General features: G+C 43.9%; 2 protein-coding genes across 2 annotated transcripts; one reads left to right on the top strand and one right to left on the bottom strand.

The window, feature by feature from the left end:
• Window positions 1-1,344: 1,344 nt before the first annotated feature.
• Window positions 1,345-31,843, bottom strand: LOC140656375 (uncharacterized). Its single transcript, XM_072872015.1, has 21 exons — window positions 31,703-31,843; window positions 30,702-30,868; window positions 29,812-29,930; window positions 25,285-25,388; window positions 24,630-24,744; window positions 23,148-23,322; window positions 22,426-22,537; window positions 21,315-21,421; window positions 20,360-20,486; window positions 19,690-19,810; window positions 18,358-18,443; window positions 17,144-17,268; window positions 15,830-15,889; window positions 11,542-11,608; window positions 10,274-10,368; window positions 8,496-8,624; window positions 6,892-7,006; window positions 5,939-6,076; window positions 5,075-5,241; window positions 4,549-4,637; window positions 1,345-1,643 (listed from the first exon to the last, which is right to left on the bottom strand). Exons 4-21 carry the CDS (start codon window positions 25,367-25,369, stop codon window positions 1,448-1,450), a joined length of 2,109 nt encoding a protein of 702 aa, XP_072728116.1. The 5' UTR covers window positions 25,370-25,388; window positions 29,812-29,930; window positions 30,702-30,868; window positions 31,703-31,843; the 3' UTR covers window positions 1,345-1,447.
• Window positions 31,752-54,202, top strand: MKRN1 (makorin ring finger protein 1). The gene is made up of 8 exons (XM_072872027.1): window positions 31,752-32,083; window positions 39,876-40,004; window positions 44,646-44,872; window positions 49,841-50,067; window positions 50,555-50,769; window positions 51,476-51,586; window positions 52,042-52,180; window positions 52,610-54,202. Exons 1-8 carry the CDS (start codon window positions 31,911-31,913, stop codon window positions 52,820-52,822), a joined length of 1,434 nt encoding a protein of 477 aa, XP_072728128.1. The 5' UTR covers window positions 31,752-31,910; the 3' UTR covers window positions 52,823-54,202.
• Window positions 54,203-54,738: the final 536 nt, after the last annotated feature.

The following is a 54,738-nucleotide window of genomic DNA, read 5'->3' as shown; positions in this document are numbered from 1 at the left end:
CACAACAGAAGAGTGAGAAGCTGATTTCCATAGCCAAGCTGGCTACATTAGCTAATTGTCAAAAGGCTGTGGACCAGACCTAATTTGTATAAAAATGATCTAAGTGTAGATGTCCTTGTTAATGAAGATGCTGGAGAGGCTAAAGGCAGAGAGATCACCATGCAGCTCTAGCCTGGACAGGGTCAAGGAAGCTCCTCTCTGTTCCTGCCTTTGCCGTGGACTCACTGTGAACTTGGCAGAGTCATTTGAGCTACATAGCTTGAGCGTCCACCTGTAAACAAGGGCTGTGCTTCCCCTCCTCCTGGGAAACAATATCATTACCTTGAGATTCAGCAATGGTATCATGAGACTTCTCGTTCCAGAGGGAAGGGAAGGTGTGTCTGAACGTTTTGGTCCCAGCAGGCAGTGCTCTGTTAGGATCCCATGCCTGCCAGTGCTCCTCTCCAGCCGGCCACGTGTGGGAAGTTTTCTGTCAAGTACCCAGTGGTTTGCCAAGTGGTCAGAAATGGAGGTGTGGAGAGAGAGGTTTGCTCCAACTTTCGGGGGGGGGTGTGCGTGTGGGGAGGGGGTGTTTGCTCTCTTTTGCTTCAGACTCGACTGAAGGAAGAGGAAGGAAGTGCTGAGTTCAGAGGAATGTGTGTGGAACAAGGGGCAGTCATCTTTTAAAGGCCACCAGCTGGCCCCTGGTTACCCTTCTTCGATTAATCTTGCCTGCTTTATCCAGGGGCATTGGACTTCAGAGCAAGAAAGTGCAGCGTTTGCTGGCTGGCTTGGGAAGACTGATGAGGTTGTCCTACAGTGTTATATGCTTGCCGCAGGTTGTTGTCCATGGGACCTCTGAGATAGAAACCAAGAGTGAGCAGCAAGAGAGGCTGTTGCTGCTGGGCCCACCTGAAGAGACATGGTGCTGAAGATCTGGGAGTTGGTGACAGAGCAGCTGCCATGATAATGGACAACAGTGACACAAGGTGGAGGAAGGGAAAAATCCCGCAATAGGAAATCTAGAAGGACTGGAGGTTCAGGGAAGCAGGAGGTCTGCAAGACCAGAAACCAGCTTTTCTTTACAAAAAAGAAGGTCCCTGGGTTGGGCCCTCCTTCCCTCCTTCCCAAGACCAAAACAGATGAGTGTTCCTCTTAGAGGGGGAGATGAAATAAACTCTCAACAGGCAGTAGACAGAAGAACCAAGCTGTGGTTGCTGTAACCCACAAAAAAAAAAAAAAAAAAAAGAGAGAGAGAGGGAACACCAGGAGACAAACATGAGTGTGAACAGTGCAATACCAGTTGTCACCATTGACACTTCACCTCCCAAAAGGTAGCATGCACCGAAAGGCTAAGTCCCCTGGTCAGCAGCCAGCTTTTGAGCTCTAAGCTCAAAACACAGCCCAGTTCCTGGAAATAGCAATGCTGGGACTGCAAGGAGGTGATGGATGAGAAAGCCATGGTGCTCTAGTCCATCTTCCATACCTTCACCTCTGGCCAGCTCCTGCTCTTGACTTGCTCCTGGCTGACACTGGAAGTGCTGATTTCTGGGGAAATGGGCTCGTAGGAACGGAGAGACAAGCTTGCAGCAAGAAGACCCATCCGGACACAGGTATCTGTGTCATGTTTAGCAAGCATCCCTGCAAGGATTCCCGCCATTAAGCTGTGGAGAGAAAGAAAGGCAGTTTTGAACACTGGGGAACAGCTTTGACCTCGGGAACATGGCCATTCGTTTGTAAGAGAATTCATTTGGACCCAAAACAACACTTACAGAAGCAGAATATGTCACACAGGAGGGGTGAGGTTATAATGAAAAGTTTCTGCTTTTTTATATTTATTTTTAAATTTAGAGTAAAAAACAGTGCTATTTATTCGCATTTTATTTGCTTCTCATCTGAGAAGTTGAGGTACTTTCCCATTCCACCACATTTTCTTTTCTCCCCAGTTTTCCAGGTGAGGCAGGAGAAAAGAAAGGAGTCTAAGAAGGGAAGAATCTGTTTTTCCCTTGCTCTCTAATTATTTTGTCACTTCTCTGCTCCTTGTTGGTGCCTCATTACATTTCCTCCTGTCCCCAAAGGGGTGGATGGGAAGAGGGGTACAGTTTCCATATATATGTGAGTGGGGCAACAGAAACAGCTGGAAAAAGAAATCCAAAGCTGAAATGAGATCGTAGATTCAGATTTTTGTAAACTTTAGCTGCGGTTTTCCATTTGAGATTTCCCAGTAAAAATGATGTGAGTGCTTGGAACAGCAGCGGTCACCCACAGGCCCTCACAAGGCACCGAGGAGGCCATCAGGAGAAGGGGATGACTTTGCCCTCTGCCTGGCTTGCAGGGGAAGGCTCTGCTGAGGCATGGATATGTGCATGGGAACAACTACTGTCTATTCATAGCTAAATGCAGTAATGATGCTCGGAAGCTAGGAAAGGACAAAGGAGAAGTGAAAGAGAAGGGAGAAGATAATGACATCTGAGAGGAAGAAGCAAGGACAGGAAAATGTGACAGCAGGGAGGATTAATGAGCAAATCTCTGGGGAAGGGAAAAAGATCACTTTTTTTTTTTTTTCCACTCTGGCTAATTACCTCAACATCTTTTTATCCATAACAAAGGCATAGAAGATTATGATTTCCATAAACCATTCAATCTCTCAACAGTTCCAGCAGTTCAGAGTAAATATTTGGGGGAGCATCCCCTAGCAATGCCGTGTGCAGGCACGCGGTGTTATGTTGTCACGGCAGCCAGGAGCAAGGAGCAAACAGCCGCTGCTCCCTGCACACACGCACGGCTCCTTGGGCAGCATCTCTGGAGCTGTAGGAGAGCTGCAGGGCCAAAGTGAGGCGTGAAGTGCCCTGGATCACTGCGTCTGGGTGCGCAGTGTCCCCTGACCAGTGCTTCAAAAGTGCGAGGGTTCACGGGGGCTGAGCCATGAATGTGTTACAGCCCCGGGTTATACCCTGCTGCGTAGTCCCTTGAAAGCGCCAGCAGGCTGGGCTTGGGCAACTTTACCCGTTTATATGCTGTGGAGATGGCATGTACGTCAATGTAGTGTCCCAGCATTTCCAGCCTGTTTTGGCACTCCTAATCTGTAGAACAGGGATTTCTGCAGCCCAGCGGTGCAGCCGGGGTTACCAAGAAGGAAAACCCCGGATGAACAAGAGGACTATGAAAAGTCCCACATGGACCTGGGGACTCTGGGGAATGGGATTTCCAGACCAATATTACTTCAGGAATGGAAGCAGTAATGGGCCCCTAGCTTTCAGATAGCTTTGGAAGGAAAAACAAACTTCAAGTACTCCTGTGTAACTCAGTGGAGGTGTTTGGCAGTGGCGCACTTTATCTCACCTTTGGTCTTCCTTTGAATTAAGCTTTTAAAAAGAGAAAGGGAACCATAAAGAAGATGTTTAGTTTACATTAGCCTCTAGAAAAAATGGTCCTGCTGTAAGGGGTAGTTGTGTACCGAGCAGATGGTGCAGAGAGGAGGCTCTGTCCCTGGAGGGGCTGGCAGAGGTTGGGCACATCTGCTAGAAGTAGTGAGCAAAGCTGAGCTTTCCTTAGGACAGGCTGGCCCTGCGAGGTTCCTCACAGCCCCCATTCCACTGCTGTTACACTCACTGCTCCGAACAACACTTTGGTCTTCTTTGAGAAGACCAGCTTGCAGCTGCAGTCAACTCATCTCAGAGGTGACTTGGGACACAAGGAGTGTGTCCTGGTGTTAAGAGAGTTAACTAGCTTGGCAGGAAGTCATCCATTGATCCTAACTCAAATATTGAGGATGCTGTTAAGTTTCAAAAAAATTACTTTTCATTCTGCCCAGTCATAAAAGAAAAAAGAGGTGTTGCTATGTTGAGTTATTTGTAGGTAAGAGTAGAAAAATAAAAGGAAGTATCTGTCACATACAGCCTTTTGGTCTAGCCCAAGGCAATGAAAGGATAGAATCAATTATTGTAGTGTACGAAGCAAGAAGAAAAAAAAAAAGCCCTGACTACTACATATAGTTTGACAAGTTAACAAGGAGCATAATAAAATATTACTCGGACAGACTGAGAACTGATCAGTGGGCTAAGAATAATACCTGTCATTTCCTACTCCTGTGTACAGAGTTGTGTGAACAGCTAGGCAAATTATACAGCAGACTCTTTTGAAGCATGAGCTATTGCCAGAGGCAAATGCAGAACCTGATGAAATGCTTTTATAGGGTGATTTTAGCTACTGAGTGGCAGTCCCACTTCCACTGGAGAAGTGTGGAAGTAAAGCAGTTAGTTAGTAAGACAGCTTTGATGTAAGGTGGTTTACTTTGCTTTTAGCAGCTCAGCCCGGACTACTCCAGAACTACTAAATTGGCTACATGAAAGGCTTGGAGCTTAAAGAAAAGACTGGCTTCCAAGATGCTTAGGGGGACATTTTTAGCAAGCCTTGCAAGGAGTCACAGTAACCAGTCCTATTCTTGTGTCCTTAGTGTCTGTTCCTCAAACAGCAGAATGTCGTTTGCCTTTGCAGTAGAATTTCAAAGAAATCCGATTATGGCCCTTCCCCATTTTGCTGGAGAAGACAAAGTAGTGAGCAATATACCTGTCGCCGGCTCCTGAAACATTGACTGTCTCCTCCCTGCTGATGTGAATGGCGGGGTAGTGGGTGGCACAGAGGCTGGCAGCAGCAGTCTGTGGGGGGAGAGAAGGGAAGTTAGTGGGAATTGCCCAAGCTGATATGGCCTGACGTGTCTGATGCCATCCAGACCTGAACAGATGCCAAAAAAAGAAAAGGAAAAAAAAAAAAAAGGCAATAATCTTTTTTCACACTTTGAAAGAGATCAGTGATTTAAATGAAGCTTCCTGAAAATGAAGCTTCCACTCATGAATATTCATGGTAAGCACATTTAAAACTAGCTGACTATAAACACTGCTGCTAGAAGCCAGCAGTATACGGACAACTTGATTTTCTTTCAGAGCTGTGTATTCCACCCCCCCAAAACATACATTTCCCAGCAGCGATGCCATGTGTCCCAGGACTGCTGCCATGCCACCAGAAATAGCAACGGTGCTATATGGTCCCAGAAAGAAGCAACTGAGAGCTCAGAGGTTGTTTTCCATGGCGTTACCTGTTCGTGAGCTCCTGGACGAAGCGAGATGCTCCCTCCCAGGCTCTTGCCACACAGGAGGACACCATGAGCGCCGAGGGTCACCACCACACAGCGCAGGTGGGCCAGCAAAGGGCGGGTCAGGGCCATTGCAGTCTGGACAACATCCTCCAACCTGGATGGCAGCTCTTCAGAGAGCGGGGAGGAAAAACTGTGGTATAAATTTAAAGGTCCTCAACTGGCCTTTTTATGGGCTGGCAGCCTATTTATGAGCACCACTACTACTATTTATGAGCGCTACTATTTATAAGCACTTCTGAAATGTGGTTGATATAATTTTTTTTCTTTAAATCACAGGAAACATTGAATTCTCCAGTGTTAGACTTCCATACCATACCTCTATCCTATGCTGAGGAAACCACCCCCATGGGACTAAACATGTGTCTGTAGAGATCAAAAAAACTTTCATGAAGCGTGACTTCCTTGTCTTAATGCTGTTGGGTTTCCACCTGCATGTGGTGGGGTATTCAATTTCTGCAAAGGGTGGTATGGTTGGGACAGGTGCCCTCAGGGCATCATGCTTCAGAGACATGTTTACAAACCAGAGATTTTTCCTGTTTAGCTGATGAAGTGAGGCAAATGTGATCTCTGGTTTTGGACAAGAAGTCATCCCAGGCCTACTGTGCTCTTTGACAGCTCATCAGCCCGGCCTGGGCTGTACAACTGATGCAGAGATGGCTGTAAGGTGGAAGACACCAAGAGTGCTTATGAATCCCCACTGTGTTATAACCCAATTTGCTTGAAATAGGGGCTGGAGCATAAAATGCTCTTCTCCAGGATCTAGGTTATCTAGAAGTGTGACTGACCCTTCTGAGTATTCAGTACCTGCTGGCAGAGGGTTCCCGAGGGTCCGATTTATTGCTCTTAGCTCTTGCAGGTTGGGGGAAACATATGTGAGCGCTTTCCAGTTGTCTGAGAGGAATGGCTTAGAGGCCTTGTTCTCATCTGTTGGCTCATAGCACACTTCAAAACAACATTGCAATTGGTTAGTTAATTAATTTATTAGTTGTTCATCTCTGTGTCAGAGCAGGATGCAGCACAGAAGGCTTAGCATGATCTGCACAACTGGGGTTATACATGTAATCTATTAGAAACTTAAATACTATTTCCCCTATGCCTGGGACAAGGTCTCCCAGGGTTTCCTTTCCGGTGCTCAGCAATGACGCTGTTGCTTCTGGCTCTGGAGTGATATAATCCGACTTCAGTTTTATTACTCCTCTCAGCTGGTTTTGGAGCCTCTGCCAGGTTTTAAGACCATTGCCTCCTTCTTCAGGATTTGCTTTTAAAGATGAAGGTGTAACTCCAAAGGTTTAGGAAGCCTTGTGAAGGGTCCCCAGCATACCAGGAGAGGGTGGTATGTATTTTATGGGAAGTAGGAGAGAAATCCTCTCAAAAGATGCTTTAGCATTTATTCAGAGAAGCAAACTATATTGCTGCTCAAACTGGCAGAAGCACGCACATTTGTGCTTGCCTTGAGATTAAAGGCAAAGAGAGCAGCTTTCCCTGGCTCTCTGGCAGTGCCCAAGGGCTATAGCACCTACACTATGGGAAATGTGATTTAGCTGCAGAATGAGAAAAACTCAGAGAAAGCAGAAGTGTTTCATCCATTTGAAATAGAGTAGTAGTGTATAGAAAAGAGCGCTGAATAACACGACACATCAGACAATAACTGGGTGTCTCTAGCAAGCAGCAGTGGAGAGCTCTCAGGGTGTGTGGAGTGTCTTGGCACACACGCTCTTAGGAGCTGTTGGGGCCAGGGCTGGGTGAATTCTCCTTACCTGCTAGCTGATGCTCTCTAGCTAGTTGGCAGACATACTGAATAGTGGAAAGAGGCACATTTCCATCAATGCAAACTAGCGGGGCCTGGCACAGGTTCTCCTTGAACTGGGACACCTAGTGAAAATCCAGGACACAGAGTAGAGACACCTTGAGTCATTGCAGGGGGACAAAGTGATTGCTATTCAGACTCGGGATGTAGGATTTTCACTCGTATTGCAGCCCTTAGGTGTAGTCATAAGCCTAAAAGAGTGACTCCCTAAGGAAAATGGATTTTTCCATTTGTCTCATCTCCTCCCCTTCTTCTCCTTCCCCTGCTCCTTGCCATGAAGAGCTGGACTCAACTGGCAGGGCCCCTCCAGCAGAGAAAGGTAGTTGCTGGTCCTCACTAGACTACTTTGGTATCCGTGGGTCAGTCAGAGACCTACAGGGAAAGGAAATGCTGCATTTAATGTCACCGTAGGATTCCCTGTGCTATGCCTGGCTTGACTACGCTTTTGCTTGCTGCGCATGTCATTTAGATGTCCTCTGTGTGCAATGCCTCCTGAGACAGGTTGTACATCACAGTGTTTTACTCCTGGGTCCTACTGAATCGCGTAGGGATGGGCCAGTGGAGCAGTAGTGTGGGGAGCTGCCGTTCCCTCCTTTGGCTCTCTGAGGCTGCTCAACCACTGCCTGAATGCCAGGCCAGTGCTATAGGCACTCATGCAGCATCCCTCCCATGTCTCTGCTAATCCTGGCGGAAAGAAGGGCTGCCAGAATGCACTTTGCAGCAGAAGATTGGTTCAGAGTTTCCACTGGCCACAACTGTTTCGTAAAGCTCAGGAGAATTAATCTGTCATGTAATGGTTTTCTGTGCCAAGGCTTGGGAGAGGCAGGGTGGGGATGGAAGTGGGAGCAATAACCATATTTTTCCCTAGGAGGTCTCCACCTCATGGGGATTCCACTGGTAAGTAAATTGCACTTAACTTCTATGTCACTGTCAGTCATGAAGCACAGGCTTTTGTTCTGTCGACAAAAGAATGAGTAGGGAAGGAGGGTGCAGTGATGGGGCTTTCACTGAATCAGTCCTTAATCACTGCTTCCATTAGCCCTGATGTTTTTAAGGTTTGGATGTGCTGAGCAGCAGTGCCTGTTGATAGAACTCAGCATGTAGAAGCAACAGGGACGGTGGGAAGGGGATGGAACAGGAAAACTTACTTTAACCAAAGTTCTGTCCACTTTTTTTTGTTTTTCCCTAAAGGGGGAAATACCGTTTCTGCAAGTGGACTGGATTTATTGCTGGCTTTAAGATGCCAGAAATTATAGGTTAGCTGGGACTAGTTAAGGAAGAGGATTCTGGCCTACATGTCAGGGGATGATAGCAGTGGTGATACTGTATAGAGCAGAAACAGATAGAAGCTCCATCTGGGTCAGCAGCAACAGAGGGCTCTGGTAGCTTGCCATGCTGCTATCTCAGTGGCCAATGTGAGGGGGTTAACTTTAGGATTTCCCGTGTTCCTCTGCACGCCCACTCCCTCCTGGTACAGCTTCACCAGTTGCCTTCTGTGACACGTCCACACTCCTTCTCCTAAGAAAAAGCTTACAAATCAGATGGTATGCTTACGTATTGCTCTGTTATCTGGTGGTGGATGTCCATATCTCCCAAGGCGATGCTGAGCTCCCCAGCACTAGTGATCACAGCACAGTAAGTGGCTGTGCTCTTCCCCTCCAGCTGAAGGACAGCGCTCATGTCCTAAAACAGGGAGGACAGTTATAAATGGAGCATGTTTCTTTTCCCTGCCACACTCAGCTCATTCTCTCTCTGCGTCCACCTGACTGGTACCAGTGGCCCAGCTTGCTGTTCTCCCTTCAACCTCCCCTCCTCCTTGAGATAAGAAACATTTCAGAGGAATCTTGGTCTAGACAATCCTGGCAGATGGCTATTATTTAATATTGAAACAAATGCCAAAGGTTAAAGCAATCATTTAGTAAATGAGAATGACAGGTCTCTGCCATGCAGTTCCATAGGCTGTATCTCTATTGTAATGGGAGAGTCATCTGCAGAGTGGCTGCAGCACTGCTTGCTCCAGCCATCCATTCATCCATTCCCATAGCTTGTGTGACATTTTGATGGCCTGCTGACATGCTGGGCGTGTCTTGGTGGCACGCTCCAGCTAGCGTTTATGTTAGCTACCTCACTGACTGCACAGCCTGATTTTGAGGGTAGCCTTGGTGCCATTTTTACAGCAGTGTCGCAGACATAGCTATGAGGTGTCCTTCCTCTGTGGGTCTTTTGAATGATCTGCTTAAAGAATTCAGGGCGTTTCTTGGAATATACATGTGGATGGAGAAATGCATTCCCCCCAGTAGTTCACAGGGAAGTTGGAGGTTTTAAGGAAAGGGTCCTCTCCAACACTGGTGGTAATGTGCTTTTGTTACAGGCAAGGATTGCTTGGCAGCTGGCCAGCTAGTCCATCTTCCCTTGGGAGACTGCTTACTTTGATAGCACAAATTGTGCTGTGCTGTGCTGGGTAGAGGAGGGATTATAGACCTGCCGCTATGAAGCCTTTATAAAGCAAAAAGAGTTCATGTTCTTATTGCTTCATTTACTGAGTTGCTCTGGTAGCCAGAACTAAGGCCCCATGTGCTCTATTTGCATACCTAAGGGCACTAATATGCCTTAATGGCCCTGACCAACTTCACCTGGGGTCTCCACCCACATCCCGGCTTGTCTTCAGCCCTGCCTCTTCACCATGGAGGTGCCTGATGCCCTAGGTTAGGGTTGCTCTCCTGGCTTTCTCTGCTCCCTGCTGGGGTGGTGATGATGCTCTGCTTTGCTGCCCCTGGTGAGCTCCTGCTGCTCCTGGCTCCCTGACCTCGGGGGACAAGCCGCTGCTGAAGTTGAGTATTCTTCTGATGCACAGTTAGAGAGGGATGGATGCAGCTATGTGGAGGACCCTACTCCTCTGAACTTGGGAGGTGTCCAGCCTCTGCTCTCAGTTCCAGGTTTTCTCTAACTTATGCTTTACCCAAACCAGGTTGATTTTGTCATTGCTTTGTCCATCATCAGGGTCAGGCTTTGCATATTTCTGGGTGTTCTTAGGCCTTCCTAGAAGTTTTCATAGTTCCTCCTGATTTACCTCTCTTTTTCCTTAAAGCGCCCCTCCGTGGAGTTGAATTCAGACCCCATGCTTCAAACTCCAAACGGTATGTACATTTAGCCTGTGTTTTGGGGGGTGGCTCCTTGCCTTCTAATTGTCTGTAACTAAAGGACCATTGAATTATTCCTACTCTTAGCCTGATGGAAGGTGGCTCTTACGTCTGCCAGGGTTGAGAAGACCTTTCACTCTATGTAATGTCATCACTTCCATGCTTCTGCAGTGCTATTGCTGTGCAATGTACCATGTGGTGGCAGTAGTGCAGGATGGACTCTGAATGTTCATCCTTCCCCATGGCCGATAAAAAGAGAGGAGTCTGTCCAAGACGGCTTAAGCAGTCTAAAAGCAAATGGAAATAAAAGATGTTAATAAATCCATCAGAGTACTGTGAACACAGTGACAGCCTATGCAGGTTGAGTGTCTGTAGGAAAGCCCTCTCCTGGAAAACTTAATGCCCATTAATCCTGGTCTAGAAGGATGTTCAAGATGAAACTCAGCCACAGCTGCTGCAAATGACTGGCTGGGGTTGAGTGGGGTGATCTATGTCTGCCTGCTGCACTGGCACTCGGAATTCTCTGGATTTTTTGGAACATCTGGGAGTGGACGGAAAAAGAAGGGGGAAGAAATTTCTGCACTTCCCTGGCATCATCTCCTTTACCATCACAGGTATGTGGGCTTTCCCACATTGCTTCTGTGCATGGCCTTTCCTGCTGCTGGCCTTCCCACACTGCTGTTCCCACCACGCTATCTTACTAGAACCACTGAATCTGAATGGATTCATGGGAAACCCTTCCTCCTCTCCCTTCAAGTTACCACAAATTATACTTCAGCAGGTGGCATAGGTGGCTCTTTTTTTTCCCCTCAAGCTTCCCCATTTGTGATCTGAAGTGGTAGTAGATTTGTGTTAAGAAGATTTGGGAAAGGTCAAAAAGCTGGAATAATCCTAAAATCTTATTGTAATCTGCCCCTGCTAATTTCAATACCCAAACACTGGTCTGCTGCTGCTTGTGGTGGAGCACCAGGCACAGCGTGATCCCTTCCTGTTGCCAACACCTGTAGCCCTTCTACAGTAATTCCAGCACCTCAGTTCCTCTCATCTGTGGTGCATGGATGATCATCTTTGGATGAGTATCTTTGAATAAGCTTATTCCTTTCAAATTCTTGCTCAAGATATACTTCTATTGTGACTATAACCTGACGTTAATTCAACACTGAGGGCCAGGCTGTTCAGCAGTCATTGGAGATCACTGATACTTATTTAACTTTGATTTGGGGTCACTCTGCTATATACTAGTTAACTTCATATTTGTGGACCTTTCTTTTCCTGACCCCAACTCCCTCCCCTCTTATTTCTTGGAATGGTCCCTGCCTTTTCCAGGCAGTCTGCCCACTGGTATATTGCCTAACATGTCCCAGATATTAACAGCATTCAAGAGCTCCTGCTGCTGAAGGAATACCAAAGGACAAATCACAGCTGGCATGCACCCACAGGAAAACCCAAGCACTAGGCACCTGCCAAGTTTCTTCCAACGCCGCCAAAGGTTCGTCTCACTCTTCCAGCATTTGTTTGCCCACCGCCCTGGAAGAATAAATTGTTAACTGGCAAAACTGGGAGGGCTGCTTGGCATAGATGCCGTGTCTCCATTAACATGTGAAGTTGATGCTGCTGAAATACAGGCCTGCAATTAGGGGGGGCAGAAGCCATCTAGCTACCAGACTGAGAGCAATGCAAGCTTCTGCAGCCCATCTACACACTTCAACCTTGATGACAAAGGCCCACTTCCTAGGAGGGCAGATCAGTTTGGTCCCCCATACGTTGCTATTTTGGTCTTATTTGCTAAGACTTCTTAGAACAATGCTAACGAGTGTTTCAGTCTATACGAGCAGCCCTCTGAATTGATCTGCTCACATCAACGCTGGCAATCCAGAGGAGCTGACCCAGACCTGATGGGCCCTGCAGCTGCCTTCCAGGCTTTTTATTTATTTATTTCTCTTTGAAGGTAAAATTAGATTTGTTACCTTTGCCCGTGTTGCCTCTACTTTACTTGTGGAAGGATCTGTTTCAGTGTCTGAATACTTTTTCACTCACCCTTTTCTTCCCAAACATTTCCCTCATCAAAAATATCCTTCTTTTCCACCTGTGTGGTTATAAACTCCTCTTTTGTCTCTGCCTTCCAATCCTCTGTCCATCTGTCAGTCTGTCACAAACAGCCAAATTGTCAGAACACAGGCAGTCCCTCACCCATCTCCTCCTCCTTCTAATTCTCCTGCCAGAAGAATTACCTCAGTAAATCCTCAGATCTCTTTGGGCTTCATCTGGCTATCAAATAGATTTTAAAGCTCTTGTTTCATAAAATCTTGAAACATATTTTCCATTTCTGAAGACAGCTTGGCACTGGCAGTCATAATGGTCTTCACGGTTCTGGATAATTTGGAGCTTTCAAGAGTGTGTTGAGCATGTGGGTGGCAACCACTGAAGTATGTGCATACCCATACACAGCAGCTCCTGGCCCAGGCTCTCTCTGCCCCATGTTAGCCCAGGTGCACCAGAATACCCCTGCACATACACATTTTTCTTGCTTGGAAACACCATGATCTATCCTAAACAAGTAAATGTATTGCCATCCCACAGTAAGAAATATTCTGCCTCCAACCCATCACTGTTCTTGGGCATTCTCAAAACTCATACTGAAGCTCCCCAAGGACCATTCTTCTTCCCCATCTGAAGCTGTACATCTGTCCTTTACACACAATGCTTTCTTCCACATCCAGCCCTGTGACTGTAAGAGGCTGCTCTCCCATCTAAATATGCTCTTTTATTACTCTCCTCTGACCTCCAGGCTGTTTTTGTTTGCCCTGACTCTCCCCAGTTCTGTAGTCTGTAAGACTTGGTGCTAATTCTTGATGTCTTTGCTTTTCTGTCTAGCAGTTCTTCAAGCCCTGAACTGCTCAGACCACCTGAGCAGAACTGCCTGTATATAAGCAACCTGTGGCCTCTGTCCATCTTCCCACTACTTGTTACTCCTCATTAACCCAAATGCCCCTCCATTACGTTTGCTCGTGCTCCCTGGGAATTGCCACTGGTACTGCCAGGAATGAGGATATTTCCATCTGCAACTGTCTCCTGTTGAGTGTTGCAGATTTCAAAAGCATTGAGCTTAGCTATTTTAACTCTCAAGCTCACTAGCCATAATAGAGGCAGCCAAGGGGGGGGAGGGAAGCAAACCACAAACCCAAAACCCTACTCCAAAGTAAAAAGCAAGGATTCTTGTTTAGGCAAGTGAAACAACATGGCTGTGAACACTGGCCCCTATTTCAATATTAAAAGAGGGTACTAACTGCTGTCAGTAATGAGCACAAACTCTATTTTATGCAGTTCCACTAACTGTTTTTCAAAACGGATGCAGGAATGCTGAAAATACTCATGAGCTCCTTTTATTGTCTGGCATGCTGATCTTCTCTTTTAGTCCCCTGCACATCCCAAAGGCAGCGTTTCAGGTTTTTTATGCCAAGCCTTGCCCCAACAGCAGATGTACCAGCCTCCCACTCAGGGATCTAGCTGTGGGTGACCTCTGCTGTTGTACAACCTCATAGGGCCTAAAAGAAATGAAGATGCTAAATCTCTCTTTAAAGTAGCAAGTGGGTGCAGTGAGAGAGAAACTAGCAGCCTGCTTTTGAAGAAAAATAAATGACTGGCTCTCATCATGCCTTGCTAGCTCAGCTGGTAACTCCAAGGCTGAGCAGTACTTGGGTCTCTCTTCTATGTTGTGTTCAGGTGGGGCTGGCTGAGATGAAAGAACTTAAGATGAAAATGGGCTTGCTGAGGTGATTCGAAATAAGACTGGGATGATGCTTTCTGGCAATGTTTCAGAGAATTGAGAGAGTCTCTGGGACCTTCTTCCATGTCCTAAGAGGTTTGAATTCATAATGTAAAAATGAGACTCTGCTCAACTTCTGGGTATCCTGAGAGTTATAACCATAATGCTTCTTCAGCACCTTTCTCTGAGCAAGACTGTGCATCCTTCTCTGCAGGTCAGATAGTTACTTATAAAGCACTTTGCTTATGGATAGCCTTGAAAGCCATGTGGGAATTACAATCAGGACAGAATACAGCTGCTTTCTTGCTAACTGGGACAGCATGAGGTGTGAGTGGTACCCCAGTGCTCTGCAACAAAACCAACATGCATAAGGGTGGGGCCTGCTGGGTGCTGAGCCCTTTGAAAAAATCTGTCTTTAAAAGCCAAAACAAAGTAGTGCTGTTGGGGGTGCCTTTTCCTCGTGCCTAATCACAGCAGCTGTCAGTAGGAATGTTTTGGCTGTCAGTTCCCGAACCCTCCTGCAGCTTGGCATTTGGGTAGTTGCCATGATGGGCCATCAGCTCTAGGGCTCGCTGCTATACAGAAGGGCAGCTAATGCCTCACTTTTTCATGCAACATTAAAAATCTCCTTTTTCCTTTTCCCCTGTCACCTGTTCCCAGTGGGGTCTATAGCTGCCCTTGGCCCCTCACCGTGCCATGGGTGGTCCGGGGATCTGCACTCACATCTGACATGCCAAGGAGTGGCTGCCCACCCTTGGACATAGCTTAGTTCCTTGCCCTGATAGCTCAGTGTGGGGTATGTATGTTATCAGTTAGATCACAGCTGAAGCAGTTGAACTTTTGGTTTTGCAAGCCTTCATAGCTGATGCTACAGCATGTGTCACTCTTGACCATTATAATACTGCTTGGCCTCTGCCTCTGTATCATCAAATAGCCAAGTTCCTTAAGGACAGCTTCCCTAGCATGTCTTTGCCTACCTGACTGAGAGGTCTTCACAGATTGCCCCATCTGACAGGGCAATTGCTGAGGAGTTTCCTGCCTCAGCAATCAGCATAGAGCAATTTGAGACACCAAACAACTTCTGAGCAAGTTTCACCACCTCAATCTGTAGTACTTCATATATAGCTCAACAAAAATTGTATAAGCCATGCAAATGGCTGTCATTTGCATGGGGAAGTCCCAGGTCTGTTCCACTTTAGCTTCTTGGTTGTTTCTTGGTCAAACCAAATTGAAAGGGAGAGGGTCTGGTGACATGTAAAATGTTCTATGTTTTTAAAGCAATCTTTTTCTCTCTCTCTTTTTTTTTTTTTTTTGGGTGACTCAAACTCTTTGTGACTGAGAAAGTTGGCTTTCTTGTTTAGCTGTAACTGTGTCACTACTGCTTTTCTCAAAGGTTTCTTACCGCTGTGGGTACTCTGCATGGAGACTCTTGCTCCTGTTCATGCCACTTTCCATAACTAAGACAGTCTCGGGCAGCTAGAGCTGGCTCTTACCTGGGGATTTCCTCCCTATAGGGCCTGTCCTTGAATTAGAGGTTGTCCTAGCACAGTGAGGGTCTTCAACCATTGCTTCTAGCTCTTTGCATACGTGGTTCAAGAGTGTCCTGGGCAGCTCTTCTGCTAAAAGAGCTCTTTGGGCTTATGGCATCAGAGAATAGCCCCAAGGCATCTTAACATAGATGTAGAGGCCAGAGTCATATATGGACATTGCAAGGATGATACATTGCTCTGTCCCTGTCTTGAGTGGTAGGGTTAGTGACTCACAGGAAGAGTAGGTCAGTATGTATCACCCCATTGCCCACCTAGGCAACACACCAAATATGCAGCACTACACCTCCCAAGTTTGTGCATGTGTGTGCATATAGACATGTAGATATTGTGCATGGATACCACCTTCCCACTGCCCCCCACTTTGGCTTGGCACTCCTGTAAAAGTAGCTGGAAATAGCAGTGGTGCTAACAAAGCTGCTAAAGATACAGTACCAGGATGACAGGGTTCTGCGCCTTGGCTATAAAGTCAACGTTGATACCTCCAATCACCACCTTTAAGAGGGAAGAAAGAGGTAAAAAGTGGTTGGAAGGACTTGAGAGAAAAGTTTCCAAGTCTTCTTTGCTTTTCCTAGTCACTTTCCCCACCCTCTTGAAAGCTATCTAATTTACAGTGTGAAGGCCTGTGCTTATTTTGGATGGGTAGACACAGGTCTGTACAATCCCAATCAGAAAGAATGGAAATCTCTTCTATATGTTGCTTTCTGAATTATGCCTGCTCATAGCCAGCCCCAGCATGGCAGGTGGGATGTTACTGTGTACACATACGGGTGCTGGTGATTTCTACGTGTGGTGATATAGTAACATAAGAAGCTGCATGGGTCTGGTCATGTCAGTGCCCTTGAAGCCATCTCTCTTGGGACAATTTTTGACATACCAAACCTCAGAAACATTCAAGCACTGCTGTAAAAAAGCAAAGAAAATGGGAAAAAGTGGGCAGAAAAATGCAGTCATTTCTTGCAAGCTCCCAGGAGAAATTGCCATACCCAGTGACACTTTACAAATCACTGTTGTCTTCTCCTACAGAGCCAGAAAAAGCAGTACAGCTCCACAAACAGGAAGTTTCCAGATTCTTTGGGGACATATAGCTGTTTTTTCTCATTCCATCAAATGCTGGGTTATTGCCTCTGGAGTCACTGCCCTCTTTTATGTTGACAAATCCTATTGCAAATGGGTTTTTAAAAATTTTTCAGCTCTCTGAAGACTACCTAAAATAGATTTCCTGTAAATTATGGGGCACACACAAAATCCAAGATAGTGAATAGAGTATTAGGGTTATAATGTATCTCATTTGGGATATGCTGCACCTCTTGTAATTTGGCAATCAGGAGCAGGAGGCCAACAAAAAGAGATATTTATAAAACACACATGGCTCAGCAGCTCAAAATATCTCCACCCACCCTCTTCCAGGTCTACTCCTGTAGTCACAAGTTCCCTGGCACTGACAGCAATACAGTTGAAGTTGTACGTAAGGGCACAATAAAAGGTGATTAAAGTTTTAATGGATTTGATGGTCTAAGACTTAATGGGATTAGGTCACTGTCAGTGTTTATTCCCTGTAAATGTGGGGAGGAGGAGGAGAGGATATTTATCTGAGAAGAATAAAACATACTAAAGAGAGAATGTCTGCCAGTGTGAAGCAGAAAGATCGGTCTCTGGCTGAGTCACCTTTTACTTTTGGGAATAGATATAAATTTATCCTGTGCTGTCAGCAGAGAGGCATTATATGGAGGGCAGCAGGGGACTCACTGGCTGAGGTGGGGTTGTGTCCTCTCGCCGAGGCACATTCCTCTTCCTTCTGGCTTTCTGTAGTTTGCTCAGGGCCACTGCAATGCAGCTGCCCACTCTGGCATTGTTCTGGATCAGAGCAAGGTCTGTTTGGCATTTCTTTGAGGAAAAGAAAAAATACCAGCAAGATCAACCTGTCAGAAGCCTATGTAGGAACTGCCTAGAGGGAGAAAGCAGAAAATACATGCTGTGAGACTTGATAGATTTGATCCCCCTATACCATAATTCTTTGGGGGCACATATGCTGGGTTACAATACTGCATGAACACCCTGAATTTTTAAATTTTTTCATCTTCCTCCCCCTGTGTCCATGGAGAGGAAACCTGTCATCTCCATTTGACAGATAGGGAAGAGAAGCAAAGGCTTCACAGAGAAAAGAGATGGTGAAGTACTTAAACTGGAGCTGAGAGCCTAAAAAAACCTCTGAGGATCTTGGCCAGCTTTTCCAGAACTAGATGCCTAACGAGATTTTTGCCAAGTCTCTCTAAGCCCATTTTTTTATCAATTTCACTGGGAGCAGAGTATCAGAAGCTTTGAAAGCCCCACTTTCTGGCTGCATGCAGCTCTAATATCCAAAAAAAGCCTTTACCAATCTGACCTGACTGACCAGCTATGAGGTCTTCTAGAGGGCTGGCAGCAGGGCCTGGACATGAACCTGGCTCTCCCAGATCCTATGTCAGCATCCCAGCCAGTAGATCTGCCTTTTTCTTGCCTGTGCAAGAGGATTGCTGCTCACCCAGGGGTATTTTCCTTCTAAGTTTCTCTTACTCTGCACCCGCATGAAGAGTTGGATAAGGTGGTGTGATGTACAACGCAGTGTTCTATGAAGCCCAGGCATCTTCCAGTGTGCAACCCCACCATGGGCAACAGTGTCCGGAGACTCCATCATGGAGCAGGCAAGCTCAGGGATCAGATGTGAGGGATCTCTTTGGGCTCTGGACCACCTGCTGTCTGTGCTGGCCTCCAATTTTTAATGCAAAAGTGGATGAGGACAGTCAGGGTGCTCCTGAAAAAGCAGGATGCAGTCTCTAAGCTCTCATCTGTTTGCAGTTACTGAAGTGTTTACCCCTTGCTAGACTGTCAATAAAGTGACAGTGTTTTCCAGCAAGCATTATCAGAAAAGATACGAAGTAAACTGGAGTACTTTTTTTTTCCCCCATTCAGTAAAAGGATACTGGAGTCCAGCGATTTCCCATCAGTTAATTCATTGATCTTCTGTAACATAAAAGGGGTCAGTTCTTTGCCTGTGATCCCTTTGGACCTGCAAATGTAAAGAAAATGCCTCCAGATGAGAAGGCCAGTTCTGTTTAATACCTATGAATGATATCTATCAATGATCTGGACGAGGGGATCGAGTGCACCCTCAGTAAGTTTGCAGACAACACCAAGTTGGGTGGGAGTGTTGATCTGCTTGAGGGTAGGAAGGCTCTACAGAGGGGTCGGGACAGGCCGGATCAATGGGTCACGGCCAACTGTATGAGGTTCAACAAGGCCAAGTGCAAGGTCCTGCACTTGGGTCACAACAACCCCATGCAACGCTGCAGGCTTGGGGAAGCGTGGCTGGAAAGCTGCCTGGTGGAGAATGACCTGGGGGTGCTGGTTGACAGCTGGCTGAATATGAGCCAGCAGTGTGCCCAGGTGGCCAAGAAAGCCAACAGCATCCTGGCTTGTATGAGAAAAAGTGTGGCCAGCAGGACTAGGGAAGTGATTCTCCCCATGTACTCGGCACTGGTGAGGTCGCACCTTGAATACCATGTTCAGTTTTGGGCCTCTCACTACAAGAGAGACATTGAGGTGCTGGAGCGTGTCCAGAGAAGGGCAACGAGGCTGGTGAAGGGTCTGGAGCACAAGTCTTATGAGGAGCAGCTGAGGGAACTGGGGTTGTTTAGCCTGGAGAAAAGGAGGCTGAGGGGAGACCTTATGGCTCTCCACAACTACCTGAAAGGAGGTTGTAGTGAGGTGGGGGTCGGTCTGTTCTCCCAGGTAACAAGTGATAGGATGAGAGGAAATGGCCTCAAGTTGCGCCAGGGGAGGTTTAGCTTGGATATTAGGAGAAATTTCTTCACCAAAGGGGTTGTCAAGCATTGGAACAGGCTGCCCAGGGAAGTGGTTGAGTCACCATCCCTGGAGGTATTTAAAAGACGTGTAGATGTGGTGCTTAGGGACATGGTTTAGTGGTGGACTTGGCAGTGTTAGGTTAACAGTTGGACTCGATGATCTTAAAGGTCTTTTCCAACCTAAACAATTCTATGATTCTATGGCTGATCTGAAACAGCATCAGAGGATAAGCACTGCTGCTAGCAGATACTTTATCTCCATAACCACATCCCATAAAATGTCCTGTCAACAAGCTTCAGGTAAGATAAAACTACAGTGGAAAGCATGTTGTGGGCTCACCCGTGCCCAAGGTTAAGCTGTGCTACAGCCCCTGCAGCAGCATCCCTGAAGTCGTTTACTTCCCCAAGACCAGTGGGTGAGCAAAGGATAGGGCTTAGGTTGCTTCTCACCTGGCTTCGCTGAGAGCTTGCTGGATGGCCTCTTCGATGACCTGGCCTGAGACAGCTTGCTCCTGGGGACAGGGCACTGCTATCAGCACCCCGCTGCTCAGGCCTAGCCCCATAGCGCCGGCTGGGAGAGGACAGGAAGATTGTTAGCAGTTCTTGGATAAACTAAATGCTGAAGGAAAAGGATAGATGAGAGTGGGCGTGGGGTGAAGGAACCCACAGCGCTGGAGCTGTGGGTTCTTAGCTGACCCAAGGACAGGGTCTGTTCCAGCTACCAATCAATTTACATCTGCCTATTTATTTTGAGTCTGCCTGTACAATAAAAGGGGCAAAGAATTTTTTTTTTTTAAAGAAAACTGATTCCACTTCTGAAGGCCCAGAAGCTGTTTTTGTAAACACATTAATATAAGTGTTCCCTCCACTTCACCGGTGTGAACAAAATGTGTATAAGCATGCCAAGGTGGCTGCAGCTAGCTAAAAAACTTGCTGTAAAGGCTGAACTTCCTTGCTACTTTAATTTCTAGGCACTGAAGCAGGAATGGGGGAGGTGCGATGGCTTGTTTTTCAGGACAAACTGTTTTCCAAAGTTAAAAAACAGAGGGCCTCATCCGAGGTGATTTTTGTGTCCCTCTTTTCCAGGGTCCTACATGGGCCTTTCCCTTCTGAAACACACCAATGAGTTCAGCTGCCTCCTCTTCATCCCGGACATGATATGGTGCCTGGAAGCCGCTCTGGCGTGAGAAGAAGGCTGGGAATTCCCTTGACTCTCCAAAGGCAGCCACGCAGACTCCCTGAGTCTCCTGCAGCAGTGGAGGCGAGACAAGCAGGTAATCAGTGGAGGGAAAGGGGACCCACCAAAAGAATGGGACTTTTTCCTTCTAACCAGCTAGAAACGGCCTTTAGCACAGGGTTTGGTTATTTTTATACATCCCATTCTATTCTGTTCCATCACCAACACTTTTCAAAGCAAAGAGCCAGACATTGTAACTGGTTAGACAGAATCTGGCTTACTGAGACACAGGAGACGCACACGTCCTCTGCTTGTGCTCAGAGCTGATCAAAAGCCATGCAGCTGTCATTAGCGCAGTACTGAGTCCAAGGTAACAACCTGGGATCTGAAGATATGTCATGAGCTGACAGGAATACAAATGAGTTGTGTTTGTGATTGAGAAGTATTGATGTTGGCTGTCACCTGAAGTGCTGGCCCTGGTAGTTTCCAACATAGTAAACCTTAAAAAGTGACTCTACTGAAAATCATCTTGATTCCCATTTTAATCCTGATTTTATTTTAGTGTTTGATGGATCTAGCTTGCCTGATCCAGCAATTCTGGAGCCTTGTCCCAGAAAAGCAAGTCCAAGGCCAAAGGAAGAGGGTATGGATAGCGCTGCCTTTGGCCGCAGTTGGAACAGCTGCTGAAAGAGCCCCTTGGCTGTGGATAGATTTATGTTAGGGAGCAGCCCCGTGCTTGTATAGCTCCAGGACCAGAGAACTGTACATATGGCTTCACATCCTCTCAATAGTAATTTCTAAAAATCTTAGGCTTAATACCTACCCCAACACCATTGGGCATTCTGTACACAAAGTACAACATTATCTGCTTTCAGGCTCAGGAGCCCATGCTACCTACCAGATATTCCAGTGTCCTGCCAATATCAAGGATAGACTTGACTCCTGCAGATACAACAGCAACCGGAGTTCGTCCTAGCTCTGTCAAGTCAGCACTCACATCCAGAGCTGTCAAGGGACAAGCAGCCATTGTGTTGGTGATTGTGTTGTACTCCAAGCTGATGTGATCTGCCCTCTTAAAACGCCATAGCTGCCTGGGATGCCACCGCCTGCTTTTGTAACCACTTAGATCCACAAACAAATATTACAGGTTTAGATCGTGCCTTTAGGTGTTGAGATTGAAAGAGATATTAACAAAAATAAGTCAAATGGCTTAGGGCAGAGGTGCAGCCTTGCACTGTATCTCTCGGCTCTTTGATCACATTGATAAACAGCATGCAAAAATTTGGTAGAAAAGAAAGAAGAAAGTGTTATGCAGCAAGGACAAAGTTCAAGGAGATGGAATAGAGTTTAAGTAGATTTTGATTTTGGTATTGACGTAACTGGCAAAAAAAGCACCACAGGAGCTTTGCTGACCTCAGGAGGCTGCCTGGTCTGGAATTTACATCACAACTGAAAGGGATGGCATCCAGCAGGGCAGTGCACTTACACTATGCCTGGAATCTATATGGCTAAGAAGAGAAAATGTACTTAAAGGTCACAAACTACACTGCCAAGGCTGGGCCGTTTTCCAGAGAGGAGCACGCACCTCTAACACGGACCATGGCCTAAGTCTCTTTTGTCATGAGACTCTCCTTCTCCTCAGCTGAGAGACAGTCTATAACAACACTGTGCTCGGTAGCCAATATCGGGTTATCCAGCCATTACAAAGTGGGAGAGGTACAATCAGCTCCTGTTGCACCAGCAAACAATCTCCATATAACCCCGTGTAAGCAAAGGATAAAGAGAAACTTCCACCCTCTTAACAACTGGCCAGTGCTCAAGAGGAATATTTTGAAGCTTCTGGAAAGGAGACACTGGGGAGAAAACAACCATAGTACGGTCAAGAAGAATGATAACTTTACTCTTCTGAACAGACAGTTACTGTAGGACAGACTGGGAAAAAAGAAAAAGATGGAATTAAATAAAACAGTAGCAACATAGAGAAAAGTAGAATGTATTTGTTTTCTTACTGTCCTCTCCTCCCCGATGGACACCTCCTATGCCACCCGTCACAAACACGGGGATTCCTGCTTTGTGTGCGGCAATCATTGTTCCGGACACGGTAGTGCCACCGGACAAGCCCTGTCAGGGGACAGACAACCAGTCACAGTCAGCACCCAGGGTGACACAGAGAATACCACATGTGGGCAGCTATGGTTGTGGTCTGACACGCAGCAATGTCACAACAGCCTGCTGTCACTAGCTGACAAGTGAAATTCTGACACAAATATTCTATTGGGCAAAAATGCAGAGGAATCATTGTCCCTGCTACGTAAGCCGTTCTTGCCCTGATGACAGAAAAGGCCTTTGTTCTCCAGGGCTTTCCAACCAGAAGGCTTCATGGGCAGCTAGTGTCACCTTAAGCTGTTACCTTAAGCTCAGGATGGCCTGTGTGTCACATAGTTTACATGTAACATGATGATGCCTTATCATGCCAATAAGAATATTCTTAGCCAAGTGCTCATGGCTTGCCAGCCAATCCAGAATGATTTTTCAGGAGCCCTATTTCATGGCTGCTATTCCCTTACTCTGTTGTATTTTGACTCTAGGTAGGACCATGTTTGAGCTTACCATTAAGATACCACTTCACATTATATTTTCAAGAGATTTCAAAGCTGCCTGGCTTGAAGCTGGAGAACACTATACTATTGCTGTATAGAAAACACCGCAATAGAAAGTCTGCATACCATACCTGACTGAGGACAAAAGGTAGATCTCTCCGAGACACTTTAACTACATTTTCACTGCTTGCCAAGAATTCAAGTTCCTCGTCTGTGAGTCCCACATGGATTCGTCCCCTTAAAATACCTACAGTGGCTGGCACTGCTCCATTTGTTGTTACAATTTCTTCCACCTCTCTGGCCATACTAGAATAAGATAAACAAGACAACAATCGCAAAATTAGTGAGGCAAACAATCAGACAAGAAAACTGCCATGTTTGATGGCCATCAATCCCAGTTTCCAGTTTTATACAATTCTTGTGATTTCAGCTAAGTCCAGTTCCTCTTCTGTATCTTCCTAATGGCAGAAGTCTTTGCACTTGAATTTGCCTAAGTGCAGCGTTCCCGTTTTCGGGACAGCAATGTCCAAGGTCTGTGCTTCATTTTTGAGAAAAATCACTTGGTTTACAGGCAAATCTGGTTGTACAATAGACTACTGAAAATAGGGATATTCTCAAAATAGGACCTGTCTGTATCTATTACCCGTTACTTCTCTGAGATCATAGACCTTCACAGAAACCCTAGGTAATTCAAGCCCTGCTCAAATGACCAGGACGTATTTTTCACAATACAGGCAGTTAGATATAGAGTAACAACCATGTCAAAAAGCTGCAGCCTGAGGATAACCTAGGGCTGCAGACCAGGTCTTTCTAAGCTTCACAGGTTTTATACTTGATCATTCATACACTATTCTTTTCAAGAGCAGCTTCTTCTCCCTTTCTGAGCTATCTGTACATATGCTAGGCAATCTTTAACTACTGAAACTACCTCCTCCCCAAAACCGAGTTTTTAAAGCTTCATTCTAAGACAGCATGTCAGGCAGAATAATGGCCAGGTAAAAAGCAAGATGGAAAATCAATACCAAAACCTGCCTGTGCTTTCTGGAAGCAAGGATGGAGGGGAGAGTGCAGTGATTTCTGGCACTGTAACTCAATGAAACACAAGTCTACCGAACATCAATAAATAAAGGGGGGGGTGGGGGTGTTCTATGCAGGGTACAGAAGGCAGCAAGAGGGACCAGCAGCTCTCACAGTAGCTGCTCTGAGCAGCACTAAGGAACAGATTTCACTATTGTGTTCCGATCCTTTTTGTATTACAAAAGATATACCAAAAGAAACTGCAGAGTGTTTTCAATGTCTGTACAAACTACGCAGCTGAAAAGGCTGGTAGCGCTCTCTCAGAGCAAGTGATGACATTACCTGCTGCCACATTTTAAAGGAAGCCAGAAATTTAAGGTGTTGGATAAGGAGATAAATAGGTACTCCATATGTGTCCTTAGAAGTCCAAATACAATTGTTTTACACCAGAGCTCATATTCTGCATGCCTAGCAACCTGACATTTCCATTTGCTCTTACAAGGATTTTGGCTTGACCAAGAATACTGATACCGATCCACCAGTTATATGCCTCGTTCTTACAACTTTATTGAACGAGGAACATCAAAATCCACCACCTCAGATTCTGAGGATAGGCCATGCCATGTGTAATGATGGTGCTTTCCAAGGCTACGACTGGTCTCCCCTCCATCAGGGCTTCCTGTACGGAGGGCTGAATCCTGACATAAGCACCTGGGAATAAACACAGAAAAGTGAATTATTTGTGTGGGTATTTGCAGTAACTACAGAGCTGTTTTATAAAAGGCAAAATGTCATCATCACAATAAATTTATCTCCCTCTTCAGCTGTTCTTTGGGGTGAATTCACAAATAACTTCATGAAGACTAAAGCTGTGTTTTATGTAAGTGAAATATCTGCAAAATATCTCTACTATTAATATGAATAATAATCCTCATCATCATCACTGAGTGTTCCGCTGCCACCATTTTTGCAGCTATGTAGTCATTGGCTCCAGTAACATTACTTTAAATTAACATTACTGTGAACAAACTAAGCCCTGCAACAATGCCCACAGAATAGGTTTTAAAAGAGTGGAAACACCAAGGATACCATAGTAACTCAATATATTATAAGACTTTCATGCATCAAGACTATTGTTGCTCTTTGCTTTGCTGCCAGTACGTTGCCAGTACACTGCCAGCAAGATCCCTGCTGCATTCAGATTAGGAAAATGTTTTCCACCCAGGAGCTGTTTCAGAATACACTACTCACCATGCAGAAATCTTCTCACCTGGGTGGTCCCACACGCCACAGCAGACACATGTCTTCCCAGGCTATAGGTTATCTTCCTAATCATCTTGTGCACGTGGATGGTCCTGAGTTAACAAAAGTCAGGTAAAAATGAAAGTAGTATTTTAGCAATGATGTGACCCTGTGAAGCTAAACACATCATCTCTTGCCTTGATCTTGGAAGGTAAACAACCTTTGCCCAGGAGATTGCCTGGAGACTCCTGGTGTTTCAAGCATGAGCCAGGGTGTCAAAGCAAAACGTTAAGCTGCAGAAATGGAGTTGGAAGATTTCACCTGGCCCAGTCAGTGCTAAACTGAAATTGTGGTGGAGCAGACGAAAGGATGAGGAGTAATGAACTAGAGAGAGTTTAGAAGTAGACAACCTTTTAATTTCCAAAGCTACTTGCTCATCACAAATGGCAGGCTCAGCCGCTGCCACCTCCAACCTGAAAGATCACAAGGAGAAATCTACAAGGCGGATGCAGGCAGAGGAATGCTATAAAGAGATGAATCTGGTTTTTGCCGGTGTCTAGGAGGAAACAAGCAGTTCAGTAAAATAAAGAAAGGAGCTGAGAACGGTAAACCAGACTGCAACTACAAGGAGGAAAGAGCAGCTTTCCCTAGAGCCGGGACTGCTTTATGTAGGCTCACGTTACATCATCCTTCTTAGTGCAGAGCCTTGGAAGCAGAGTGGCAATTCAGCCCCGGCAACAAACTCCAGAAACTCCTCTGGTCTCTTAGCAACTCCTATTCACTTTAATTAAATTCATTTCCAAACAGAGAAAGAGGGGGAGAGAGCTGTAAAGGTTAAGAGACTGGCCTGGTCTGGGCTTCAGGGCAGTTTCACTCAATGCCTGGCTGCTTCACATATTTTCCCTGGGCATTTGGCCATATCCCTCCAGCCTTTCTATTCCTCACCCCTTCACCAGGAGGAAAGGATTGCTTTCTTCAGTCCTTTGTACCTATTGTTAAATTAGATGGTAAATTAATTAGAATACAGTACTGTGTTCAGAACATGGCTCTGATGTCAGTACAGTGTGTGACACGACAGCTATACAGAACCATCTTACACCCAGGAAGAGGGGTTTTTTGCCCAAATCTAAAGGCTTCAGCTATACAGGACAGCTTGGACTGTGTAACATAGGAAAAGAGGGACTGGTTCTGCTAGACATCTCAAGCTATCAAGACAGACATTGTCATAAGAAGCAATACACACCTGACCAAAACTGTAAGACTTTTTTCCACTTTCCAAATCCTTTTAAAGACAAAAGTCTTAATTAAGTTTATGGAATCATGTCATGACACAAAAGTGGCAAAAGCTCTTACTTCATGCTTACAACCTCTGCCTATGTAGTGGTAAGCTCAGCAGCTAGCAGCCTGATCGGTTTATGCAAATGTTCCGGTATCGCTCCGTGTGTGTGTGTGTGTGTGTGTGTGTGTGTGTGTGTGTGTGTGTGTGTGTGTGTGTGTGTGTGTGTGTGTGTGTCTGTGTGTGTGTCTGTGTCTGTGTCTGTGTCTGTGTCTGTGTCTGTGTGTGTCTGTGTCTGTGTGTGTCTGTGTGTGTCTGTGTGTGTCTGTGTGTGTCTGTGTACACACCCCTTGCTCTCCAGGGCAAAGTCAGCTTTGGAATAAATTCATGAAGCCAACAAGGTTACGCCAAGGATTGGTTGAGCTGCTCGAGTTGTGCTCTGAATTTTAACAACCCCCCAAACTCTAAAGCACAACAGCCAGGAGTGCCCAAGCTGTGCTGGCCGGTGGATAAAAACCAGCTGGTCACCGCCTGAAACCCAACACGGATTAGCTGATGTTCGCTGGAAACTCAGCCAACATTCAGCCTGAGCTGGCTGAAAGACTTTTGAAGCTTGGCAAGTTTTGCAGCGAGACCCGTCCGACCTTTCGCCTTGTAACGAAACTTTGCAGATTCCTCGTGCAAGTTTCAGGCAGCTCTAGCATAGACCGGCTTTCCTCCCTCCTCCAAAGCGTCCCTGCTTGCCTCCCCTCGTGATCGATCTGGCGCATCTGACCTCATGGAGCAATGGCCTGGCCTGTCTCTTACCTCTGGGCGTCTGTCTCACGTAGGGAGGCTGGGTGGGTACTGGAGCAGTGCCTGGGCAGCCCTGGGAGAAGGCAGGAGGAGGGGGGGCCGGCAGCAGCATGGGGGTGCGCAGGCTGGCGCTTCTGGCTGAGAGAGCCCATTTATTATTAACCACAGGCGCAGCTGAGCTCTGCAACTGCTCGCTGCCTGGGGTGCAGGGGGCCATTTCACGACGGGGCGAGGAAAGCTTCTGTGATTATTTTTGTTCACACGGTGCCAGATTTTCCCCTCACTTTTTAAAAGACTTTTCTCATTTTTCACATTCCTTGGCTGTTAGATTTTTTGTTTTTAATCGGTGAATTCATTGCTCACTAAAACAATGCCTCTGCAGACTGAGCCCCTTTGTACTTATTCCTAAAAAGCAGAGGAATTGCATTCATGCCTCCCCCACAACTTTGCCAAATGCAGCTGTTAAGCTCTTTCTTCTCAGGGTAAGAGCTCTACCCAGCTCTCGGCCTTCCCAGCGAGGAAAGCTGTAGGTCTAAAGACAGTTGTGGCGATACTCTGTACAATGCAGACACCTGGCTACGCCGAGAACACAAGCTGAGTTCACAGAGAAAAACTATCATAGTCTCCTACTGTAAAGACAATCTATTCTAGCAGTTCTAGGGTGGCTTTGAACGAGGACTTTGAACTTAATAGATCTTTGTCCCCTCATAAAAAAGCCATGATACTTTGAGATCTAATGCACTGGTATTACGCATGTTTCGATTTTATATTCTGCAGAAAATATCAGAGTTCAGAGTTAAATGACTACCCATGAAGGAATTGATTTACGGGATAAAAGACAGACATGATTCTATGCAGCTTCCATGCATAACATAAAACTAGCTAAAGTAATTGCTAATGTATTGCTGAAGTAATCAGTGTCAGGGAACTGATTTTACTGCAATCCATTAATCAAGAAATTGTAAAACATAGGTTGTTAAAGCAGTATCTGCACTTCCCACTTGTCCCTTTCAAAAGAAGTTTCTTGCAACTTTTGTTTAACTCAGCCAGTAATTAATGCCATCTTATTTTCTACATCCTTCCAATCTTTTCAACTAAACACATTCAAGGAAACTTCAAACAAAGCTTGCTAAGTTACAAAGACAATCCACCTCTGACTTCTGCTATGCAGTCTGCAGGGAATTTAATTGCAGGAATGATAGATTGCATCCTCCAGGAATGATAGATACCATAAATGGATGCTGAAGATTTGTGAATGGTATCTTCTTCCTGGGGGGATGGGTAGCTAGATGTATTGAAAAGAAAATGTGTAGCTAAAATTATATTTTTTTAAAATATACACAAATTATAATGACATCATTTTACTTTCAATTAGATCTATTTGGAAAGACTGCAGTACTGTAGGAACCTATCTGGGCTATCACATTTTTGGCATGCTACAGGACGAGATGATTTAGTAATCAAGCTGGTCACTGAGTTTCCAACTCTAAAGATCAAGATCATCTCAAGATGATCTTATGCAGTGGGCACCCAGTTAAGTCTGCCGTATCAGATAAGTCAGGGGTAAGAGCGTGTTGCTTGTTTTGCCATTTTTCTCCTCAAACCAAGGGGAAAACCAGCCTGTTGGATTTCTAGCTCAGCTTTCCAATATGACCCTGTAGGTCTCTGAAACAAAACAGGGCCGCTCAAGCAGCAACTCCGAGGGCACTCCTGCAGTCTTGTGCACATCCCGGCTTTTAGATTTGTCTTCTGGGTGAATGAAATATGAAAATAATCATGCTAACAATGAAAATAAGAGCTTATATGAGCAATTTTCAAGGGCTAACCCCATCTTTTGCTCTACTAGAAAAGCCACTGAGGCTTGCTAAACCAGGAAGAGAATGGGCCAGTTTGATACTGGCTAGCTCCTGAGAGGCAGGCTGGCCGTGCTGTTCCCAGCATGTTTCTGGAATGGGATACATGGCTGATGATGGTATAGGGGCTAGGGTGACAGGACCACAGTGCATAGGTGATTGGGAGAAGAGAAAGCCCCAGAGAACTGCTGGAGATAGTTTTTGTAGGAAACTATGGGGCCTGCATAGAACTCGCTCCTCTGCTTGCTGCAGCATTAGCTGACTTTCTAGTCCTGTCTACCTGCAGTGACCCAGAGAGCTTGCTGCTGGTACTTCCCCCTCCGGGCCTCAGAAGTAGAGGTTAATATTAAACAGATTGCTGGGTAAAATGGGAGCAGCTGGGAACAAAGAAATCGCCATGGCAAATTCCTACTGCCTGCTGGGAGCCGGGCCCTTGGGCCACCCTTGCATTTTCATCTGTGAGTGATTCCTACCCGAGTTACTATCTCCTCTGAAACCTTTTCTCTCTCAGGGGCGTTATTACTGAAGGCATTAGGGAAATGAGAAGCTCCACATTAATTTTGTCACATTGGCACGTCTGCCTTGGGACAGTGTTTTCCTTTCCCCTTGTACCTGATTTGTAAGAGTCTATTAACCTGCAGCAGTTCTGCGAGCTGGAATGCGCTTATTGGTGTCTCTCTGTGGTGAAGCTTGCTTCTAGGCTGCCAGTATCCAAGAGATGCACTAGGGACCTGCAGAATCATACAGAACACACTTATTTAACCATTTATTTATTTTACCTTTGTGTGAACTGTGGTGCCTGGAACTGGCTGTCTTGCCAGGGCTGCTATGTAAGGCAACAATCTAACCAATACAAAGGCCTGACGAAGTTGCTCTTTAGTGATTTAACCTGTCTTTGGAGGCTTACATCCTTGCACTTTTATCAGCAGATTTTCATAATTGTTCTAATGGTTCCACAACAACTTTCCAGATTATCTTAATGGCTTGGTGATAAAGTATTAGATTAATTTCTTTTTTTCCTAATATGAAGTATTTTTTTCTCCAGCTGTTTCTAACAGAATGTAAGACTGAACATACAAACCTGGTCTGGTTTTTGAACTTATGTTTCAGTGTTGAACATTGTATGAAAAATGCTCTGAGATGGAATCAGGTGTGGAAAATAAGTTTCTTCTTATTAATACGAACTTTTTAAAAAAGGTATTCCTGATTCTCATGGCTCAGTTTTCCATTGAACATCCTGGTGTTCTCATAACAGTGACTTGTGGAACCAAATTTATGAACTAGCTAGCACTGATCACTGTGCTGCTGCTCCCGACTACCAGTGCAGCATAGAGAACCTGGATCAAGGTCTTTACTGATGCCAGCTCCTTATCTTGGGTGAAGGTTCGTCTTATACAACCGACCACGTTCATTCCCAAGATCTAAACATCTCTGTGCCTGGACCTCTGTCCACTGAATCGTGTGAAGTTCAGCTTTTGGCAATCTTTTTTTTTGATGCATACCTTCACCTTGGTTTGAAGTTTGTTACAATCTGTGTATTTCACCACCTTTTACTTTAGAGTTCTGTTTCCCTAGGTCACGGCTCTGCATACTCCAGAAGATGCCAGCAAGTGCATTCACGTTACCTCAGGTCATTCGAGGGCACTTAAAGTCATTGTTTCAAGGCAACCTGAAAACAGATTTAGCTCTTCTGACGTCTCTATTGCACTTCCTGAAGTCCTGCCATCCTGGGATGGTGTCCTACTGTCTACTTTTAGAACAAAGGCTTAATGTCAGTATTTTCTGAAGTGACTGATAGCTTAGATATGTTTGATTTTTTAATGTATTTTCAAATAGATGTGCATCAGTAACACTGCACTAACAGACTTCTCTCTTCACCTTGCCCCTGCATCCCTGTCTGTCCCTCTGCCTTTTTGGGTCGTGTCTAGTACTCTTGGCAGTAGGAAGACAAGGACACGATGCAGATCAGGCAAACAGTAGTTTCACAACCAGGATTTATTATGGCAGAAGGACATGATGTTTCTCATCCCAAATTAGCAGCACTGAGCTCTCTGGTGGCCTTGTGCCAATTTTCGGTCTGGGCTTTTGAGGCGCCACTGGCTCGTTTTTTCTTCCCTCCCCCCCCCCCGCAGTCGGCACCACGTTGCCGTTACGTGTCCTTCCCGCCAGGACAAGGCCCGTTTCCCGCCGCTGACTGAGCCAGCCCAACCGGCGCAGCGCAGGCCGGCAACTGGGCGTCTCTGAAGGCCCCACCCCGTCAGGCGAGCGCTGCTGCTCCTCACGGCTGACTGGGGCGAGGCGGCCTCTGAGGCCCAGCAGCCGGGCTACGCCTGGGCCCATTCCCCAGCGGTGCAGCCGAGGTGCCTTTCCCCAGGCCGCCACCGACGGTTCAAACACGCCATTAAATTACGGAGGCCGCGCGGGGCCAACGGCAGCGCCGCGCGGCGGTAACGCCCGGCACCCCCCCCTCCCCCCCGCACGTTCCCGCGTGGACGCTCCCCACCACCAATCGGAGCCGCCGTTCGGCGGGGGGGCGGTGCCCGCCCAGCGCGAGGGAGGGGGCGGAGCTGGTGCCCGCCTCAGCGGTCCCGCTGCCCGTTGCAGCCTGGCCTCCGCTCCGCCCCGCCGCCGCCCGGCTGCGCCCCGTCCGCCCGGCCGGAAGGATGTGCTCCCGGAAGTTCCGGTGCTGCCGCTGTGTGGGATAAACAGTAATGGCGGAGGCGGTGGCTCTGGGAACAACGGCGGGCGCCGCGGCGGCCGCGGCCCTGGGAACATCCGCCGCAGCGGCCGCGGGAGCGACGGCCGCGGCCTTCGACTTCGCAGCCGTGCCGCCACCCGCCGCGGGGCCGGGAGGAGGCGGCTGGACCAAGCAGGTCACTTGCAGGTACGCGCTGCCCGCAGCTGGGGGGGGAGGGGGCGGTTGCGGTCACCCTTCCCCCCACCCTCCGGCCGTTTCCATCAGCGTCGCTCCGCGCCGCTTCCCTCCCTCCCCCGGTCACGTACGCGCAGCGCGCGGCCGCAGCGCCCCCTCCCCCCCCGCCCTGCCCCGCCCCGCCAGGCGCCCTGCGGGGGGGCCTGCGGCAGATTGCGCAGCTGGCCGGGCCGTTCCGCGCCTTGCGGCGCCTTCGGGCGGAAACCGGCGGCGGGGCTTGTGGGGGATGTAGTGGGGCGGCGGCGGCGGCGCGTTGCCGGCCCGTTGCCGGAAGTACCGGTTGGCGTCGAGCGCGCTCCGGGCCTAGCCTGGTGGAGCCGGACCCGCGGGCGGGGGCGGTGCGGGCTGCCGCCTTTCTTCTGCCCCTGCTTCATGGGAGGGTGTTCCCTGCGGCTCCGCTGTGCAAATGGCGTGTGGCTACCGTCCCCTTGCCATGCCAGGGGGGTTGGAAGCGTTGCTGGCTCCTTGTGGGATGCCGTGGGCCACTATTTATTGTGTAAAAATATGCCCGCAGTGATCGGTGTGAAGGAGACTGTAGAATGGAAGGCCTGTAACCGTGTTCCAGAAAATGCGATAAAGCAGGAAATAGAAAATTATTCACGTTCTTATCCATTTGAATAAAGATTTTAAAATTGAAATGAATTCGTGAGTGATGCGGCAAGAATTATTTATTAAATTAGAGAATGGGAATAAGCCATGATAGACTGCAAAATGTAAGGAGTGCTGCTGCTTGTGTTACGTTAAGATTCTGGATGCTGCGTCATTTTCTATTTGTATTTTCCTTTAAACTGTATTTCTGATAAATCTTTTTTTTGTGGGATTATGCAAATCATACTGCATGTTGTAAACCTTGCTGGGTGGACTATTTTTAAACTTACACTGCTGGCCTATTTGCAGGCTGAAAGGAATATAAGACCGTTTTTGTGAATATAGAAATGTATTAGTTTATATGAAAGCAAGTGGTAATCCAAGATCGGCATCAAGGAGCATCTCCTGATATTTTTTTTTAATTACTATTTTTATTTTTTTATTTAAATAAAATTGTAAATTATGTTTAACCTGCTTATGTTTCTGGGCAAATACATTCCAAGTCACTTGGAAGCAAAAAGGAACATCCCTTGGGCAGAAAGGAAGAGGCTCTAGAACTTGATGTGAGATCTGTATCTTTTCTGCCTGTTTTTGCGTGTGTGCCAATTGCAGATTCAGATAGCAGTATTAAGAACCCTCGCTTGGCTTTCACATGCAACTTGCTTGCTGTGTCTCTCTTTTGTGCTGCTAGGTATGCCGTGCAGTATTTAAAGCACTCCTGTTAACTGTTGATCGCTTTTTATTTTGATTAATGCACTGTTAACGTGTCCATTTGAGAAGCACTGTTTCTCAGCTCTCTCTGGGTACTTCGGCATACAAAGAGGTTTGCCTATGAATAACCGGGTTAATATTTGATGCATGGCAGTTAAACGTAGGCCGGTGATGAGGAGGTGCCCGGGAATTATGCTTAGCTCAGCTTTTAAGTGAGCTGCAAGGGTATAGGTTAGTGCTCCCTCTATGTAGATTGCCTCATTATCTCTGAAGATCGAAAGGCTCAATTAGGTGAAATGGATTGTTGAGAGAGATATGTATATATATATGTTTACTCAGGTAACAGACACAATCAATCAAGTTATTGAAGACAGTGACTGCTGTAGTACAGAAGCAGTCGAGTTCACCTGTGTCATGCAGTGCAGTGAGTCTGTCTAATGAATATATTTATTTACTGAGGACTAGCGGGAAGTTAAGCTACTGTTTTGTAACGGTTAATGTGCTTTAATATGAGCTTGAAGAAGAATGAGGTCTCTGCTTTGGACTTAACGAACCTCCCCATTCTTTGTTCTTTTTGACTAATCCTCCCAGTTACCCCATTGTTTGCTTGCTTATTTACTCGTTTATTTTTAGTGGGCCATTCAAATTGTAGGCAGACTAGTGTTCCACAGACTTGAAAGTGAAATTAACAGTTTCAGAAGTAACAGAAACAGAAATTAACAGACTTGAGCTTCTGGGAATGTGTGGTAAGAATTTTGTTTTTCTGAGTTTGGTTTCAATAGGAGGATGTATTCATATTGAAGAAAATTTATTTCTTACTATTAAATCTTGTTTTATCTTCATGAAAGAGCTTGAGGATTTAACTGAGATGAAGGGGTTGAATTTGAAAATGCAAGTTTTTAATATAGTAGGTAGAGCAGTTTCTGTTTTGAGTAGCACTGCACAATTCTATTTGTTTATAGGCTTTATTTACTTGAATCATCATATGTGTGACAGTAAATGCTGCCTGAAAAACTTCTGGGAGATGATAGTCTCTCCAGTATAAGTACTTTGCACTTCATGGTTGGTGAAGGAATACTGCTGTTTTATCAGAACTGGAAGTTTTAGAATTGGTAGAATAAATCCTTGCTGCTCCTTTCAATACCTGGTATGATAAATTGGTTGGCTAATGAGTATTATTATGCCAGTGTGATATCCTTGGGATGGATGATTGATCTCACTCTCAGAGTGAGAGATACAATGACTAAGATGAAGGACTTTGATTTCTCTTAGACATCTAGTTTTGCAGATGTTACCTTTCTGTTTTTCTTGCAGCTAAAGTTTAGAAGCCTCAGGGTGAAATGTAGGAATTCACCATGTTCATTAAGAGATGATGAAAAATAATTTTCTTGCATTGTTTATATGGTTTAGCAGTTTTCAAGGCTTTTGTGGTGTGTAAAAACTTTATAATCTTTTAATCTGGAATAAACCACAGGGGAGTAAAACTGTAATTCATAACTACTTTTTATTTACTATTCTGATGTTTGTAATATGAAAAAGAATGGTGGTCCTTACCAAGTTTCTCTGTCCTTCCAGTTTCAGATGGATACATGGTTTTATTGACCAGTGGTATAGCCAACATTTTTTTTCCAAAGACTTGAGACTGTTAGAGCCAGATATTTGTGTTTTCCAGATGTCATGCAATAACAGTTAAGGTCATCAAGTTGACGTAAATAGATTACATTTCTTTTGTTTGTTTGATAACTGAACATAAATAAAACCCTTAGCAACTAATTGGTGTATTTTGAGAGTTGTCTACATGTTTGTATCTTTGCTGTTCTTTCTGAAAACCTAGATCAGGTATTTATCTGTCTTTTAATGTGAAGAATCTGAATTGGTGAAGTATGCCTCCTTAATTCAGTGCAACACTAGCAATAAGTTGTGGAGCGCAAGCCTCTTAACAGCCTGCTTGTATTGCCCCTTTCTTAGCTGCTCTGTTCTGGATCCCCCACTAGCTTCTTGCTGAAGGAGGTTATGGAGGAGAATGGAAAAGGAGATAAATGCTATTAAGATCTACTTATTTTCTTTTTTCTCTTCCTTTTTCTTAAGGTTACTAATGCATGTAGAATTTCAGTAGCCACTCACATGGCTGAATGCCCATGTGCTGTGCTAGAACAGTGTGCCTGGCCCCTTCCCTGCTGCCTTCTTCCCTGGGAATTCTTGGTCTCTGTATGGCACCTGAAGAAGCTAATGAATGGCAGTTCGCTCTTATCCTGAGGTTGCCTGTCTGCCAGTCATGGCAATGTCCCAATTTTTGAAGGAGGTCTGTTGCCGGGTGTGGCATTCTAATTCAGCAAAACCAGTAGTTTAATAATTAAATGGGTTTACCTGAAAGCAGAACTAAGTGGACCTGAAGTAAAGAACAAACCATACCTGAATAAGCAAACCTATTGCAAGCTTCAAAAGCTATGGAAAGAAGTACTGTGTATTGATTTCAGTAGTAGGATTACAGGGGTAAAGACTTAATATATAGAAGGAAGCATGTGAAAGAAGCTGGTACATCTTCAGGATTTTAGACTGCAGTTATATGTGTTTAACACTGCATTGTATTTTTGATAAAAGCATTGTAAATTCTTTTTCTCTAGCTTAATGGCAAGTAATAGAAATAACATTATTCTAGCAGTGGAAAACAGTCTTTAGTAGATTATCATACTTTAAAGCATCGTGGAAATCCAGGTCATTGAAACCTGGATAAACTTGAAAATTTTAAGTATTCTAGTAAATTAATTGTAGTACTTGTAACATCTGACCTCTCTACAGTGGTTGGAGTTCCAGGGAGTTGGAGACATGATTAGCTTTATGGCCTTGGAGAAGTGTTTTCTCTATATGTTTCCAGAAAGTGCCCACCGGGTCTTGTCTACAACTTGATACATTTGGATGTGCAAAGCCTGATTTCTATGACCTTTTTTAAGTACCCCATGAAAATCAGGATATGCTATTTTGATCAAGGCATCCATAATTAGACATGAGTTGAAACATTTTTCAGTGATAAAATGCCAGTGCAGGCAATTATTACTTCTGGATGGTTGTTCCGTGTGTTGGTATCACTCATGTTTTGTACAGTCATGCAATGAACCAAACTGGGGAGAAGATCTGGGTTTGGACCCCGATGAGTTATCTGGTCTGGTTCCCCATGCAGCCTCGCCAAACTATGCTAGTATATCTCAATAGGAAAGACAGAGCACTGCTGCCAGAATAAGTGCTTTTTGGATTACAACATCATAGACACTCGGAGAAAATCCAGTTATATGCTTGTCTTGATCTAGTTTTACTTTTTCAGCTGAAATTATATGTATTCTCTGACTATTTGACAGAATGTAAATTTCATATATCCTTCTAGATGTCACTGAGTGAGCCAGGTAACTCATGTATTTCTCAGTTTTAAGGATCCTTTTTTCCTGTAACCAGAAACAAGAAGCTGGTATTACTGTTGTGTAAAGTTACAGTTAAATTGAATACTCTGTGTGTGTAAAGATGCTCTCCAACAGAAGTTTTGTTACCTTTCACCAAAAATCATGCACTCTTGTTTATATTTTGACATGACTAAAGCATATTTTAGCCAAACACCACGTTTTCATATGTAAAATGTTAAATTCTTTGTGACCTTAAAGTAAAAAAAATCTTACCTCGGGGTGGTGGTGGGAGGAAGTTGGTGTAATCCTTAGAGAAATACATTTTTCTCTCCTCCCACCCCAGCCTTCTTGTTCAAGTGATGCTGAGTTTGCTGCGTAGGGTTGCAGGCCTTTAAAAGTGATGTGTGAATGAAATTGAGCTTGTGAGTGTTTCAGGTTTGTTTTTTTTCCCTTTATAGCTTACCATCTTGATGTAATGAATTGTGACAGCTTTCAGAATTATACAGAATCAGTATTTGCAGAGGATTTTCTAACATAAGCTGGGAAAGAAGGAAAGGGACTTGGAGCTCCATTTCTTCTGTCTTAACAAGCAGTGGGAGAGCCTAATTTTGAGGCTTATGTATTTGGGATAAGTTCTGTTGACCAAGTACTTTCTAACAGAAGTCCTCACTTCAGGCTGGTGCCTTTCTCTTAATCACTTATTTCAGCCGTAGTGGTGTCCCAACACTTTGTTGGCTTAAGTAGCACTGTGCAGTGGGGCTGAGCAGTGATCTGATCTGGATTAAAAATAACCATGGGGGCAGCAAAAGCAATTTCAGGTTACATCTGAAGCCATTTCCGGATCTGAGTCAGCAGGTGGCTATGAAATTGCATGCCCCAACACATGGGGGGAGCAATGCTGCATGGAAATAGGCAAAGGGTGGAGATAACAGTTGTTAAAGAACAAACGTTTAACAACCTGAATTATTTTTTACCCTATTGGTGTGACTCCCATTTCTTAAAAGCAAGCCAGAAATTCCAGTTATGTTCTGGTCCCACAAGTTCATGGGTGGTTGGTTTTTTTGCTTTGAGGTGGGTTTGTTTGTGGGTGGGTTGTGGTGGTGTGTGTGGGGGTGGTGGGTTTTCGATTTTTTTTTCTTGTTCACAGTGGAGAGTGCTGGTTATGGAACATGGGGGTTTTTTTGTTTTGTTTTTGCAACACCCTATTCCTGCTGTGTGCTGGAATAGCTGTTTGTGCAGCCACCTGGCAAACCTGACTAGGGTACTCATCTCTCTGGGGAGAATATCCTGCAGAGCCTCATCTTGGTCTTATACCACTTACTTTTTATGTAGGACCACATTTCTTCTCTGGTTACTATGCGGCTATAGTGTACAGACAGGTGATTGTTTTGAGTGTGAATTGCAGCCTGAGGGCAAGTGTCAGCTGGTGGTTTATAAACCCACTTTAGACTTTTTTTGTTGTTGTTGTTCTTAGGACCTTGAATACACCATTGATTTTGTGCACGGAGGGTTACCAGCCCTCTTAAGACTCACCTCAGGTTTAATATATCCCTAGTACTGGATTACAAACGTAGCTCTACTTATGTCATTTGCTGAATTGTTCACTTTGATTTATCTGACTTCTTAAAAATACAGCAGACTAAGTACCTATGCAGAAGTTCATCCAATTCAACAGCTTGACACCTTTTAAGTTTAGGAATATCGACTTGGATGTGCTGTTTTGTGAAGAGCTATCCTAATCTTAGTTTGGGCTGCTGAAAGATGATCCTTCTGTTTCTTGTGCTAGCTGTACTGCTGTGTGGCTGCGCAGTCAGCTGGTTGGAGGATCTGGTTCTGCTGGCTTCATAGGTGTGGTAATACCAATGCAAAGCAGTGGAAATGTGCAACTGGAGGAGGGCAGGACTGCCCCTTTCAGCAGCAAGATGGGCTTGGAAGGGTATAATCTGCCTCTGTCTTCCCTCAAGTGGTGTTTTTGTGAGAGACCTAAACTCTAACAAATTTTCTTGTTTACCAGGTCTTGATGTTTCCAATGAGTTCAGAGTTTGCAGCTTACTTGGTATCTGGGGGCCAGTGCTTCTTTCTAAATTGAAGTGTTGGTAAACATGTTGATGGATTCAGTTCTTACATAGGTTTGGGGGTTTTGTGTGTTTTTTTCTTTTTTCTCCACCCTCCCACCCCCTGCTAACACTTCTATGTGGATTGGGAAAGATGTACTTAAACTTGTATTTTCAGTTGTGGTTTTGATGTGAACATATTGAGTCTGAATACAGTGCCTTGAATTTAAATAAACTTGTGTCTTCTAGGTTAAAATTTAAAACAAATTGAAAATGACTGTTCAGTTTTCTTGAATACCTGAATTTGAGGATTTTCAATTAAATTTGCATTACTTGACATGCTAAAATTTAGTAAACTGTCCTCAAAAGCTTTGAAACTGTACAGTTCTTTCAAGACAAGGCAGCAGAGCATTGAAGCAGGGTGCTTCGACTGATTATTTGGCTCCTATGGCAAAAACTAATGTGTATGTTTTGTCAGATGTAATTATCCATCACAAACATGTTTTGCATTCTTGCAGAGTAAATTTCTTCTGATTGAATTACTTACAAATTCAAAATAGATTTAAACCCTCAGGAAACTTGTTTAGGGTGTGGCTGATTTTGAGTCTTGGTTTCAGCGGTGGGCTTCACTAGGGTTTTTGTTGGTGTCAGAACACAGAAGCTACAAGTAAAACTTTGTCCCCATCTACTTTGTCCAAGACTCTTTCCTCTCTGTGTCATAGCCCAGGATAAGGTTGGCTTTGCAGGTTTTTTTCAGGCTTTTGTAAGTGTAAGTCCCTAAATGTGCAGCACAGTTCACTGGAATAGCTAAGGCTTCATCTTTTCTCAGACGTTCTTATTTGTACGTTTATACCGGGACGTGGTCCCATAGGTTGTCAGTAGTGTTGTTAGTAGTGTTGTTAATTCAGCATACCTTGATTTGTAGAATAACTCATCATCCAAATACTTTGGTTTACAGCTTCAGTGCTCCTTAATTCACAGTAGTCTTCTGTCTTACAGATATTTCATGCATGGAGTTTGCAAGGAAGGAGACAACTGTCGCTACTCCCATGACCTCTCCACTAGTCAGTCTGCCATGGTGTGCAGGTATTATCAGCGAGGATGCTGTGCTTATGGAGATCGTTGCAGGTAAAGAAATGCCATTGGCCATCCTGTAGAGGAGTAATCTCACTCTGAGTCCCTGAGTACAGAGCTCACAGAAAGGCAGTAAATCTTAAAGTGTTTTCCTCTCTCATTGCAACTTCAGAAATGTATAAAAATAGCTTATTTTCACAAACTGCCTTCTTGTGCTAAATACTATAGTGTTTGCTTTGCTATGCACATAAATAAGCAAAGGCAAGGTGAGAAGAGAACTGGTTTTCATAAGTGCTAGTTGTCAGGGTGTGGGGGGTTTTTTGCTTGTTTATTAATAACATGAGTAGATTAATTAATTGAAATATGAGACTGCATTCAGACAAGCTGAACTGATGGAACTGAGTTACGTTTGGTAAGTGACCATAAAAGCCTGAACACGTAAGATTCCACACCCCACCCCTCCCTCCCCCCCCCCCCCCCCCCCCCCCCCCCCCCCCCCGGTCGTGTGTGTGTGTCTTTTCAGGAATTGCTACTCTGACACTTGAACTGCCATTTTGGAAAAGTAACTGGAGTGTAGTCATGTAGGTTCTAAAATGTTGCCTATACAAAATGAATCTACATTATGAAAACATAGTTTGACTTAACCTATACCCCTGAAATTATTAAAAAGTAAAAAAGAAGGAGTACGAAGAAAGGAAATGGATGCTTTCCTAGCGTAGCAAAGCTTTACAAAGTCTTAGGGGTGTTTGCATCATCTTAAGTTCACTTTATTAAAACTTATCAGGAGTTTTAACATTGTCTTGTTGCACCTCTAATGCATGATTAAATATTTGCATCATGACTTTGTATGGTAGCTCATAGTTAGCTTTACTTTCATGTTTGATGTATGGTTACTATGTATAAGAAAGATAACAAAAATAAGCCTCTGTAGCCTTCTATCTACCAATGTTGCTTTCTTGATCATGTAGATCAGTGGTCTCCAAACTTCTGATCACGCACCCCATCAGTGAAAAATTTTTGAGCACCTCCCATATATATATTTTTTTTTAATAGATTATATATATCTACTACTGTACTAATATGTACACTGTAAAACATACACAAAAGACTTTAAAAAGAGATGTAATAAAGATGAAATAAACAATATTTATAAAATATTTTATTAACAGTCAAACTATTTTTGCTCTCACTAAAAAGCCTTATTAGTAATTTTTTACTGACAGTAATATTGACTGAATATGCTTTGTGGTTCGTTTTTTTTTTAATCTTAGTTTAACATTTTGTAATAGTGATTTGTTCAGTGTTTTGTACAGTGGTCTCGTAAGTTCAGTTTATTTCAGTTCTTAGTTTTAATGGCTGTCATAGCTGAAGAAGATCTTTCACAAAGATATGTAGATCCAAAAGGAAGAAGTGTATTGTTGACCGCACTTACTAATGCGTGATAATAATTTTTCAATCCTATCCATCAATTATGCAAAGACTTTTGTTAAAATTTGGCTAGTAAATTTTGATCTTCCCTGATGTCAATCAGCTGTTCCTGCAGACTAATTGGAAGGTGTTGTGTTGTTATATTTTTGACAAACGGGTCCAAAACCCACTGAAACTCTTTGGAAGATTTTTAAACTTGTTAAAAAAAACTTGGAAACATAATTCTCTAAGTGTACAAGATAAGAGAGGTTTTTATAGTTGATGCACTTGCATCATTTTTGGCAACAAAATTGCATAATGGTGGAAATGTTTCAGAACAGCCATTTTCAAAATGTTGTCTCCATACCACAAGCTTCTTTCAAGAAGCAGTTACTTGCCCTTAAAATGTCACCTTTACCTTGAAGGGACAGATTAAGTGTGTTTATTTTTTTGAAAGTATCTGCTAGGTAGCATGCTACTGACAGCAACTTGTCATCATGGAAAAGGTCAGCAAATTTGGAACACTTGTCTTTTTGTGAAAGAAAAACGTGTAACTCATCTTTGACAACTTTTAAGCGCTTTACCACAAGATAACCAGCAAACCTTTCTGGTACAGAAGATTTTCATGGTCGCTCTCCATCTCATAACAAAGTGTTGTAAAGATTCAACTATTTAAAGGTCTTGTTTTTATACAATTAACCATATTGATGACACTCTGTAGGACTTTGTGTGCTTCTGGCTCCATCTTTGCTACAATATCTTGCCTATGAATGATACAGTGAATGAATTTCTGGTGTGGTCCTATCTCTTGTAATCTTACCCTGGAATCATTTTTTTTTTATTCTAGTCAAAGCAGTGGTTACACTTGCACAGTTTTTCCATAAAACATTGTTTTTGTTAAAGAATTCATTTACTGTTGAGAATACATCTCCTCCAGTACATCTTTTTGTCTTTATTAAAGAAGTCATTTGTTGAGAATATATCTCTTCCAGTACATTTTTTCTTAGTGGCTCACAAAAAGTAGTTCTTTGTGTATTTCATTATTGAAACAGAATCTAGCAAATATCATAAGCTGAGACGTTAGAAACATCTGTACTGTCATCCAGCTGTACAGCAAACTTCCCACATTGTGAAATTTGTTCTAATACTTGTTTCTTCAAATCTTCAGCAGTGTTTTCTATGTGTTTCCCAACAGTATTTGCTGACAAAGGAATATATTTTACTTTGTCACCATATTGTTTTCCATGCATTATTTCAGTCATTTTTACCACAGCGGGAGGAACAAGTGGTCCAATGGTATGCGGCTTTTTGTCTTTCACTGTTACATAAGAAGCCTCAAAAGAGGCTTAACTGTTGTAAAGTACTGCATTGAGTATTGCATGACTTGAAACATCTCTGAAAAAATTGTAGAGGTTTGTCTTCATGTTCTGGATGTTTAGATTTTAAATGTCTTGCTAATTGTGATGGCTTCATACTATTATTAGCTAATATCTCAAGCCACAATATACACTGAGGGCATTGTTAATAATAGTGGATGTAAATCTATATTTCAAATAGTCTTCTTGGTAATCTTGATTTATTCCTTCCCCCTCCCCCCCACCCCCCCCCCACCCCGTTCTTGTCAGATCTAATTAGGTTGGCATTGTCTTTACCTTGTAATGAAGAGTTAATTGTAGATTTTTTTTCTTGATAGTAGACATTTTCTTGTTGTTTGCTGGTGCTCACGTTGTCAGTGTTGTCTTAAGTCCACAGTTTATTTGCAGGAATCTTTTTAAGCCACTTGTTTGTTTTGTCAGAGTTAGTTTAGGTAAAACAAGATAATATAATCTGTCAATCCATTTAATTGAGCACAAACAAACTGCAATGTTTTGAAATATGCTGAAAATGAATGAGCAAGTGAGGGTGCCACTGTCAACCCTGCTGCGTGATGGAACACCTGCTCCTCCTTCAGGACACCTTGCGCATACCATACGTGGGACCCTCTGACATACGGACCGAGTAAGGACACCGCTGTCAAGCTGTATGTTAAATATTAGTAAAACATAATTTTGTATGTTTTTTAGAAAAAAAAATATGACAAGAAGGTCTAGTATTTTCTTCCTGCGCTCCAGTGGATTGTCTTGTGCACCACCTAGGGTGCATACGTACCACTTTGGAGACCATTGGTATAGAGGTCTGAAGGCTTGACTTTCAGATTTGTGCTTCATAGCTTCCTTAGGGTTTCAAAGCTGACATTCAGTTGGGACCATCTCTTTAATATGCAAGAACTGTGACTTTGTTGTTTTCAATCTGACACAAGGTAAATGAATCACAGCTGCTTAAAAGTTTTGTATGATCTCCAAAAAATTCCCTCCCTTTGTCCTTGAAATTAGTCAGCAAATATCTAAGACTTCAAAGGTACACCTGTAATTTATTTTCCCATGTAGTCTACTAGTTGCTGGAAGACATATTTTTGAAGGAAACAGTGCTTTCCTGTTGTTTGTGGGTGGTAGGGATCAAATTGTTCTGAGCATCATTTTCCACAGTAAGTTGAAAGAGGCGTTAGAAATAACTACTAAAATTCAATGTAAAATCTGAATGAGGCAAGATGCTCAGATACAGAAGAATCACTTATGTTGGTGGGGATCTCTGGAGCCATGCTGAAGGCAGAGCAGCTTAGGTCAGGTTGCCCAAGGCATTGTTCAGTCAAGTTTTGATTATCTGCAAGGATGAAGATTGTGCAGCCTCTCTGGGCACCTGTTCCAGTGTTTGACTACTCTCACAGTGAATTTTTTTCCAAACATCTAATTGTAACTTCCCATTTTGGGCTTGTGTCTACTGGCTCTCATCCTATCGCTGTACTTCTGAGAAGACTCTGGCTGCATCTTTCCTGTGGCTTCCCACAAGGTAGTTGAAGACAGCAGTATCTGCCCTTAGTCTTCTGTTTTTAAAGCTGCATGAACTAATTTATCTCATTCAGTAATGCTGCACATGCATAATAGGTACGTGACCAGTTTTGGACATAACTGAAGTTCATTTGATCTAAGTTAAGTAAGAATTGTGCATGCTGCTCCATTTCCTCCAAAATCATGGAGTACCTTCTGTTTCCTTAAGCAGTGCCAACAGGTGACACAAGTGGAAGCATGTCTCTATAAAGCGTCATCAGTGGCCTTCTCTTCCAAGCAATTTCTAGGTCCTTCTTCAGAATAGTGTGTTTACATCTTAATCAGTTTATTTGCAATCCCTTAGGCTGCTTTATGGAGGTATTTTTTTTGTGAAGAGTTGACATGATGTGTTTTAACTTTTTAGATATGAACATACCAAGCCACTGAAACAGGAAGAAGTGACTGATGTGAATCCAGATGCAAAAATTTATCCCTCAGTATCCTCAGACTTCGCATCACTCCCTGAAACAGTTGAAGAAATTATTGCTGAGATAGAAGATGAAAATATCGATCTGGCAGCTGCAGGAGTAGGTGCTGAAGACTGGGTGAATGCTGTAGAGTTTGTCCCTGGGCAGCCATACTGTGGACGGGGTAAGCTGATCATGGGATAACAGTAAAATTCTGTCATGGGTCAACAGTTTATATGTAGTGCATTTATTTTAATGCTTTTGGTTTCGTTGAGTATAGAGCTATTGATATTTATTAATCACTTCAAGTGATGTGTCCTTAAGTTATGCTTGAATTTCCTGATGTGAATAGTTGGACTGTTCCACATCAGTTACTACTGCTGTCCCTGATGTTCTGAAACCAGGTATACTTAAAGACAGTCTCTGCATAACTGGCTTCCTCTTGTTATGGCTCTGAATGACTTTGTGAATCTCCTTCTTTGGAGTTTAGTTTGCATATGTGATGGGAGAAGAAAATACTGGTGATGCAATTAATATCACTACTCTGGAAAGATAACCTTTGAGGGGGAGTGTGTGTTTGTTTGGGGGTTTTTTTTGCAATCTTTTAAAGGTTTCTCAGTGGAGGTACAGATTCCTGTAGAATGAATCGAAGCCTAATACTTGCTTTCATGAATCCCATGGCAATTCAGACCAGAGGCTGAAAATAATTTATTCTGGTTACCTTTCTGAGACTTGACTTCCTAATAGTGTGACAGCTCGTGTTGAGAATGAGATTGAAGAAGCTCATCATATGGGACCAGATTGTTTTAAGTAGCATACTTGTCATCTGCTTTCCCTGCAGAAAGATAGCACAAAGACTTAAAATTTAAATGAAAAGTAGGCTGAATGTGTTTACTTTAGCATAATTTCTAATATTTGGCTCTCTAAAACTGAAGGCTTGTGGCCATGAGTAGTGAAATAATTGCTTAAATCCAAAATGGACACATTGTGTCCAGAAGAGTTTGAAGTTGTCATACAGTGCTCAGATTATACTTCTTTGTCTCCACAGCACTACTCATATTCTTGGATCTGAAAAGAGGAATTACCTTCTCAGTGTTACAGGGTGCTGCTGGAGCCTGCTCTGATCTGATTTGAGGAAGGGTGAATAGGAAGGGGACGCTCAAGCAACATTAACATTTCGCTAGCGTTGTTGAGAAGTTGGATTATGGAATTGTTTGGTGTATCTGTGACTTTGGTTATAGTCCAAAGGAATTAAAACTTGTCTTCTACCTTTTAATATGTCACCTTACTGTCATAAAAGATATGGCTTCTCTGTTCATTGAGACAAAGGATCCCTTTTTTTAATCTTTTAATCAAAATAGAATCATTTAGATTGGAAGGGACCTCTAGATTTCATCTACTTCATTTCCTGCTCAAAGCAGGGTCAGCTCTGTCAGGTTGCCAGAGGCTTTGTTTAGTTGGATCACTATCCTCGGAGATGTTCAAAATGCCATAACCTCTTGCGTGTTTGACTTTTCACAAGGCAAAACTCTTTCCTAGTGTGTAATTGGATTTTTCCCTGCCTCAGCTTGCCTTCTGTCTCTTGTCGTGGGCACATCTGAGAAGAGTCTGGGTCTCTTCGCCCCCCACCCCTCCATTAGGTAGTTGAAGATAGCAATAAGATAATTTCTTAAGCTGAACGAGGCGGGTTTCCTCAGTCTCTTTTTGTGTGCTTCAGTCCCCTTAATGGCTGGGTGGCCCTCCACTGGAATCAGTTCATTGCTAGTTTGAACAGCTGGAGATCTTTTAAATACACCTACTCCTTATAGGAGAGCTGGTGCTTTCTCCTAAATTCCTGAAGCGTAAGAATTTCATTATACCTTTAACTCACTTAGTTTTACTGAAGCAGTTCCTTTTTCTAGGGGGTCAGGTTTATTTTCATGGAAACTTGTGGGTGCCACAGCATAAGTTAACATTCTCTTCTCTGAATCTTGTTCCAAATTCTCTTGTCCTTTGAAATTTAATTTGAAATCTAAGTGCCTTGAAATCTACTAATTCTCTTGTCCTTTGAAATTCTCTATCCTTTGAAATTTGATGTATTTTAATGTACAGACATACTCAGCTGTTTCTGTTCTGAACAGTGCTACATGATGCCAATTCCCATGGTGACTTCTTAAAAGCTGCATTTTAAAAACTTTACTTTACTGAAGCTACTGTCTTTATTAAGCTATAAAAATGAAGAACCTTGCTGTAGCGATCAGGAGGATGTGTGCAGTGTGTTCCACGGTGTATACTTTAAAGCTGTACAGATTATTCTTGTCAAATGCCTGGAGAAATGTACAGGTACTTGGAAACTTTAAAATGGAATCTATTTCTCAAGATTAGCTAGAAGCCTGTGTGTTTTAAATTGTCTTACAAATGCTGAAGATTCAGAGTTGGCAGTTTAACCATGTGTAGCTTGGGCTATAATGCTCATCTTTTACTATGAGACAAGACATTCTGCTCATGCAGAAATCTCTGATTTGGGACTAAACCTGGTATCTTGAAGATGGTCTCAGGGCCTAGCAAAGACAATAGTGATGATTCTTCAGGTATTCACTTGTTTGATGTACAGATGCACTGCGTTTCCGTATTTGTTGTGCTGCTGCTGCTAGGTGTTCTGGAATAACTGAGGGAGAGTAGAAAGGCAGAAAAATAAGAGACGCTCTGAACTGGGTGGCTGTTTCCTGCTGCTACAAGATGAATGTACTTGATGCTACAAAGTGTGTCCTAGAGTGAAAGCAGGTGGTGTGTGAATTGAAGGTAATGAACTAGTTTTTTCACTAGTATGAATTTAGCAGTGTTGACTGTGAAATGGGCAGTGAGAAGACAGGGATTGGGTCCACCTACTGGAGAGTAGTGGTTTTGAAAACAGCAGACAGAATCGTACAGAGTAAATGGTACTCTGTGGGGGATGTTGGATTTGGAACTACTGAGGCAATGGAGTCTTGGGAGTTTCTCTGATTTTGCTTTCAAAGAGGAAGCAAAACTGTAGCGGATACAGTGCAGTCGATACAGGAGATACACATGCAGAGCTTTAGGTTATGGAAGCTGAGATATTCAGAAGTGAAAATACTAATTTAATTTTTATTTCATAGAAATACAGCTCTTGCTGAGGGGAAGTGCTGGGACAGCACAGAAGACTGGGACTGGAAAACTAATGTCACCTTTAGCATGTTTTTCCCTCTCCCACCCTCTCATACTATAGAAGTACCCAGAGCCATTATTAAAGACTGACATTCATAGATCTGTGTCTTGTCTAGATGTCTAGTCACTAGGAACAAGTTGTACTTTTTTTGTGCGAGGATGGTATTGTGGACTGGGCTGGAATTTAATAGCTGTATGTGCTTGTTGACTTAAGTAGTTGTTGTTGATGGTGGTTTGTTTGTTTTAAGTAACAACTCCATACTTTTTTTCGTGCCAAGATGTGAACCTCTGCTCTCCTTCTGTGGACCAGCATAGTAAATAAATGGGTTTCTAAGTCAGTCTCTGGAGGGGTAAGACTTCAAAGCCTTTATTCTCAAAGAACGTCAAGTAATAAGTGTTGTGGGTTGTTTTTTTTTGTTTCTGGTTGGTTGTTTTGGGTTTTTTTGGGTTTGTGGTTTTTTTTTTAAATTAATAAAACCCTTACTGAATACAGTTTTGACAAAAGATATCCTTGAGAGGAGTGCAGGTGACTCTGAATTTTTCTGTTAAGCTTCAAATGTGCCTCTTCTTTCAAAGTATGCATTTTCTGCAGATAGAGGATTGCCTTATGCAAAGATCATCTTGCCAACCCCATTAAAAGAAGTACTGTATCACTTGATTCCTTTGAAACTTAGCTTCATTTGCCTGTCTGGTAGGCTTCTGCCCATCCATACTGTGATCTACTAAACTCTTCTTCCTCAGTAAGGGTCAAACAAGATGTCAGAAGTCATGTGACTCAACTAGGTAGAAAATCTGTAACAACATTAACTAGAAAAAACACTGGCAAAAATGACAGTCGAGGGAATAGAAACTGACTGGTAGTTGTGATTTTTGTTACTTCTTTTGGAAGTGGAGACCATGGATTTCAAACTGCGGGGGGGGGGGGTGGGGGGGAGTGGTTGGGGTTCAATAAGTACAAATTTTCATATTATGTTCAGCTACTCCAAAGAGTAGGTAGAGCCCAGTATATGATTACTTGTTACTTTTCCTGGTGCCAATTCACTAGAACTCATAGGGAAGAAGAGGTAATGAAGATTTTTTTGGTTGGGAATCTCTTACTGAAAAATGAACAGGTTGACAGTTGACTTGTTATTCTGTCACTCATTTGCTTTTGAAAAGTATGCTTCTAGCAAACAGGCTGATGCAAGACCGGTGCGGGTGATCTCTAAAGTCAGAGATGGTTCAAGAAGCAGACTTGAACTTATTTTGAGAGCTAGTATTTCCCTATGCTAATCTTCAGTATTTGCTTATACCCCAAAACTGTGAGCCGATATCTGTTTAGGATAGGGTTTTTGGGAAATATCTAGAATAGAATTAGTTTGGTGAGAGGTGTGGACACAGCTTTTGCATCGTTCATACAGATGCTTGGGAGTCTAGAAGTGAAAGTCCATTGTTCAGGCTGAACAACAACATGCTAATTAACTTGCCCATAAGGAACTGCTGCTGTGGTGTTTCCATACTAGCATTTTGTTACGCTGGATGCACCTTTATTGCTTCAGCTGTGTAATTTCTGGGAAAAAAACGGTTAACTTTAGCTAATGTGGAATTGATTCTCAAAGCAGTGAGATTTGTAACCTTACTTAATTGTTGCTGAACCAGAGTTTGTGTAAAAATTTACTTAGGCTGCTGAGGACTAGTGAGATTTTTCTAGAGCGGACTTAGCCTGTAAATGGCTCTGAATCTGACCACTGAAACCTGATAGCTCTAGTCTTGTCTGGGTTGAAGGATGAAGAAATTCACTGTGCTTTCTGGAGTGGGAAAATAACTGTTAGTTCAGGTTGAGGGTGTGTGAAACTTGGACTGAAATGAACCTTGGTTGTTTTTATTATTCTCTTTGGGTAACTTGAGCAGGGTTACCCAAAGATTACTTTGCATTAAAACAATGTATTTTCACTCCCAGTGCTCTAAATCTGAATGTATTGGTTACTGTCCTTAATTTTGTTCCCAGCTGCTCCTTCCTGTGCTGAAGCACCCTTGCAGGAAATGGTGATTGAGGAAGAATATGAAAAGCAGCAAGCAGATGTGGAGATAAAGAAGGAGCTGTGCCCCTACGCTGCAGTAGGAGAGTGTCGTTATGGAGAAAACTGCGTGTATATCCATGGGGATGTGTGTGATATGTGTGGACTGCAGGTCTTGCATCCAATTGATGCTGCACAGAGATCCGAGCACATAAAGGTAAGCAAACAACTGTCTGGTGTTAAACAGCTTTAAGTTATTGCTTCCTAGCTCCCCGCAATCACTTGTCACTAATTCCCTTTCATTTGAAGATGCATGCAGGTCAGGCAGTGAATGAAATTCCTGTTGTAAACTGGACTGTTTCCTGTCCGGGCCATATTCAAAAGCAGCTGGGTTTCCTTATCTGTGCTGGGAAAGCAGTCTGCTTAAAGATACTAAAGCTTTGTTCTTTGCCTAGTAAAACTGGATGATCTTTTAGATTGCCTTTCTCATGTTGAAAAGCAATGCCTGAAGAAAGGAATTTGAACTCTGAATTGATTGTTCCCCACTATCTGAGCAAATTTTTTTCAGGATCAAGATTTTTCAGCTTAATCATACTCCATTCATTATGCAAAACAGCAGAGTAAAACTGAGCTTAAAAACCTGCTTAGAGTTCACCAGGTGACCAGTTGTCTCTGTAGTTGTTTTCTTTGTCTCTCCTTTTCAGTCTTGCATTGAAGCTCACGAGAAGGACATGGAGCTTTCATTTGCCGTCCAGCGTAGTAAAGACATGGTGTGCGGGATATGCATGGAGGTGGTGTATGAGAAAGCTAATCCTAGTGAGCGCCGCTTTGGGATCCTCTCCAACTGCAGCCACACTTACTGTCTCAAGTGCATCCGCAAGTGGAGGAGTGCTAAACAATTTGAGAGCAAGATTATAAAGTGAGGCACTTTCCCATTTTGATTGTGCTTTGTTACTATGGAAGAACTTAGTAACTTGTGACAACTTGCAACAGACTTCCAGATGCAGACTGCACAGAGACTGCATTTAATGCATACTAACTTTAGTTTGGAAGTGAAATCATTGTTAGGGATAATATTTACACTCTGATTTGGTTAATGTGGATTAAGTTTGCAAAACTCACTTAATGGTAGATAATAACTTTCAGTTAGTAGCATGTTGTCCAATGGTTACTGTTTACATCTTGGACATCCAGCCAGGAACCTGAAAACAGATTAACCAGTTCAGAATGTATGCTTCTTAATTCATTACTGCCCTAGTTCATTAATCAGTTGACAAAACGTTTCTCCGTTTAAAGGCTGTTCTAAAAAAACAAAGTTCCAATCAAATAAATACAGAAATCGAACCAAAATAAATTTATTTAATCCTAAAGAAAAAGGAGTCTGTGTGAAGTGTTTTTTCAAGCTCTTCTGAGTCAAGCTGACCAGCTGCCATTGCCATTGAGTTCTTGAAGAAGAGAGTTTAGGTTACCTTAATGTGTAAGAGAGAATCTAGATTGAAAAGCCCATGCAGCAAGTGTGTGGGTACAATACAACTTTAAAGATGGATATATGCCATGACTTGTTACATAGGAGAGAGAGCGCCCTGTAATGTGGAATTTTGCAGCACAGTCTGTTCATTCCCCAGGTCCTGCCCAGAATGTCGGATCACATCTAACTTTGTCATTCCAAGTGAGTACTGGGTGGAGGAGAAGGAAGAGAAGCAGAAACTCATTCAGAAATACAAGGAGGCAATGAGGTATGAGCAGTGACTGCAGCCTTTTGTCAAGTTGAGACAGCAGAGATAAAGGCACACCTGGAGAAGAAGGGTGGTGATGTAAAGCCCTCTCACCTCTTTTCCACCACCATGTGTGAAGTGCATCCTTGCCTATCTGCCCGCAGATGCATGCAACTACACAGGAACAAAGCTATTCCTGTATTCTTTGACTTCAGTTTTTCCCTTGTATATGCAAAACGCTGGTGGTGTAGCCATACGGTAGTATGAGCTTGTGCACTGCAAGACATCAGTGTCCCTATGCATGCATCGACCCACACACATTATGCGATACCTCATTTCTGCACGTAGGTGTTATGCTGACAAAATACCTTCTGCTCCAAATGGTACCTGAGATCCTTTTGGACTACAGGTAAATGCAAATCTGAAGTCTGGTTGGGGTCTGCTGTGAGTAAGGGTTGCGATATTTTCCTTTCCAGCAACAAGCCATGCAGGTATTTTGACGAAGGCCGTGGGAGCTGTCCGTTTGGAGGAAACTGTTTTTACAAACATGCATATCCTGATGGCCGCCGAGAGGAGCCACAGAGACCCAAAGTGGGAACATCAAGTAGATACCGGGTCAGTGCTGCTGGTTTTTGTCCTTCCTATACAGAGAGAGCGCAAGAGGGGTGTGCGTTAAATCAGCTGCCTTGAGAAGAGGACAGGGAAACGTTGACTCTTTTTTTTTTTTTACTTCTGATAGACCTCTGTAATGGTGAATTTGAAGGAGGCAGTGGTCTAAAGTTTGTGAACGCTGAAGGCCAAGGTGGAAAGAGTGAATTTTAAAAACTTTCCTAGTGCACCAACATACTGAAGTAGAAATGTTGGGCAGCATTAATAGGGGTGTGTAAGGGTAAATTCTACTGGAGGTCAGTATCTCCCTGGAAGAGAAACATGGTTTCTTGCATGTCAGAAAGCACGCTGGGGACTGAACCTTGTCAGCTTCTGGGAAGACTCCTGCCTTGTACTGCTTGGTCACCCGGGGAAATACTTGTGTTCCACTTGCAGGCCCAGCGGAGGAATCGGTTCTGGGAGTTCATCGAGGAGCGAGAGAATGGTGATCCGTTTGAGACCGATGAGGATGAGGTGGTGACCTTTGAGCTTGGTGAGATGTTGCTTATGCTGTTGGCAGCAGGAGGTGACGATGAGCTAACGGATTCCGAGGATGAGTGGGACTTGTTTCATGATGAGCTGGAAGATTATTATGACTTGGATCTATAGCACCTGTCAGTGGAGTGTGGACTGTCGTCTTGGCTTCAGGCAGTAGCTATTACCTGTGGTGTTGTGGCAGTGCCTGTGTTTCTCCTAGGCAGGCCGATCAATTCCAGGTGCTGTTGTAATAACTTTTACCCAGGGTCTGTCTCTTCCCATCCCCTCCCACCCCAGGAGTGTTGTTTTTCCTCTGTTTAAACAAATAACAAGAAATAAATCTTTAAAATGTTAGTTTTTGTAAAAATAAATTTAACTGTCAAACAGTTAGCTTAGGTTTGTTGCTTCATCTGTGTACCCAACAGAGTTCACCCAGTTCCAGGGTTAAAGTGTTTACAGGACTTCCACACTCATTTTGAAGAGCCCAGATAAAAAAATGAGCAGTGGCCATGCAGTGGGGATGTAAATTGGCTGATGGCCTTTTTTCTGTCTTTGTACCAATATTTCTGACTTCAGGCCAGATACAAATACTCTCTTTCTGGCATCAGCTCCGTTCCAGCCCCCTCATGAACACGTCTTCATTTGTGATTTTGGTCTCTTGTTTACTTGCACATTACTATTACTACTGTGTAACCAGAACCAGGTGTGAACGTTCTGGGTTTTTACTGTGTTTAGCATGAAAGGAAGATGTCTTTTGTGAAAGGAGAACTCTCTATGTGTATATACAGATAAATGTAGAGTTGGACCTCAAGGATGGGGAGACTCTGTGTAAGTTAAAAATAACAAAACCATCTTTCATCCCCTCTTGGTGCATGAAGTCTAGCCTCCAATTGGACATGAAACTGGTTTAGTGGTCTCAGCCCAGTCTGTGGCAGTGATCTTAACTATCGCTTAACTTAATAGATGGCACTCCCTAATACACCAGCTCTCTTTCATGCATATGATTAGGGTTGTCCAGGAGCAGAAATCCAATTAGCTAAGGTGGGGTCAGAGGAACACCAGAGAGGCCCCTTCAGCTTTATTGCTCTGTAAGTTTTAGAACTGGGTGTAACTACTTAAGCTGTGAGCTTTGCTAGGAAATTGCTGTGCCTCTCAGCTGGTTCGAGGTACACGTGCCTCTTGGCATCTGAGTTGGGCAAGTTGCCTGGTAAAGCTGTTCAGTTTATGTGAGTTACTGCTTACAAAGGCAGTCATGCAGTTTCTGGCTGTAATTTGCATTGCAAAATTTCTTTGCCACCAAAGCCCCAGCACAGGAATTTTAACCTCGCATTACATTATTGCTGTTTTTTATTGACTCGTGGATGCCCCGTGATCTGTTCTCCTGCTGCTCTTGTCCCCTAGACTGCCTCTCCTTTCACTTTTAAATGGAATGAGAAATTGTTCTGAGGTCTATAACGTATTGTTTTGCAGCTGCCTTTTGTAAGAAGCACTTTTCCCAAATAAAAAAAATCAAAAAAATTTAAGCAAGAACTCTGTCTGTTCTTTTAAGTTTGAAGCTTCTGTGTTTCAGCTTGATTATTTGTGTGTGTGTGCGTTTCTGTAAAAGTGAAGGCATTTGTCACTTATTGTTAACTCCTGCAGAATTGTGTCACACTAATACAGAATTTTAACTTGGTTTTAACCTTTCCAGCAAAGAGCCTGTAACATAAGGAATACATTCTGAACAGACAACTGAGACAATTGAACTGTTGAAGGAATATATGGGGCTGTTAGTGGGAACAGATGTGGCTTGCTTTCTCAGAAAGCATCAGCTTTCCTTCATGAGGGGTCAGAAATGGCATGCTTTACTTTCTGTGTGGGTGTATGTGTGGCACAGTGGTGGATGCTGCTGCTTCTAAACCTTACTTCTGTACGTGTTACAGGGAAGCCGAGAAGATGCATATAAGTTTATTTGCTTTAGCAGAGGCTGTTCTGCCTAGCTGCAAGGTGACTGATGTAGTTGAGTGCATCGTGACAAGTAGTTTGTAGATCTCTTGCTTTGAAGCATG

Source organism: Ciconia boyciana, chromosome 1, assembly GCF_034638445.1.
Source record: "Ciconia boyciana chromosome 1, ASM3463844v1, whole genome shotgun sequence".
NCBI classification, from domain to species: Eukaryota; Metazoa; Chordata; class Aves; order Ciconiiformes; family Ciconiidae; genus Ciconia; species Ciconia boyciana.
Note: the sequence above shows the minus strand (reverse complement) of the source record. Positions and strands in the feature narration are given on the sequence as shown.

Excerpts from the sequence above, each read along its gene's own strand:
- MKRN1 (XM_072872027.1), top strand. The coding sequence starts at position 31,911 with ATGGCGGAGGCGGTGGCTCTGGGAACAACGGCGGGCGCCGCGGCGGCC. Across the intron at positions 40,005-44,645 it reads GCTTATGGAGATCGTTGCAG|ATATGAACATACCAAGCCAC; the intron begins GTAAAGAAATGC and ends TTAACTTTTTAG. Across the intron at positions 44,873-49,840 it reads GCAGCCATACTGTGGACGGG|CTGCTCCTTCCTGTGCTGAA; the intron begins GTAAGCTGATCA and ends TTTTGTTCCCAG.
- LOC140656375 (XM_072872015.1), bottom strand. The coding sequence starts at position 25,369 with ATGATTAGGAAGATAACCTATAGCCTGGGAAGACATGTGTCTGCTGTG. Across the intron at positions 19,811-20,359 it reads GGAGGCAGCTGAACTCATTG|CCGGCGCTATGGGGCTAGGC; the intron begins GTGTGTTTCAGA and ends GTCCTCTCCCAG. Across the intron at positions 1,644-4,548 it reads GTTTCAGGAGCCGGCGACAG|CTTAATGGCGGGAATCCTTG; the intron begins GTATATTGCTCA and ends TTCTCTCCACAG.